The sequence below is a fragment of the Arachis ipaensis genome, chromosome B9, assembly GCF_059453495.1.
Source record: "Arachis ipaensis isolate K30076 ecotype BB chromosome B9, ASM5945349v1, whole genome shotgun sequence".
Taxonomy (NCBI): Eukaryota; Viridiplantae; Streptophyta; class Magnoliopsida; order Fabales; family Fabaceae; genus Arachis; species Arachis ipaensis.
This window is the reverse complement of record NC_142444.1, coordinates 139563700-139635788: the sequence shown is the minus strand read 5'-3', so window position 1 is coordinate 139635788 and position 72089 is coordinate 139563700. Positions and strand designations below refer to the sequence as shown.

The 72089-nt window shown below is 33.5% G+C and overlaps 3 protein-coding genes across 3 annotated transcripts; 1 reads left to right on the top strand and 2 right to left on the bottom strand.

The window, feature by feature from the left end:
- Nucleotides 1-25293: 25293 nt before the first annotated feature.
- LOC107618478 (lactate/malate dehydrogenase family protein) lies at nt 25294-29647 on the top strand. Its single transcript, XM_016320567.3, has 14 exons — nt 25294-25749; nt 25872-25962; nt 26483-26569; nt 27227-27311; nt 27542-27723; nt 27811-27881; nt 27962-28052; nt 28161-28235; nt 28320-28421; nt 28517-28639; nt 28743-28811; nt 28892-28960; nt 29073-29126; nt 29305-29647. Exons 1-14 carry the CDS (start codon nt 25589-25591, stop codon nt 29356-29358), a joined length of 1314 nt encoding a protein of 437 aa, XP_016176053.1. The 5' UTR covers nt 25294-25588; the 3' UTR covers nt 29359-29647.
- A 5547-nt stretch (nt 29648-35194) lies between these two features.
- Nucleotides 35195-38738, bottom strand: LOC107617944 (uncharacterized). The gene is made up of 6 exons (XM_016319839.3): nt 38275-38738; nt 37873-38150; nt 37400-37594; nt 36411-37013; nt 36197-36326; nt 35195-36049 (listed from the first exon to the last, which is right to left on the bottom strand). The coding sequence occupies exons 1-6, from the start codon at nt 38426-38428 to the stop codon at nt 35658-35660; spliced, it is 1752 nt and encodes a 583-aa protein (XP_016175325.1). The 5' UTR covers nt 38429-38738; the 3' UTR covers nt 35195-35657.
- A 24579-nt stretch (nt 38739-63317) lies between these two features.
- LOC107618149 (NAC domain containing protein 50) lies at nt 63318-69424 on the bottom strand. The gene is made up of 4 exons (XM_016320107.3): nt 68871-69424; nt 68338-68627; nt 67793-68011; nt 63318-64350 (listed from the first exon to the last, which is right to left on the bottom strand). The coding sequence occupies exons 1-4, from the start codon at nt 69238-69240 to the stop codon at nt 63691-63693; spliced, it is 1539 nt and encodes a 512-aa protein (XP_016175593.1). The 5' UTR covers nt 69241-69424; the 3' UTR covers nt 63318-63690.
- Between the last annotated feature and the right edge of the window lie 2665 nt (nt 69425-72089).

Genomic DNA, 72089 nt, shown 5'->3' with positions numbered 1-72089 from the left:
TGCCGTGACCGAGTTAGTAAGTCGATTAGCTTCCCAACGTTTGGACACTCAAGGAACTCCCATGTCTACATGTGGAGAATCTAATGAAGAACGTAGCATGAAGGAGAAATTAGAAAACCCGGTGGAAAATGAGAAATGTGAATTTGTATTGGAACAATTGGAGGAAGTCGTAATTGTTGAAGAGGAAGAAGTGGTTGAAGACTTAAGAGATGTTGAACCTCCCTGGGAATCTAGAGTTGTAGAGTATTCCTTCAGAAAGCTTGAAATTAATGTTGAGGAGGGTAGTGCACAACCTCCAAGGCATGTTCCCTATGAAGAATTGGACGGGATAGATCAAGAGGCAAGTTCCCTTGGTGATGATGATCATGAATCAAGTCCTCCTAGTCATGAATTTGCATCCACAAGTGAAACCCTTGAGTTTGAAGAACCTTCTCCCGATGAAATTGAAAGCAACATTGAGGTATATTTCTCTCAACCTCATATTTATGATGTGAGTGACGGAGAAAAGTTGGATGAATTCGGTGAGGAAAAGCTTGAAAGTGAAGAATCTTTTCAAAAGGTGGAAGTCCTTCGACAAGGATGGACGGGAGTGGAATGTGCTTTGTCAAGATCGTTGGAGACTTCTCTACCTAGGTTGTCATCTACACCTTTATTTGAGTGGGTAAAACTTATCTCTATTAGCTTTATTGTCCCACTTGAGTATGGTATGCTTGAAACGGATGGCCAACTTAGGAGGCTTTGTGGAATTAAGCGTAAGAGAAATGATGTTTAGTGGTTAGAGTTGCAAATCAAGACTCATCAAGGTTGAGATTTCAAGAGCTAGATGCAAGGGTTGGACTAGTGATCAATTGGTTGGATCTAAGAGAAGAGTTTGGTACTTCATTGTGAATTCGGATTGCTTGCCACCCGGTTGGAACAATGATGATTCACTTCAAGACGGGTGTAGAAACAAGATTTGGGATCCTGGCATACAAGAGGATCAACTTTGGGAGCTCAAAGCTTGTGAAGAACTTCATCAAGACTTGGTGAATTCACTTGGAAATGTTGGAGCTTATTGGAAGTCCAAGCGTTGGTGGAAGTTTCAAGATGAGTTCAAGCACAAGCCACCATGACAAGGAGCTCACAAAGTGTCCAACTTAAGGACTTTAGCTAAAAGTGCTAGGTGGGAGACACCCCACCATGGTAAATTTTTCCTATTCTCTCTTTTATTTATATTGGTAATAAGTTGAATTTTAAATTTTAGTTAGGTTTATTTAGTTTATGTTGTGGTTTTACTTGTTTAATAATGTTTGGCATTAATTTGATAGCTTGTTTGATTATTAAAAAAAAAGCGCATCTCACGCGTAAGCGTCATCGACGCATACGCGTCATAAGGGATGCTGGCGCTCTCCAGTTTAAAAACCCGAGAGTTGCACTGGAACTGTGCGGGCGGGGTGCCTGGCGCACAACCCACCCCACGCGTACGCGTGACCGACGCGTACGCGTCACACAGCCATTTCGTCCTTTCACGCATGTACGTGAGCGACGCGCACGCGTCGTATGTCAATTCGGCGCACTCCAGTACAAAAATCCGAGAGTTGTGCCGGTACTAGGCTAGAATCGTGCATTTGGCACAATGAGCACCCACGCGTACGCGTGACTGACGCGTACGCATCACCTCCTCATTCTGCAATCCACGCGTGCGCATGGACGATGCTTACGCATCGCGTCTTCTTTTCCTCTCTTCTTCCTTCTTCTTTCTTCTTCTTTCTTCTCTCCTTTCTTCCTCTTTCCTCTTCCTTTCTCCCTTTCTTCTCCTCCTTTCTCATCCTTATTCTCTTTCATTCTCTTTTACTTATTGCATTTGCATACTTTCATTCGTTGCATTTTAACTTTGTGCATGTTTTTATTTTCTTTTCTAAGTTTGCTATTTTTCCATTGGTGTTGAATTTTCTTATTCATCTGTCAAATATTTCTTCCATTGTTTTGGTGCTTGGTGGCTTATTTTACATTGTTGGGTGATATTATTTATGGGTCAATGATAATCTTTTATGCCACTTGTATTCCTTTTGCATTGATATGAACTTATATTGTCTTTCATGAACCACTCTCTCTCCCTCATTGTTGTAATTCTTGCACTATTGATTTGCCATTTGCCTATATTGTTTTCTCACTTGCATGTTGTAGCTACCATATAGTTGAAAACCTCATTATTATTTGGTATTAGCCCACATATATTTTATTTGTTTTGATATCTTTGTTTGTAGGCTATTTTTCTTCTTTTTTCTCTCCTTTCAGGCTGGCCACCAAGAAGAAAAACGAAAAACTTCTAAATGGGGCGACAAACACGCCCCGCCGCACACTCTTTGGAGAAAGCATCAGTTGTCGCAACCCGTCCACTTGCACATCTTTGCATGCACCGAGGACGGTGCAACCTTTAAGTGTGGGGAGGTCGATACCGACTTCCGTGGGTAACAATTTCTTTTGTCCAACACCAATTTTTTATTTTCTTTGTTAGATTAGTTACTACATTGCATAATATATTGCATGTGTAGTGAATTTCTTGCATTTATGTACTACTTGGTTGAAGTGATGAATTCCTTTCCAAGAAACTATTTAGGGCATTCCACTAATTTAAATAAAAATTTTTGGTTGAACTTGTCTGAAGATATTTAATTTGGAACATGATTTTAGACCTCGAACACACAAACCCAATGAGATTTTTGAACCTATTAGATTGGTTGCATCTTATCAACCAATATTTTATTTTGGCGTGTGTTGTTCTCTCTAAAATTGTGATCTTTGTCTTGCCTGATTCTATATTTCCATTGTTTGATGTATGCATGCATTTACGTGATTGAAGCCTTGTTTCAATATAGCTCACATACCCATATGGCCTTACCCTTTCATTATCCTTTGGAATCCAATGTTGAGTCTATTTTACCCCATTTATTCTTTATTTTAGCACATCATTAACTCTAAGCGAAAAATAATGAATGTCCTTAATTTAAATCCTTGGTTAGCTTAGACTAGTGAGAGTGTTTATGATTTAAGTGTGGGAAAGTTGGGTTTGGAAACATTTGGTTTGAGAATTGGGTATTGTATATTTTTTGTGAATTTGTGAAAAAGACAGTTGAGCACACATTCTTGCATTCAATACCTTAATCATATGCATTAAGAAAAACAAAAGAAAAAGAAAAATAAAAAGGAAAAAAAAGAGAAAAAAAAAAAGAAAAGAAAAAGAGCAAATAATAAAATGGGACAAAATGCCCCAAAGTAAATGGTGATAGCAATGCATATGTACTATACTCAAAATTCGGATGCATGAATATGTGGAAAACATAGTTAATGGGTAGTTAGATTTTATATTCTGATTACATGGATTGTCTTAAGTCAGGTGGGGAGTTTAGGTTAATCAAGGATTCAGATTTTAGTCCACTTGACCAAATACAATCCTACCTTTGCCCTAACCCCATTACAACCCTTAAAAGACCTCTTGATATGTGTATTTGTGCATTAAATTTTTGTTGATTAGTAGAAGAAGAGCAAGCCTTAGAAAGCAAGATTATTAGAGAATTGAGAGAATCGAACCTCAAACACTTGAGCGATTAGAGTGTATACACTTCCAATGAGGGTTCGATGCTCGATTCTTTGTTCCCGGCTTTCACGAGCTTTCTTCTTGCAAGTCTTTGTTCCCGTTCATATTTGAATTATTTTGTATTGAATTGAGTGGATTTTGTCAACTATTCTCACACTTATTTATATAAATCATATGTTTTATATTTTCCTTCCTAATTTTGTGCTATAATTGAAAACATGCTTCTTTGGCCTTAAATTTGCTAATTTTAATTCTCTCTCATTACCATTCGCTGCCATAATATGTTTGTTAAGTGTTTTCAGGGTTTATAAGGTAGGAATGGCTTAGAGGATGGAAAGGAAGCATGCAAAAGTGGAAGGAACACAAGAAATTGAGAATTTCAGAAGCTGGTAGCGACGCGTACGCATGGACGACGCGTACACGTGATCGGTGCAGCAAGCAAGTGACGCGTACATGTGAATAATGCATACGCGTGACGTGCGTCACGTGCCTCAGTTACGAGAAAACGCTGGGGGCGATTACTGGGTTGTTTTTTGCCCAGTTTCAAGCCCGAAAATGAAGCTTAGAAGCTGTAGAGTGGGACGAATTGGGGGGATCAAGCATTCACTTTTCATTCACACAATTTTAGGTTTTAGATGTAGAATTTTAGAGAGAGAGGAGAGGCTCTCCTCTCTCTAGGTTTCAGGGTTTCTACTCTAAATTCTTCTTGGATTTAGATTTAATTTCTGTTTTTATTTACAATTCCTTGAAATTTATCATTCTATCACCTTTGTTCTTCAACTCTACTTGTTATTTCCTTCACTTTGTTATCCTTATGTTTATGCACTCTTGATACTTTGGATCTTTGTTAATGCAATTTATATGTTCATGTTGTTATTGCTTTCTTCAGTTGTCATTGTTAATTTCTTTCAATTGGTAGTTGTTAGATTTTATTATTGTTGCAATTTTACCATGCTTTTATTTTGTACCTACCAAGTGTTTGATAAAATGTTTGGTTGGATTTTAAGTTAGATTTTTGTATTCTTAGCTTGGATTGAGTAATTTGGAGACTCTTGAATTATCAAAAGTCTATTATTGGTTGGAGATTGAAAGTTACTAGTTGGCTTGAGCTTCACTAACTCTAGTATTTGATTAGGACTTGTGAACTCAAGTTGATTTTGCTCACTTGACTTTTCTTCATTATTAGAGGTTAACTAAGCGAAAGCAATTTGCAATTACCATCACAATTGACAATGATAATGAGGATAGGAATTCCGATTCTCAACCCTTGCTAGGACTTTTCTTAGTTGTTAGTTATTTTCTTGTTATTTACATTCCTTGCTTATTAAACTCAAAACCCAAAAAGATACAATTTCATAACCAATAATAAACATACTTCCCTGGAATTCCTTGAGAGATGACTCGAGGTTTAAATATTCTGGTTAATTTTATTAGTTTTGCTTAAGTGACAAACAATCTAAACATTGATCGAGGTTTAATTGTCGGTTTAGAACTATGCTTGCGACGCAATATTTTTGTGAAAATCTTTATCGACATTTTTCTTCCGTCAATTACCAATCAACAACAGTCGTTACGGATTGTTACACGGGTTGTGGAGAGATCAACGGGATATTAGATCAATCAAGATCCTCACCCATGGGCCGCACTATTTGACCAGCTGTGCCCGTGGACATGCATAAGGGCAAGAGTATCTGGCTCGGCCCAATAATGACAGATGATCACAAGCATCTATTACATGGGTAATGGGATGTGGCCACTGAATTCTAAAAAGGCCATAGAACATTTAAACCTGTCACACAAAGTGAATGAAAATGTTAGAAAACTAGTCAACTTATGGTTCTGGTTCTGCTTAAAATATTTATCATGCTGTTATGATATGTTTAACATCTGGTGACTTTATTTTTCAATTGGACACATGGAATAGAATATATAATTATATCAAGCTGATCTCATTAACAAATTTAGAAACATGAACACGGAATCGTTTAGGTATAGCAACAGGATTTTCTGAAGTAAGTTACAAGAATACTGTCAAAAGCACATGTCATTTTAAATTGGTACTAAGCATAACAACTGCTAACACAACCCGAGTGCCTAAGTTAAATAAAATGAAGAAATTCTCAAATACACAAAACAATCGGCTATGCGCAAGACCAAGAACCCCAACACCACTACCACAAACATAAATCAAGTCCACCACATGGGTTCAACAACAGGATGTGATTGCGTTGTCTCAACCATATAAAAAAAGGAAGCATATAGACAGCACAACCTCCACTAGCCCAGCGAGTCATGATTTAAAATGAAACAAATCCAATTAGTCTAAAACTGAAACCGTTGATGCCCTCTGGATAGTCGTAGTGGTTGAACTATGCAGAGAAAAATCAGTTAGATAAGAACTTGAAATGTCGGTTGATTGAAGCAATGACACAAAATTATTTCCTATACAATTTGAGCCTGGCCACGCATCTCCTACAGTTTGCTAGGTCCCTCTTGAGTCTTGACTGAAGTTGCCAAACATACATGCATAACAAAAAAATAATAAGAATAGTAAATAAGTAGTCTAGCACAACAAGAATGAAGGATCATTGGTAATAAAAAATTTGTCACAACAATATCGACGGCACGGGTAGCGTCTTATGTAAAGTTCGACGATGTTTATCGTCAACACAAATTACATGCTTTCAACATGAAAACTCTACTAAAGAGGTTTAAAAATTAAAATACATTACAGTGCCACAAATAACGACGAGTCACCATAAATGTATACATCCGCTTAGTAATCCATCGGTATGTTCGGTTCTAAAAACCCATTAGACAATAAGTGAGATTGATGCATCGAATCACACCGTAACGGCTATGTTCCCCTCTTCTTGGTCGGCTATAACCTCCACGAACGATTCAAACACGACGTTGTTGCAGGGAGCACCGAATTTGCCTTAGTTTGGACTACACTGAAAATAATTAAAGTTATTGCCAGTTACTATACTAGCCAAAACATCTATACAACTGAGTCAAAAACTTCAATAACAAGTTACCTGATTGATGTCCATTGCCGATATATTTTTCCGTCGCTTCCCGATTGTTATGCCCCTGATTTTCGGAATTAGAGTCCACACACGTCTTTAGTGAACGCTTCTTGCATTTTGCAAAATCACAATTGAAAGTCGAAACCTTTCTATTCTTGGGGAGCGACCCTTTTATTTAACCCTCACAGGACTACAGATGCTGAGATTGGCATTTGTTTCAACTCTACCACACTCGCTTATTCCTTTTTCACCATGATTAAAGGATACACCGCAGTCGCTGTAAGAAATGTTTCGGGGAAGACCGGCACAGAACTCCTTGAGCAAGTTCTATAAGAGGTTGTTGTACTGCTCAGAGTGTACAACTGCTTCTGCAACCTTGCTAAAATGGTCCTGAAGACAGTCATAACGCTTCACGTGTGGCTGTTTATAGTTCACCATGTAACAACTCGTTATGGTGGATGCCTTTTGAAAATTCTCTTGCTCCATCTCGAAAGTAAATACCAATTAGGAACAGCCAAAACTCTCTCCTACTGAAGCACATCCAGTGAATGACATCATATAATGCCGTTGAACTCAAATAGCAAGTAATCAAACCCTACATACCCCCCGTCCCTCTCAAACTTGATCAGGTGCCTCACTTTTCGTCGTCAGCCTGCTATCTTCACATCATGGACCACCTCATGGACTTGGTTATCTCTTCATCCTGGATCAAGAAAATGCAGTTCATCTTCTCTCGAAATTCATGCTACACCTTCTGAAAAATGTCATTGGTGTATTTGAACTGAAACTGCACTTTAATCTCGTTGTTGGAGCAACACGGCACAACTTTTTTCAGAGAGTCAAAATCCTTCGCAACCTCCTTTTTCACCCTAGACATTAGAGCATTATTGTACTGGTCATAAATTCAGCCAATGTTGCTTGAGGGTTTAGATACTTGTCGAACAAAAAATGGACGCTCTCGCTTCTCTGAGTGCACATGGATGATATTCCAACCCAGAAGCCACCCTTCAAATAGACTGGAACCTAACATATGCCATCATTCAACAGCCTTTGCAACCATTTGTTATCCTTGAGACAGTAGGCATTCACAAAATCAGTCCAATTGTCTTCAAACTCCTCTATAGTCAAACTTTGGTGGACTACTTCACTCAATGTAACCTGAATATCTTCGTAGCAACCATATCCTTTCAACTTCTCATGAACCTTCTTTATTATATGCCACAAGCACCACCTACGCCTAGTATGTGGCAGAACCTTCGTAATAGCAGCTCTCATAAAGGGACATTGGTCAGTTACAATAGCTACTGGCGGCCATCTGGACATAAAGTTCACCCAGGAATTAAACAACCAAACAAATGAAGCCTCCTTTTCGGAGTTAAGTAACACACATCCAAGAAGTATAGATTGTCTGTGATGGTTAACTCTGACAAAGGCAGCAAACAGCATGTTGTACTTGTTTGTTAGGTATGTCGTATCAAAGCTAACAACATCCCCAAAGTACTCATACGCGGCAATGCTTCGAGGATCAACAAAAAGTATCCAAATAATTCAACATTCTTCATCATAATCAACATCATAGTAAAAACTGTTGTTTGACTCCTTCATCAGTCTGAAATAGTCTATCACCACTTTACCATCACCTCTTTTCCCAATGGATCTCCTATCCAAATCAATGAAATCCTCACATCTTTTTACCAAAAACTAAGGCTATCAGGTCTGCCAACATGATTAAGCAGCTTCTGAAATATTTTATATACTCAAATGCCGGCTTGAGAATCAATTTGGCAAGTCCTGTTAACCTACATAGAAATAACATTATTTCTCCTCAATAACCTTAAATTAGTGCAGTTCAGATCGTGACAGTGTTCGAGTTCAACTACCCTAACAATCCAACTACCGTCGACATCAGAAGAGGCAATCATTCTGACTTTACACCCTGTAGGTCCTTTTGGATAGGTCCTCTTCGTTTCATCAACCTTTGATTCGGCTCTGCCCTTCCAATTGCAGATAAGCATAACATAGTATACAACCCCATCGGCATTCTTTTTCAAACTCCTATTCCTCCAGTCAAAGGCAACTCTTCTTCCATAGGTGTTGTAAAATTGGATTACTACATCCATAGACTCAAATTCCATGCCAACAATGGGAACATCATCACCAATTTCTGATTCCATGACGGCACCTCAATTGATGCACACTTCCAAAAGTTTTCTAGAAGAAAATCACAAAGGGGTAGAGAAAGTTAAAATCTAACCACAAATGCCTAAACCAAACAATACAAACAAGATTAGACAAAATGCATGGAATCAAATAAATACACATAAATGCAACCAGAAGAATTTACCTCAAAAACCAATTGACTAATTTGCAAAATAACCAAGTTCTGATCCAAGTAATAACTGAAAACTCTACCTCCAAACTAGCCAATGATTAATAACTCACAAAAATATTTCAACGCCACTATATTGGTTGCAACTACCCTAAGCAATATCCACAACCAGTTTCTTACACAGGCCAAGTCACAGTCCTCTTCTGTCTAATCTCTCACACGGGGCGTGTGACAATCCTCTGACCTATCACACGGATCGCGTGACAGCCATTTGATGTCTCGCACGGGACATGTCAAAGCAAGCCGCTTTCTCACATGGGTCGTGTGACAACCATCTGACCTCTCGTACGAGTCATGTCAAAGAGAACTGCTTTCTCACATGGGTCGTGTGAAAGACCACGGAACCCCCCAGGTGTCCTATCGAACAGAACTAACATCAAATACGAACAAAATTGATGCAACCCTAAATCAAACACGAATTGAATTGATGAAAGCCAAATATTGGCTGTGTAAAACTGTCCCGTGTTTCTCCCACCAAATCCGTTAACAATCGAACTGAAACTCCAAAATCGTCAAAGTTACAAGTATTGATATAATCATCCAATCAAATCTCGAATCTCAAAATTGATTTTAGCTAGGTAAAACAACCAGTAGCATAAAATAGCAAAGGGTCGAAGACTACATACCTCAAAGGAAGTAACGTAATTGCCAGAGGAGTCAACTATCACACTGCAATTTCGTTGTGGTGTTGAGGAGGATAAACAATGCACAAAGCTTTACATTTCGTAGAGAAGAAGAAAAAAGGATATATTATTTGAGGACAAATTAAGCGGATGATATTTAAGTTTTGGGGAGAAACGAGTCGAGAGAAAGGTGAAAGAGATCAGATGTGAGCGCGTCAGAATGGAAAAAAACCATCAAGGATAATTCTGTAAAACAACAATCAGAATTCGCTACGTATTCGTAGTTGGCAGTTGCCAACTACGTTTCCATTGGTGAAATAGCACAGCTTATTTTTATACTTTTTGGTATCATAAGACTTGTTAAATTGCAATTTGGCTCTATTTTGGCTCATCATTCATTAACAAATAAATATAGCTCATGACAAACCCCGTTTACTTGACAAAAAAAAAGGTTCATGACCAAAATAAAATATAATTTAGTATTTTTGTTAAGGTAATATTTTGATCTTCAACGTTTAAGTCAAATCCTAATTTAGTGTCTAACATTTCAAACGTCTTATTTCTGTCCCAAAAAGTTTCAAACAAGTTCAATGTTGTCATATCGTTAAATTTGACATGAATAGTTAACGAAGCGAGTGACATAAATATTAATAATGTTACTAGTTAAGTCATATCTTCTTCCATGTATTAGGAAAATATAACCAAAACTTTTTCGTAACACTTCTTCTCTTCAATTTTCTTCTTGTACAAAATCCCAAGTTCTAGCAATCAGCGACGAATCCAGAAAATTTTGATTGTGGGGGCAAGATATATATATATTATAATAATAATTTTTATAATAAAAATATTATGTGTACATAAAAATCAGTTATCAAATTATTCATTAATCATTATATATTTGTATATAAATACTTGTATTTTTTAATTTATTTTTAATGTATATTTTTTATTTTAATATCTATACAGGTGGTTATTTTCTATGTACATATAATGTAATTATTCTTTAAAATATCTAATTTATAAATTAAACACTAAAATAGTAATTTAAATAATAACATATAATTTAGAATTTTATTATTTAGGTTTCATATTTTAAAAAAATTGAATAATATTTTTCTTAACAATACAATCGAAATATCTCTTTTTTTATATAGACTAATGCCACATATTTAAGTTTTTTTGTTAACCAAGTCCAACCAAGTTAGTCTAAGATAACAAAAATCAGTTATAACTAGTATTATTCTAAATCTTATTATTTAATTTAATTAGACTTAGTTCATAAAAAGACTTGGATGTGTAGTATTACTCTTATATATATATATATATATATATATATATATATATATATATATACTTCTCATACAATTAGAAACCAATTCTTATTGAGATTCATAGTTAAGAAAGTTCTTTCCATTAATACTGTTGTTATGAAAAAAATTAAAACTAATATAAAAAAAGATAAATAATATTCTTTTGAGTCGATTTAAAAAAAATACAAATTTCATTTAAATTGAGAATTGATCATTTTAATGATATCTAATATAAAATTCTTAAATTGACTATAAAGTATCAAGAATTGAATAAAAAATTATTGTGGGATCAAATTCAATAATTTAGTAGGGCAAATAAATATTATTATCATATACTATTCAAAAAAATTTCAAATTGTAGTGGGGGCGCTTGCCCCCACAATCAGATACGTACATCCGTCGTCCCTGCTAGCAATCAATTATCAATTCTCCAAAATTAAAGGAAAAACTTTTACATTGGTGATCGTTAGTAGTTCGATTTTACTTACATACTGAAATCGAATGCTATTGGCTCTTCAATATGCGAACTATTTGTAACAAATTTAATAGTATGATAACATTAAACCTGCTTAAAATTTTTTTTTGGATTGAAATAGGATGTTTGAAAGTTTTTAAAATTAAAATATGACGTTTCAAATGTTAGGGATCAAATTAAGATTCGGCCCAAATTAACATTAAAGACCAAAATAATACTTTATGCTTAATATTTCTAAACAAAAAGAACTTGAGAAATAAATGAATATAGACACTCCATAATATTTCTTTCCATCCTAATGTGTACCAATAAGGAGTTTGGACTTGAACCAACTTAGGTTGGTGAAGTGGTAAGCTCATTCGTCTACATAAGTATTGTATTGGGGATTTAAATCTTATCTTGTGTATGTAGTAATTTATTAGCTAATAGTAGACTGTTATATGGAACTCAAATCTAAGACGAATTAATTCTTAATTTGTCGGGTTAGAAGAGCCCGTAAAAAAAAAAGTTTGGACTTGGCCGTCCTAAGAATATTTTGGTATCGAGGTAGTTCAGGGGAATTCTTAGTTGATGTTGGGCCAATCTAAATTAGTCTCTGGTCTTTTACACCTAACAGCATGAAACATAAAAAAAAGGCTTACTCAAAAAGTGTATTCAGCCTTGAGTCCAGAAAAAAGAAAAAGAAAAAAGATATTTAGCCTAAAAAACTCTGGTTTTATTTCTTTCCATTTTCCTTTCCTCAAATCATACTAGACTTGCGAGTATTATTGAATTACCTTTTGAGTTTTGACCTGCTACTTATAAAATGTTAAATCCATGAAATTATTCATTCTTATTTTACTGGTGTCACTTTTATTTGTAATATATTCAATTAAAAATATAATTAAAAAATATATAAAAGTAATATAATCAAAATAAAATAACAATATTCACTCTCTATTAATACTAGAATATAAATATTTGTGCATGATATATATGCTTTGCAAACCCTCTTTACAAACCCTTAATAGCAATCTCGCGATCTTTCATTATTCAAATAATAAATAAATAAATAATAAATCTCACCATCCTTATATACATGTGTGAGGTTTTTAGGGTCTGGACAATTTATCCCGCTGACCAGCATGGTATATGTATGTCAATCAATTCGTGAATAATTGAATGGCTACGATTAACAGCAAACACCTACAATGGAATATAGACAAAGTAGTAATGGTCCAAAAATCCTTATAAGAGAGGATTAAGGATATGAAAATGGCGTGGACAAAACATTGCCACAGTTAGTCCCCATATACTATGGAAAATACTTAGCTTACAATTTTTCAAACTACAGAAAACAACAAAAGGCATAATTGCCTTTGCAAGTCCCAATCAATTTCTATTGGACCACCACTTATAATATAATAACTTGTTCTCTCTTCAAATTGTTTGTTATTCTTCTTCACCAATCACAAATTAGTGAAATTACACAGAAAATGGATTTGACATGTGCGAAATTCTAGGACATTCCATTTACATAAATCTAATCATGGAAATCATAAGTTTTAGAAGTTAATTACTATCTATCTATGAGAGTAGTTTACAATGAAAGAAGTTAAATGATATTCATGTTATTTACCAAAATACGTGTGTGTCTATATATACAAAAATATAAGCAAAATACAAGGGATTATATTGTGATAAGAAGCTGAGTTGGATGTCCATTAATATATGGGTGGCTCAGTTTCTCAATGAAAGAAATTTTTGTTCTTCAATAAATGAAGTGTGGAAAAATAATGTTCTATATGTGTATAAATAGAGGCTTATGACATACATCAATAACAACTATAATCTTCTCTCTCTTTTATATTATTCTCTCTCTCTTCGTATATAATATTAGTAAATATATTAATCATCTTTATATTGAGATAGTAATTATAGTGAATATTGTTATTTAAGTATACCTCTTTATTTTATTTATTTATTTTTTTACAATACGTTATCAGCACGAGACTCTATCAAATTTTAAGAAGACTTCAGGTAATAAATTTTTATTATGTCGAAACTCTCTCATATTGAATTTAATGCTCTTGATATATCTGGAAACAATTATTTATCATGGATAATAGATGCTGAAATCCATCTTGATTCAATGGATCTTGGAGATACCATTAAGGCTGAAAATAATGCATCCCAGAAGGATAAAGCCAAAACCATGATTTTTCTTCGTCGTCATCTTGATGAAGGATTGAAAAATGAATATCTCACATTAAAAGATCCTGCAGATCTTTGGAAAGACCTTGAAGAAAGGTATAATCATTAGAAAATTGTGATACTTCCTCAAGCCCGATATGAATGGACGCACTTGCGTTTACAAGATTTTAAATCTATAAATGAATATAATTCTGCAATGTTTCGAATCACCTCACAAATGAAATTATGTGGGAAAAAGATAACTGACTATGAAGCACAGACACTTCGCTGAGTTATCGTGTCCGCGTGTCGGACACATTTCGGACACGACACTCACCGACACTCGTCCGACATACGTGTCTGCTGTGTCCAACCGTGTCTTAATAAAAAATAAAAAATTCTTCTCCGGACACGTCTGGACGCACCTAAATACCATCATGTGTCCACGTGTCCAGTATTATTCTTAACATATATTCTTAAAATAAATTTAGATATAGTATATATTATTATTTATTAAAACAAAAAAATATTTTAAATACTTGATATAATTAAAAACAAGACATTAAACATTTTAATTTATATTTTATATATATGCGTGTCCCCGTGTCATGTATAATTTTAAAATTCGCGTGTCAACGTGTCCCGTGTCGTATCGTATCCCGTGTCCGTGTCCGTGTCCGTGTCAGTGTCCGTGCATCATAGATAACTGATCATGATATGTTGGAGAAAACTTTCTCAACCTTCCATGCCTCGAATGTGCTCCTGCAGCAGCAGTATCGAGAAAAAGGATTTAAAAAATATTCTGAGTTAATTTCTTGCATTCTTGTTGATGAACGCAACAATGAGTTGCTATTGAAAAATCATGAAGCGCGTCCAGCTAGCGCCGCCCCATTTCCTGAAGTAAATGCGACAAATTATCCCAGAAGAGATAAATGACAATGTTTTAATAACAAGAAAAATTATGGAAGGAAAAGGAATTATATTCAAAAGAGAGGATCTCACTAGAAATGGGATAAAGAAAGAAATATCGGGCAGAATAAATCAACAGAGGATAAGTGTTTCCGTTGTGGTGGAAAGTGCCATTGGTCACGTACCTGCCGTACCCCAAGGCACCTAGTCGATCTTTACCAGGCATCTTTGAAAAAGGACGACAAGGAAAAAGAGTCGAATTTCGTTACAAATGATGCTGAAAATTCCATCACTCATTATAATGTATCTTATTTCTTTGAGGATTCTGAAGAAAATATTGGTCATTTGATCATTGATGGAATAGTTTAATATGTGAGATTGTTAAGTATTCATGTAAATAAATAATGAAATGAACTTATTGTTAAATTTTATTTTCTATGTATTTAAGTTTCAAATGTGATGTACATAAATAATGAAATATTAATGTTTGTGAATTTTGAAATCATTAAATATGTCATGTTTTTAAAAAAAATTATCTGCAGTATTTCTTAGAAAAATAATTCCGATCAAGTATTCAATTTAACTGTGCATACTACTCATTTTATTATTATTTGTCTTTGAAGAAAATGGCAAGGATATGTAATGAAGATGTATGCCTTGCGGATAGTGCAAGTTCGCACACTATTATCAAAAGTGATATATATTTTATCCATCTTGTGCCAAAAGAAGAATATATTAATACTATTATTGGCTCAGGCAATATAATTGAAGGCTCCGAAAGAGTTATAATTTTGTTTCCCGGAGGAACAAAATTCATAATAAATAATACACTGTTGTCTACTAAATCTCGAAGAAACTTGTTGAGTTTTAAAGATATTCGCCGAAATGGATATCATATTGAGATTATGAATGAGGGAAGTCATGAGTATTTATGTATCACAACTCATGATTTAAATGAAAATGTTATATTAGAAAAGTTACCCTCACTTTTATCTGAGTTGTATTATACCAAGATTAGTGCAATTGAATTACATGCCATTGTAAGCCAGAAGTTTACTAGCCCAAATGCATTCATAACTTAGCATGATAGATTGGGTCATCCGGGAACAACCATGATGAGGAGAATTATTGAAAACTCTCATGGACATTCACTAAAGAATCAGAAGATTCTTAAAACTAGTGAATTTTGTTGTACTGCATGTTCTCAAGGAAAGTTAATTTTAAAGCCATCACCAGTAAAGATTGGATTTGAGTCCCCTGAATTCCTAGAAAGGATTCAAGGTGATATGTGGACCTATTCATCCACCATGTGGATCTTTTAGATATTTTATCGTCTTGATAGACGCATCTTCGAGATGGTCACATGTGTGCTTATTGTCCTCTTGCAACCTGGCATTTGCGAGATTATTGGCTCAAATTATTCGATTAAAAGCACAATTTCCAGAAAATCCAATCAAAGCAATTCGTCTTGATAATGCTGGTGAATTTACTTTCCAAGCTTTTGATGCTTATTGTATGGCTAATGGAATAAGTGTTGAACATCCAGTAGCTTATGTTTACACGCAAAATGGGTTAGCAGAATCACTTATTAAGCGCCTCCAATTAATTGCTAGACCCTTTGCTTATGAGAACAAATCTTCCAACCTCGGTTTGGGGCCATGCTATTTTACATGCCGCAGCACTTATTCATTTGAGGCCAACGAGTTACCATCAATTCTCTCCTATGCAATTAGCTTTTGGCCAGCGGCCAAATGTTTCCCATTTAAGAATATTCAGGTGTGCGATATATGTTTCCATTGCACCACCTAATCGCACCAAAATAGGACCCCAAAGAAAATTGGAAATATATGTTGGATATGATTCTCCCTCTATAGTGAGGTATCTTGAGATACAAACTAGAGATGTATTTAAAGCCCGATTTACAGATTGTCATTTTGATGAATCAAAATTTCCAACATTAGGGGGGAGAGAATAAGCTTCCTGAAAAGGAACTTAATTGGAATGCATCATCGTTGATGCATTTAGATCCTCGATTAGGGCAATGTGAACTAGAAGTTCAAAAGATTATACATTTGCAAAGAATAGCAAATGAATTGGCTGATGCATTTTTCGATACAAAGAGGATAACCAAATCTTATATACCAGTGAAAAATGCCTCAATTCGAATTGATGTCCCAGTAGGACAAGTAGCCACTGAAGCAAGTTCACGCCAGAAGCGTGGTAGGCCTGTCGGTTCCAAAGACAAAAATCCTCGAAAGAGAAAAGAGGTAAATACTATTCCTGTTGAAAAAGACATAGTAGATACACCTGCAGTTGTCCAAAATTCTGATATAGTTTTAACGCCAGAAGACGTTCAGGTACCTGAAATTTGTGAAAATGACGAGATCTCGATAAATTATGTCTTTATAGGGGAGAAATGGGACCGAAATAAGACAATTGTCAATAAAATATTTGCATATAATGTGGCATTAAAAATCATGCATGAAAGTAAGGATCTTGAGCCAAGATCAGTCGAAGAATGTCGACAAATGAATGATTGGCCAAAATCGAAAGAAGCCATGAGGTTGAATTAGACTCACTTGCAAAACGTGAAGTCTTTGGACCTGTAGTCCATACACCAGAAGATGTAAAACCTGTTGGATATCGATGGATATTTGTGAGAAAACGAAATGAGAAAATGAAGTTGTGCGTTACAAAGCTCGACTTGTAGCACAAGGTTTTTCACAAAGGCCTGGTATAGATTATGAAGAAACGTATTCCCCGGTAGTGGATGCGATAACATTGCGTTATTTGGTCAGTTTATCTGCATATCATAAACTGCATATGCATTTAATGGATGTGGTAAAAGCCTATTTATATGGCTCATTAGATCATGATATCTATATGAAAGTTCCTGAAGGACTAAAGATATCTAAATCATCCAATGAATATTCGCAAGGGTTATACTCAGTCAAATTACAAAGATCTTTATATGGTCTGAAACAATCTGGACGAATGTGGTATAATCGTCTTACTGAGTATCTGGCTAAAAATGGATTCAAGAATGATGATATTTGCCCATGTGTTTTCATAAAGAAATCTACATCTGGATTCATTATAATTGCTGTGTACGTTGATGATTTAAATATCATTGGGACTCCTGAAGAGATTCCAACAATTATAAAAACTCTAAAAGAAGAGTTTGAGATGAAAGATTTTGAAAGGACTAAATTTTGTCTCGGCCTGCAGATCGAGCATATAAAAAATGGGATCTTTATTCATCAAACAACATACACAGAAAAGATCTTGAAGAGATTTTATATGGATAAGTCGCATCCATTAAGTACTCCAATGATTGTAAGATCTTTGGATGTGAAAAAGGATCAATTCCGTCCTAAAGAAGAGAATGAAGATATCCTTGGTCCTGAAGTGTCATATCTTAGTGCCATTGAAGCGCTAATATATCTTGCTAATAATACGCGACCTGACATATCATTCGCGGTGAATTTACTAGTAAGGTATAGTTCCTCTCCAACCAGAAGACATTGGAGTGGAATCAAGCAAATCTTTCGATATCTTCATGAAACGGTTGATATAGGATTGTTTTATCCCTATGGATCTAAGTCACAACTAGTTGGCTATGCAGATGCTGGCTACTTGTCTGATCCACATAAAGGGAGATCTCAAACAGGATATCTGTTTACATATGGTGGAACAGCTATATCATGGAGGTCCACGAAACAGACGATTGCTGCAACCTCCTCTAATCATGCTAAAATACTCGCAATACATGAAGCTAGTCGCGAGTGTTTTGGCTCAGGAGTTTGATCAAATATATTCTGTCATCATGTGGACTTAAAGATAGCTCCAACTGTCCTGTTTGAAGATAATACAGCATGTATTGCTCAACTTAAAGGCGGATATATCAAAGGTGATAGAACAAAACATATTTCTCCCAAATTCTTCTTCACTCATGATCTTCAAAATCAAGGGACAATTGATATCCAACAGATCCACTCAAGTGATAATCTGGCAGATTTAGTTACAAAGTCACTCCCAAAATCCTCCTTTGAAAAATTGGTACATGAGATTGGGATGCGCCGATTTCGAGACATTAAATGATTTTGGCAAGAGGGAGAGATTGTACTCTTTTTTCCTTGGTCAGGTTTTTTCCCATTGGGTTTTTCTTGACAAGGTTTTTAATGAGGCAGCCCATCACTAAAGGTTTTTGTACTCTTTTTCCTTCACTAAGTTTTTTTTCCACTAGGTTTTTCTTTAGTAAGGTTTTAACGAGGCATAATCCTAAATGGTCATCCAATGGGGAGTATTGTGATAAGAAGTTGAGTTGAATGCCCATTAATATATAGGCGGCTCAGTTTCTCAATGAAGGAAATTTTTGTTCTTCAATAAATGAAATATGGAAAAACAATGTTCCATATGTGTATAAATAGAGGCTTAGCCTCTGATGACATACATCAATAACAACTATAATATTCTCTCTCTTTTATATTATTCTCTCTCTTCATATATAATATTAGTAAATATATTAATCATCTTTATATTGAGATAGTAATTGTGGTGAATATTATTATCTAAGTATATCTCTTTATTTTATTTATTTATTTATTTTACAACAGATTAGACACTAATTAATTTTAATATAGATTCAAATTTAGTGTAATAATTTTCACACTGAAAAGGCCGACAAAAATGCTATTTTCAGTCAAAGATGTAGATTTTCACCAGCTAAAAAAATTGAGTATTTGTGTCTGTAAATTTTTGCAATATGCGAAAATTATGAAGCATGCACACACGTCCATTATATACAGGAGTTGGTAAATTTGTGTGTAACGAGAGAGTACATAAATAAATATAAAGAGGAGGAGAGGCTTTAGATGGAAATTAGGTATGTTTGAGAAGTATTTATGATAGAGGAAAAACTTTAAGTGTTTGAATATTTTATCAAAGAACTCATTCTTTTTGAGAGATTGATTTTTGTTTTTATTAAAATTGCAAGATAGTTCAAGATATAACATTATCACAAGGTCATATTATTGAATATCTTGCTAATTTTCATTGTGTAAGTATTAATTTTTATTTTTAAATTTTTTTTTTTGTTGGTGTTAAACTGTTAATAACTTAATATATATGTAAAGTGCACATGAATTTAAAAAATAATATACATGTTGTTGATGATGTTAATGCACAAGTGTATAAGTATTTTGGGATTAATGCATGTTAGCTTAAATATATTATGCGGTTAATGTAAATATATGTATGTAAACATTCTTAATTATATCGATATTATATAAATGATATATAACAATATGAAGTAGGTATTGCACTTAGCGATCATTGAGATAAACTTATAGAGTAGTGATTAGGAGTAAATATTACAGAGGATAATATTTTGTTAATAAAAAATTAATATTAGAGTTATAAGAAATTATAATAAAAGAAAAGATTACGTTAGACGTTATATTTTGAGAGATAGATCCGAAATTCGATTCAATTCATGTACTTTTCTAAAAATAGATTCTAATTAAATCTAAATTAGTACCGTTTTAATCACTTTTTCATTTGGATTAGATTGGATGAATAATTTAATTTGGATCGGTTTAAATTTAAACATTCCTACTCTGAAAGTAAGGTGAGACCGAGGAGAGAAAGCGTGATTATGTGTGATTTTTCAATTTTTCGTTTTTTATTTATAAAAAACCAAAAATGATGTTATTTATTGAAATTGATTTTGTTAGGTAGACAATGATTTTTGTGAACAATATGAATAATGGGCTCTAGAATTGACCTAATAAAGTAAAAACAACATTCCACTTCCAAATTACCTCCTAAACTCTAACATTAAGATAATCATCCGCACACTTAGTGAATTGAACATTCGACATATCCATTGTTCACATTATTTAGTATTCTCATTGTTTACCTATACTTTTCCTAACAACTCCGCTAGGAGGATAATGAGAAATCTTGACAATGTGTACAATGGGTTGGTTATTTAGCCCAATAGGAGTAAAAAATGAAAACCACTCCACAAATTACTCTAAATAAAAAAATTCACGTTCAGTTATTTCAGAAATAACTATCAAAATCCTAAATTAAAAACAGTTTTCACTCTCAAATCACTCTTCCTCCCCACCCGGCAGCCACCCATGTAGCCCCCTCCTCCGTCACCGTCGCGGGATCGTCATCAAACAACTATCTAGTGAAATGACCATCCAATATTTGTTAATTGTATATACTTAAACTAAATCGAAAATAACCATCCAATTAATAATTAAAATAACCATAATAGCAACCAAAGCCATGAACCAACAAAATTTTTGCCATCTCCACCATTGATCCTGTATATTCATTGATTGTGGATATGTGGATATATAGCACGGGAATAACATGCGTCTTGAACGGTGCGACAGGAGGCGATGGCCTACGGTGGGCCTGCATGGCCGGCGGCGGGTGGGCAGCAGTAACGAGGACGCCCAGGGCTGTTGCGGCGCGATCTCCCGGCTCGCAAGCGGAATGCGGAAAGGTTGGGCGTCGTCGGCAGGGAGCTGGGCGGCGTTGGCTGGTGTTTTGGGCAGCGACAGCTGGGTTCCTGGCGACGATAGACCGGAGTGATGGGGAGAGAATGGACGAGAGTAGAACAGAACTGTATACCTAACTACACCATTTGTAAATCTTTATTTTTTTAAAATTCAAATTGCAAAATTATTTAAAATTAATTAAATTAATTATCATATGATTTTATTTTCTTTTTAGTCCTATTGTACACATTGTATACTAAATTTATTGTCTTTTTGTATTTTTTTATTTAAAAAATTAGTTAAGTCTCAATTCGGTTCGACAATTGGACTGATCGATTCTTAGTCGATTCAGCAATTCTAAAAAATTATCAACCTGTTCAAAGATTCTAAAATAATTTTTGAAATGACAATTTTATTTGTTAAATTAAACTAAAAATAGTTCAAATTTTCAATTGCAGTCAAATCGTCCAATTTTCAGAACATTAGTTTTGATACCGTTGTTATCATTAACAAATCACCAGAATAATATTTTGTTGGAGAAGGTACGTAAAAAAATAATTTAATCTTTTTAAATACTCGTGTCTCCATTTTTTTCTTATGTTATCCTATCTTTCGATGTATAAGGCAGACCATCGTATTATATTAGTAACTCTTTTGATAGCCATTAAAATACTTCCTTTGTAAGTGGAAAGTGGAAACACATACATTTGGATGAGAAACTATTATTATTATTATTATTATTATTATTATGGCTTTGTAAATAAATATAGCTGTCCATAGAGCTACTGGTCCAAGTCCATACATTATTACACAAAAGAGCATATATTCTTACTGGCAAAACTATGTTGTATGTACCACCAAGATATCATATCTAATTTAATCAATCTGAATAAATTGCAAAATTAACGCATAAGCCTATTTTATTTTCCACATAAGTCTATCTATCCAATAATTGATCATAATAATAATAAAAGAAAGAGAGACCCTTTAATCCAAGGAGGCCACTCACATAAAGACGCTTAAAATGTCTTTTTTTAAAGATGTTTCTATATTGTGTTTTAATTGGTTTCTGTATAATTTATTCGGTGTTTCTCATCACATATTATTAAATTCCTCAAAAGATTTTCTTTCCAAAAACAATAAAAAATATTTAATTTGGACTAAAACAAAAAAGGTAATAGATTAACTATTAGATTTTTTTAAAAGATTATTTACATAAAAAATATATCACATTCATTATATACGGTAATTCTATAAATAATTATATACGGTAAACACCATGAAAATTATTTTAATCATATATAATTATTTTAAACCATGAAAACACCGTTTATTTTTAATTATATATAATTAAAAAATAATTAAATAAATATATTAGATAAAAAATTAATATTATTAAAAAATAAAATTTATTTTAAAATTAAAAATAAAGTTTATTTAAAAATAAAATTAAAAATCATGGTTTTTTTTCTTTTTTCCAAAATTTATCTACGAGTAATTCTATAAATATTTTATGATGAATAAAAATATTAAACTCGTACTAAAATTTATTCTAATAAAATTTATTTTTATTCTACTAAACGTTAAATAAACTATTGAAAAGAATTTTGTTTTCTCCATTAGAGAAGAATGATAAACTTCCATACTTCTATTATGTTATGGCAATAATTTGGCCTGTTCTTTTTTAATGTACATAATAATAATAATAAGAATAAACAAGTATGTATATCACAGTAGAAAAGGAAGCACGTCACCAAATAATTTATCATCCGAATTATATATGAAAATCAAATTGATAATATGAGGGCTAACACTACAAAAATCGATAACAAGGTTAGGGATTTACAAAACCTTTCTTAAGATTATAGAAAAAAACGTTTATATTTGTGTGATATATAAAACAATTATCATATTATTATTATTATTACATTATATATATATATATATATATATATATATGAGCAAAAAAAGTCTAACTGTTTTAAAGTAAAATTTTCTTTTAATATTTGATTAAATATTCTTGTATTTAGTACTTTTTTTTTTGGCACTTTCTCTTAGTTAAAAATATAATCATTATAATTTTTTAGTTATTATTGCTAGGGGTGTTTACAGATGGGATATGGCTGAAATTTCGATCCAATCCACACTAAACTCATTAGATCAAATTCGATATTTGCACTTTTTATGTTTGGATCAGATATCAAATATATCCATAAAATAAAAAATATTAAAAATTTTTATTTTTATAAAAAAAGTGAATAATTTTTTTTGCTTACTTTTTAAAACATGTTTACTTCTATCTGATTAGAGTGTGGATCCGATTCGATCTAATCCGATCATCTTATAATACTTATTGGTTTTTGAAATGATGTTCGTATCTCAATCTATAGTTGTAAAAATCGAACTGGATTGGCTGATTCGACCGAAAAATTAGTGAACCATACTAGAATCGGAACTGGACTAGGTTTACTCTTTGGACCGTTTAAGGAATAAAATCGGTGTGAACCGATAAAAACCGATGCAAACCGGTCTAACCAAACTGGTTTGCTTGAAAAAAATTTTAAAATGTCTCCACAAGGTCTCGAACCAAGAACTCTGGAACGAAAACAACCTCTACTTGCCACTTAGCCATTGCACTTTTAAGCATTATATTTGACAAATACTAATTATATAGTATACATAAATATCTAATTTAATTTAATTTTTATTTTTTTTTATTTTTAAAATTAATTATATTTTAATTATATACCATTATTAATATAAATATAAATTTTACTAAAAATTTATTAATTTACTTGATCTATTTTATTGCTAGTATTGTGATTAAAGTTATTTGTTTTGGTGTTAGTGTTAAAATCTACTGATATTATAGTTAGATGATAGGCTTTGTGAATTAATTATTTTTTTATTGTGTCAAAATAAGATACTATTGTAGTATTAAAATTTTATGATTTTTTTTATATTAGTTATTTTTAGAAGTTGAGACTTGATTCTTCATAAAATGTTAGTGAAGATATGTATTTCAAATTTTAATTTTAAGTTTTTAACTATTTTATATTTTATATTTACTTGAGATCGATTTTATCGGTTCAACTAGTGATTTATTGGTTGAACCAATAAACCAGTGAACTAGTAGCTTGACCAGTTCGATGGTTCGGTTCTAACAACTATGTTTCAATCTAATTTCAAAAATTTCGATTTACTCAATTTAGTCTCCCAATTTAATAGTTATGACTCACATTGGTTCCTAATCTTATTTTTGTCACTGTCTCACAAAATCGTTAACGACATGCTGAGATGGACTAACGACTACTACATTATATATTCTAGCGACTATTTGATATGACAATTGAAATTTTTTTTACCTTATTTTTTTTCAACTAAACACTTAAAACCCTAATATGAGTCACGGATACCTAAGTTAAAAAATCAAACTAAGTAAATTGAAACTTTAAAAATCATATTAAAGCTCAAATATAATTTCAAAACAGAACTTTAACTTATGTAGTGATTAATTTAAATGAGAATCAAATAAATCAAAATTCAACATAATTTTTATCAATGTTTTCAAATTCAAAATTTCTATACCAAAATTAACTAGAATTTTTCTTTAAATTAAAAATTTAATGAAATAGTGACTTTAATTATCTTAACCAATGTCCTAATTAATTATTTTTATGTCTTAAAAAAACTGTATATGAGAAAAAATAATTAATTTGTCTATTTTAATAAATAGTTATTTTACTAAAACGAAAGAAACTATTTTTTAAGAATTTTTTAAGAACTAATTAATATTATATATATTTTGTTACACTACATTTAGTTATAAAAATTTTATTTATTTCTAATGCTTATATTAAAAATAAAAAAAATAAATTAGTGAATCTTAATCTATAATATAATAATAATATAATAATTATTTTATATATTGTGCGAATATAAATTAATTATTTTTTAATTTATAAAAATTTTAAAAGGCTTGAGCTTGTTTTATATATATATATATATATATATATATATATATATATATATTTTGATGAATGTGATATATTTTTTTTATGTAAATAATTTTTTAAAAAAAATCTAATAGTTAATCTATTATCTTTTTTGTTTTAGTTCAAATTAAATATTTTTTATTGTTTTTGGAAAGAAAATCTTTTGAGGAATTTAATAATATGTGATGAGGAACACCGAATAAATTATACAGAAACCAATTAAAACACAACATGAAAACATCTTTAAAAAAAGACGTTTTAGACGTCTTTATTTGAGTGGTCTCCTTAATCCAAATGGGTTTGTTGTTGTGGATAGTGTTTACAGTGAGATGCTAGACATGTGTCATTCCCTTAGCCTTATATTTGTATTTCAAATCAATCCTTTAAACCCCTTTTAACCGTCTTTCTCTTTCTGGTTTTCTCCCTCCACTTTGCAACAACAACTGAAAATTATCTCTTTCTTTTCCCCACACACATACATACCCATTTGAAAATTCTTGCTTTTTCTGTGCCCCAGAACCAGAAAGATTATTTCTTTAACACGTTCTTCTTCTGGGATTCTTGTGTTTCTCTTCCTTTGCCTCTGCTGCTATGGCTGTGGCAGAGTTGAACTCAGCTTTCACAAAGGCTCATCTTCACTCTTCCCAGCTCTCATTTCTATCAAGGAGTGTCCCCAAACACCAACACTGTGATTTTCCAACTCTTCACAGGACCCAACAACATGCAAGGATTTCTTGTTCTGTTACACAAAAGTAAGCAACTTTGATCGTTCTGTTTTTCTTCATGTGTTCAGCTTTGATCGTTTTTTTTTCTTTTGGGGTATAACTGAATTTTCCATTTCTTCTTTTTTCTTTTCTTTTCTTTCAATTCTCAGTCAGGTGCAGGCTCCAGCTGTGCAAATTCAAGAGCCAAAGTCTAAATCTGATTGCTATGGAGTTTTCTGCCTCACCTATGATTTGAAGGCTGTGAGTAGTAACCCCTTCCCATTTCTTCTTTATTCCGTACATATGCTTTGTTTGTTCTATTTTTCATCTTTTTCTTGAATCCGAATTGTAGGTTTTGTGCATGTTTCTAGTAGGCTCATTGCATGATTTATGAGTTTTGCCGTTAGGCTTGTTTGGTAATTTTGGAGCAGATGTACGATACCACAATTTTAACTTAGTTAGTATTCCTCTTATCACTTCAAATGGATAACTCTTCAATTTTCTTGATCTAATTGGAGATCACAGATCACCAACACCGGATAAGTACATGAGAAGAATATAATAGTGCCTTCTCTTGGTTGCTGTCCACTCATTTAGGGTCAATGTAATTGAAACACTTACCTTACTACTGGATTGAGGCCATGTCTTCTTATGAGTACTTTGATGGAGGGGAGAGGATAAACCTATGTCCATGTGAAAGTTTAATGACTTTTATATGCTTACAGTTAAATTTATTAATCTAAATTAAATATATCTTGAAACATTTGGCATGTGTTGGCAGGAAGAAGAGACAAAATCCTGGAAGAAATTAATTAACATTGCAGTCTCAGGTGCTGCTGGAATGATTTCCAATCATCTACTTTTCAAGGTGAATATCTTGGACTTGAATTCGTGCCATGTCGGTTAAGCACAGTAACTCCAGACTTATCTATGTCTTATCTGAATTTAATTATTATTTATATATGAATGGGTTAAACACAGATATGATCTATGATAGAACATTATGGCGTCATCTGATTCATGTAGCCGACCTAATCTAGAGAGACAATATGTCAGTAGTCTCAGCTTAGGATTTTCAAGTGATTGGAAACTAGAATCATAGCCTCATAAATGTTTTTCTATCTTGTTCATTGTACTGAATTTGTTGTGGAGTCTCTTTGGACTCCACAATCTTTCCTTTATACATTCACTTAAGGAATTTATTCACTGCCATAATTTGTAGTGTGCATCCTTTGCGTTTGAATATTGTTCTTCTAATCTTCATATAATCATCTTTTAGCTAGAGACACCGCATTCTTCTTTCTCTGTTGTTACCGAAAATAGAAAATAAATCAAGCACGAAAAAGCTAAATTGGTGATTTAGTGAGAGTTTTGTTTCTAGGAATTGTTTATGTTATAACTGTCCAAATGGAGGATTTTGTCTTTGCATATACGTGGAAACTTTATTTTATGAGAGAACAGTTACCTTTAATGTTCATGCAATTTAGTCACCCTGAAATCTGAGCTTTTATTTTTATTGTCTCAGCTTGCTTCTGGGGAGGTTTTTGGTCCAGATCAACCTATTGCGCTGAAACTATTGGGATCGGAAAGATCATTACAAGCTCTTGAAGGTACACTTCCTATGTTTAGGAAACTTGATATTTGCTATGGATTGGAAGTAGGAATAGTTTGTAGCACATATTCTTTGTAGCTCTGAAATACCGAACATCTAGCCGATTGAAGGTTATTATTGATTCTTAAATTTAAAAATTCTTTAAGCTGAAACAAAATTCTCCTTAATGTTGTTGACATAGTATATCATAGATCCTTTTCTATCTAAATGTTCCAATTCAAAATGCAGGTGTTGCAATGGAACTGGAGGATTCTTTGTTTCCGCTGCTGAGAGAGGTGAGTATTGGTATTGATCCTTATGAGGTGTTCCAAGATGCAGAATGGGCATTGCTAATAGGTGCAAAGCCTCGAGGTCCCGGAATGGAGCGTGCTGACTTGTTAGACATAAATGGGCAAATTTTCGCCGAACAGGTAAAAAATGGTTGAAAATCTAGGCCTTATTCATTGCTTTATGCTAAAATATAGTTCAAGATACCAAGATTATCATGTATTCAACAGGGAAGGGCACTAAATGCTGTGGCATCTCGCAATGTCAAAGTTATAGTTGTGGGAAACCCTTGCAATACAAAGTAAGCTCCTTTGTTTCGTTGATAAAATTGTTGTTGCATATTATGCTTGATTTTACTGATTTCCATCCTTTCCAATGCAGTGCACTAATATGCATGAAAAATGCTCCTAACATTCCTGCAAAAAATTTCCATGCCTTAACTCGCTTAGATGAGAACAGAGCTAAATGTCAGGTAAACAAAAGTTATAAACATTAGGGGCTTTTTTATTTTTTATTTTTTCAAAAAATGCTTTACAGCAGGGAAATTAATATTTTTGCATTGTTTCAAATAAATGCGCAGCTGGCCCTCAAGGCAGGTGTTTTCTATGATAAAGTGTCAAACGTGACAATCTGGGGCAACCACTCAACTACTCAGGTATTTGAAGGATATATTGGAATGTTGTGCATGAACTGAGTATCTTCAATTCTGCTTTATGATGAGATGTTAAACTGTTAACAGGTCCCCGACTTCTTAAATGCCAAAATCGATGGTATGCCCGTCATAGATGTGATTAAGGATCGTAAATGGTTGGAAGAAGAGTTCACTGAAAAGGTTCAAAAGGTAAAATTTGTAACTAACATTTGTAGTTAACTATGTAGAACACAAGATATAATTTCTTCAAGCTAAAGCTGATAGGGATATGTTTGGTTTGGCAGAGAGGTGGTGTGCTTATTCAGAAATGGGGAAGATCGTCGGCTGCATCAACTGCTGTCTCAATCGTTGATGCCATACGAGCTTTAATCACTCCTACTCCCAAGGGTGATTGGTTTTCCACTGGTGTAAGTTACTATTAGTTTAATGACCTCCTTGTTTCTCCATGATGCATAAAATTATATGCAGGAATTTGCAGTTAAAATGAAATTTTCTCTTTTTCAATACCAGGTATATACTGATGGAAATCCTTACGGAATAGCTGAAGGTATTGTTTTTAGTATGCCATGCCGATCGAACGTAAGTGCTTGTAATCTGTTCTTCGTTCTCAATTTCTCAAGTTGTTTTTGCTCTTCTTCTAACAAGATTCTGTTCTTTAGGGAGATGGTGATTATGTACTTGTCAAGGATGTAATCTTTGATGACTACCTCCGAAATCGAATAGCCAAGGCAAGTGTGAAACTGATAAGTTAAAATGCAGTTTAAATGTTACATTGTTACTCACATAGGGAGGAACATTGAGCATGTGATTTTTATGAGTTGAATATATTATATTTTGCAGACTGAAGCTGAACTATTGGCTGAGAAGAGATGTGTGGCTCACCTAACCGGCGAGGTAAGCATCTCGACAGAAACGATTTGTGTACTCATTTTATCTCATACACCATAAAGATTTACCGTATACAATGCGAATCGACACATACTTTTCCATCATTGGATGACAAATAAAACGTGTCTATGACATGTGATCACTATAATGACTTGTGATGATATTGGTTGGTGTGTGTTTTCAGGGAATTGCTGTTTGTGATCTACCTGGTGATACAATGCTTCCAGGAGAAATGTAACAGGCCAGATCCCATGTATGCTACACAGCAGATATTGAAATAAATTCACACTAATTGATGTACAATAATGCTAGTTCTGGAATTAGAGCGCACAAATTTTATGTACAAGGGTATTGAGTTTTTGAAAAGAAAAGAAAACATACATTTGATTTTAGAACCATGAAGCTCAATAATGTGAATGTGATTAGGATGTTGTGGAACTTAGATCTATATATTATATGATGCATCTTTGTTGAGCAGAATTAATGAACAAGATGCTACTATATAAGTATATATTCCCGTTTAGACACACTACTCTTCCTTAGTCATTAAGCATTTTGTAGACACACTCCACATTATTTTGTGTTTTCTTTCATTGAATAATTTGTAAAAAATGCTAGTGATTAGTAGAATTTTGTCAAGTTAAAGATTGTTCTATATTATATAGAATTCTTTTATACAAACATGAAACAACATAAAATAACTTTATCAAACAGAATAAAATGTATAATTAGATCAGTAAAAATAATTTTCCCAAAGCGAACCGAATTATAGCATGAACAATGAAGACATATTTCTTTTAGGGTTAATCACCAAAAACGCCCCAAAATTATTCAAACGCTAACAAAAATGCACAAAAATGCATTCGAATTTTACTATCGACAAAAATGCCTTTAAATAATTTAAAAACACAACAAAAATACGCAACAATAAATATATATTTTCAAAAAATGCATTAGAGATTATATTTTAATACAATTTTTTGCAAGCATGATTATAAAATTGAGATATTATTATCTTTAAAATTTGGTGATTTTTCATTAAGTATATATTTTTTTATTATTTTTTTTGTTAACAACCAATAATACTTTTAAAAAAATCACAAAAAAATATAGAGTAAAACCCCTCTCCGGTCCCTAACCATTTACGAAATTGACCTGGCGCCCCCTTACCATTGGAAATTAACAACGCGGTCCTTAACCATTCTCTTTGTGTGACCAAAAGGACCCTCTTACCGGTACTTCCGGTTAAGAGGGTCCTTTCGGTCATACAGAGATAATAGATAATGACCGTGTTGTTATTTTTTAATAGTGAGGGGGCCGGGGAGGGATTTTACTTAAAATTGGAAAATAAATTAAAAAAAAACATTGTTTTAAGTTTTACATCTAATGCATTCTGCCATATTTTACATGTGAACGGAGAACAAATAACGTCAAACTTAATAGATAGCACGAAATCATTAACAACGATACTTAACACAAAAGTGATAATTATTTGGGTTAATTAAGCATTATTATGTCTTGGATTTAGGGTTTGAAGAATGACATGTATGTTCTATATTGTTGAACCTAAACAAAAAAGTTAGCTCAAGATTATTATTTCATACACCTTTTTTCTAGAAAAATTAAACTGCTTTTTTTATTAGTGAAATTAAATTCATCAACCATAATTTTAATAGTAGGGTTACACGTAGAGACTAAATATTCTTTTTAGATTTTTAGAAGTGATATTTGTTTCATCCAAATATTCGTGATATGAAGAATTAATTTTAATTTAATTTCACATATTTTAATTTTGTTTATTTAGTTACTAATTTGAATTTTATGTGAGAGGATTTAGAGTTTTCTTTATTTAACCTAAAGTTGAGTGAGTTTCTTCGATTTAATTTCCAAACCAGTGAACAAATTATATTGAGGTATTTCTTTCTTATTGCATCAAGTAATTGAATACAAAGAGAATCAGTTGATCTTTTATTCAATTTCTTGATGCAACAAGAAAGAAATACCTCAATCTAATTTGTTCGTTTGGAAATTAAATCGAAGAAACTCACTCAACTTTAGGTTAAATAAAGAAAACTCTAAATTCTCTGACATAAAATTTAAATTAGTAACTAAATAAACAAAATTAAAATACGTAAAATTAAATTAAAATTAATTCGTCATATCACGAACATTTGAATGAAACATATATTACTTTTAAAAATCTAAAAAGAATATTTAGTCTCTACGTGTAACCCTACTATTAAAATATTTAGTCCCTAACCATCTAGAAAAGGACCTGGCGCCCCTTGACCATTAGAAAATAACAACACGATCCTTATCCATTCTCTCGTGTGACCGAAAGGACCCTCTTGTCGGTTTTCAGGTAAAAAATAACCGGAAATACCGGTAAGAGGGTCCTTTTAGTCACACGGAGAGAATGATTAAGGACCGCGTTGTTAATTTCTAATGGTGAGGGGGCGCCAGGTCAATTTCGTAAATGGTTAGGGACCGGGGAGGAGTTTTACTCAAAAATATATACTTAACAAAAAAATCACTAAATTTTAAGAATAATAATATCTCATTTTTCTAATCATGCTTGCAAAAAATCGCATCAAAATTCAATCTCTAATGTACTTTTTTTGAGAAATACATATTTAATGTTAGTTTTTTTTTTTTGCAAGATTATCTAACATTAAATATGTATTTTTCAAAAAATATATTAGAGATTGAATTTTGATACTATTTTTTGCAAGCATGATTAGAAAAATGAGATATTATCCTTAAAATTTGGTGATTTTTTGTTAAGTATATCATTTTTTTGTAATTTTTTTGTTAACAATCAATAATACTTTTAAAAAATCACAAAAAATATATATTCAGCAAATAATTACCAAATTTTAAGAATAATAATATCTTATTTTTCTAATTATACTTGCAAAAAATTGCATCAAAATTCAATTTTTAAAGTATTTTTTGAAAATACATATTTACTGTTGAATATTTTTATTACATTTTAAAATTATTTAAAGACATTTTTATCGATAATAAAATTCAGTCACATTTTTATCAGCGTTTGACTAATTCAGAGGCATTTTTGATAGTTAACCCTTTCTTTTACTTCCATCATTATTGTTTTGTCTCTAAACTTTAATTTCTTAATTTTTGTTCTCATGTTGAATTGTTGGTCAACTATGAGGCGAGCTGTAATAAATTGTTTTCTTAAAAACTGTATTTCCTTTTGGATACATTATCATAACTAAAAACAACATTGTTTCGTTAAGACAATTGATATTTTCTGTGTATTTAGTAGGTAGAACCCTTAATTAAACTAAGTACCAACTTATATTACACAAAAATTCTATAACGAATAAAGTTATATGTATACCTCCATTTATATTTCTATATAAATCGAATTAATATGATTTAAATTAGTAAGGTCTCATGTAAATTGATGTTAATAGATTCGATTTATCTAGGAATGAAATTTGGAACGTAGTAAATCAATAGTACTTCAGCAGTATATATAGTAAATCGAATCTAGTTAATTCGATTTATTACTTGTACAGATCATTGACATTTACAAATTAATTGTTTATTCTATATTAACTTTAAAACATAAATGTCAATAAGAAAATGAGGCATGCTACACATACAAGTCTTTTTGGCTTATAAGTTATACAAGTTGCTCCAAGTCCAAGAAAAAAATACGCGCTCCTTCAACAACACGTTCACTCTTCGTCTTCTTCCTCAATCAAAACGCAAACCATCAAGAAAAAAACACGCGCCCCTTCCACAACACGTTCACTCTTCCTCTTCTTCATCAATCAAAACACAAACCATCAATATTCAAGGGACATTCAAAACAAACTACTACGATTCTGCAGAAACGTTCCAACTCCTCGCGAAGATTAGAAGAAATCAAGAAGAAAAAGTACAAAACATTATTCAAGGTACTGTTTTACTGTTCTTCTAAGTTTTTCTTCTAGATTGTCTCTGCCATGTGTCTCATCCTTAACCAGCAGAACATTAAAAGATTTCAAGAAGAAATATACTGTCTCCCCCTATTTTGGGTGTATTTCTTAGATCCTTTGGGTGTATTTCTGTAATCCTTTGGGGGTATTTTTGTAACCGTTTGGGTGTATTTATGTAATCGTTTGGGTGTATTTCTGAAGTTCCATTATCTTCAAAACGATTTCAAAGCTTGATTTCATAAACCATGAAAATAAAAAAAAACGAAGCAAAGAGAGAACGCATGAAAGAGATCCAATAAATTTGGCAAGAAACTCGAAAAAAAAGAAACGAAATCTTTTGAAAAATGGAAGTTATATATTTGTGTGTTAATTGATTTGAATTGATTTAAAATTCTGTTAAAAAGGCACGTAACAAGCAGCGCGTTTAATGGGTGGGTTTCGTTCAGACTTGTAAAGCTTGTAAATGCAAAACACTTGTATGTAGAGATTAATCCTAAGAAAATATCCCTATTTGGATTCAAATAAAATATTAAAAAAATCAAAACGAATAAGAATAGAAATTCAAATTTTGTGTTTTAGTTCAAATTCTAGAAAATCTACATTTTTATAAACTTACAAATTCAAAATGGAACAATAAACAATTTCTAAAAATTCCTTAAAAATCATCCTTTGACTCATCAATATCTAAGGAATCATTACCGGGACTTTTAATGTTGAAAAATTTAATATAAAGTATAGCTCTCTAAGGTGGCATAGGAGTTAAAACTTAGATTTTTCAGAATCATAAATAACAATAACAGATAGTTATACAATATAAAAAGATCAACTATATTATACTAAATATAACATTTTATATTGTATAACTATATTAATATAACATTTTAGTATAACTATATTGATGACATTACTTCTAACTCAAACCTGAATTTTTCAAAGCATAACGTCAAAAAAGTATAAGTTTTATACTTAATTTCACAAATTAAATGATAATTTAATTGATATAGTATTTTAATTATTTTTCAAATTATATATTATATAAATATAGTTAATCTTTTTATATTGTATACTATCTGTTATTTCTAACTCTGAAAAATCTAAGTTTTAACTTTTATGCTACTTTGGAGGGCTATATTTTATATTAATTTTTTCAACATCAAAAATCCTGGTAATGATTCCTTAAATGTTGATGAGTCAAAGGATAATTTTTAACGAATTTTTAAAAATCGTTTATTGTTCCATTTTAAATTTGTAAGTTTGTAAAAATGTAGATTTTCTAAAATTTGAACCAAAACATAAATTTTGAATTTCTATTATTATTCGTTTTAATTTTTTTATATTTTATTTGAATTCAAATAAAAGTATTTTTTTTATTGACACTTATGTTTTAAAGTTAATATAGAATAAACAATTAACTTGTAAATGTCAATAAACTATCCAAATAGTAAATCGAATTAACTAGATTGATTTTATATTGATATAACATATCTAGTAAATCAAATAAAATTGATTCGATTTACTATTGATTTATTACATTCTAAATTTCATTTTTAAGTACATCGATTTACTACATTCTAAATTTCATTTTTAAGAATCATATTGATTCGATTTAGTATTAGAATATATAAATCAAATTCAATCAATTCGATTTATATAAAAATATAAATGAAAACATACATGTAATATTAGAACATATAAATCAAATTCAATCAATTCGATTTATATAAAAATATAAATAAAATTATTTTGGGACTAATATAAGTTATGAAACTTTTATGTAATATACGTTAGTAATTGGTTTAATTAAATGTTTTAATTTTAAATTTATTAAAACAAGCCTTCACCCCCCCCCCCTCTTTCTCTTTTTTAAGTGCGTATTCAACGGGAATAATTTGATTTCACATTTAAAATATGATTTATTTAAAAAAATGACTAATTTTTAACCAGAAATACCTCTAAATAAATTGATGTCAGTTTTTCTAGATCAAATTGAACCCAATTTTGAAATCATCAAATGTTATGCCTTGATAAAAAGATATTTGCCCGACGAAGACTACTTCACACTTGGGACAAAATTTATCTACAAAATGTAAGTATCATGAAACAGCTGAATAAGCACGCCATCAATTCTATGAAACATAAATTCATTCATTCTGGTATGAAAATCCCACTAATACAAGATATTCCAATGAATGATTAACCAACATGTTGGTAGCGAGATGCCCCAACTCTAAGCGTCCAACTATCTTCCAATTTATTATGGACAGCCACCCCTATAACCTTTCAGATGAAGTCCATCTAAGAGACCAAGACAAAAGACTATCTATGACAAAAAGACTATATATCTTTAGCTTTACTAATGAACACCTCCAATCAAGTCATGTTACGTTCCCACTTGATAGATAAATATATTTGGATGGGGTTTGTGTACAAGGAGCCAATGGGCGGTGGTTGGATATCAGCAGGCGGTTATGGGTATTCGTTGTGCAACTTTCAAATAGAGTAGTATCTTTGAGTCACACAATTAGTACCATCACTACCAATTGATAACCAACCGCACCCCATTGTCTCACAGCAGACCTCATAACTCTCATTTTCCAGAATACATGAAGGTTCCAATTTTGCAAGTCACGGTGGCAAACAGAAATGAAAATGTCACCAGAAAAGCCCATCCATATGTCAGCACAAACAGAGTCTTGCCACAAAGTAAGCCAGAAACAGGTATCAAAACAACAGCAGAGATAATGGGATGGTTGAACCCTCCTCCAATCTTTGCCACCATCGGATTCATGTCATTGCCTCTTCCAGTAATGTTTGTAATGCTGACCATTCCTGCAGTTACATGAGTAGTATTTGAAGACTGAGGTGCAGAATGAAGCTGGAGTGCATCCTTCTTGGATGGAAGCTCTGCAGCAAATGCGGGAGCAGCTGGGATGTCTTCCAACCATTTCTTGAAGCGTTTTGCAATTGGATTTGCATCATCTGCCAGGCAGTGAACAAAGAGTTTCCTCATCTCAGTACAAATATAGGATGCAAGTTCACAAGCTACTTAGATCCACTAGAACACAAGCTTTGCATGGTATATGTGAGATTCTGGAGAAATTAGGATGCCAAATGAAATAGTCTCACCTGAAGCAGATCCTCCACGGCTAGAATTTGCTTCAAGGTCATGTTTGTTTGTCTTGAAAATATTTGTGGCTTCTCCCTCCACCTTTTGTTGTTTCTCCTCTGAAACATCCTTGGCCTCTTCCTCCACATTCTGTCAATGAACAAAGATGTTTAATAGGAAGATAAAGTCGTAATTAGTGTGGCAGGTAAATAAGCTACTGTAGTTAGATCTAACCTGCTGTATAAGAGGTGGTATCTGCTCTAGAATAGGGTTTTCACCCTCCATTGATGGAGGAGAATCATCAAAGGATATATACCTCAGAATATCATCATCTGGAAGTGCAAGATACTCATCTAACATATCCACAGCATAAGGATCTGTCCCAGGATAATTTCCCTCAGCTGTGTAGGGATCTGGCCCAGGGGGATTTCCCTCAGCTGCGTAGGGATCGGCCCTGGGGTGATTTCCCTCAACTGTATAAGGATCTGCCCCAGAGGAATTTCCCTCGATTGGGTTCAGAAGATCATCTGTTTCCAGGAATAATTCAGCACCAATCAGAGGATCAACAATGGAATCCATGATTTCATCTGAATTAACATCACCATAAATGAATCCTGAAGAATTCCCATTATGGTTCATTTCATGATTTTCTAAACAGGTATCCTCAGCATATGGCCCAGTTACATCGAAATTCCGGCCTTCAGTACCTTCCAAAGGTTTCGGAACTTCAACAAATTCTTCTTGATGCTGAGGATAGTGACTACACTCCCCATAAAAGTAGTTGGGAGGGTTTGGTGGTAAATCAGCACTTCCATCAACCACATGCGTACCAAGTTTCTGTTAAGGCAATATTTCAAATCATCAACTTAGCACATAAACTAAAGCTGAAAAAGAGGATATCTACCATTGACCAAGGTTGACAGTATCAGACAATTCGCGATACAAATCGCATGAATAAATTTGATTCATCATCCCAGTGATACAGAAACAGGACAGAATCAGAAAGGGGTACGAATCGCAAAATCAATCTTTGAAATCAGCCTAATCTGTATTGACCATACAAATCAATGATTTGACTGAGACAAAAACAAGACAATTAACATAACAATGTGGAAACATATGGCCACACAAATCCTCGTGAATGTTAAGGGGCACACATCTGCATTAATGAAATATGACTATTATGAAATCTATCATCAGTGACTCGAAGATAGTATACGAACCTTCTCAAGGTCATCAGTTTCAAGGAAAGCATCACTCTGGTCAACAGACAGCTCAACCACAGGTTCATCAGCAATCGGTTCAAGCAGGTCGCCATCCTCCACCCAGTCCTCCTCTCTAAAGGGAGCACCATACTTCTCTCCATTCTTAGGGCCCATCCCGCTCTTCTCAAAAATTCTACACAGCACAAAAGCGTCCTTCGCCCACCACCACCAAAAACACAAATAAACCAATCAAACAAACAAACCTTGACTCTGCAAACCCCCCCCCCCCCCCAAAAAAAAAAAAAAACCCAAAAAATAATAATAATAATAATAAACCCTCCCTCCATTTCCAGCATTGTATCCAGCTATATTGAATTATAAACTTTCCAAACTTTCGAAGCGCCAGATATTTAATTAAAAATGCGAACGAATTTAGAAAGATTTCAAAATAAAAAATATATCCGTGTGCAAATTCATATACATATATATACCAGCTGATATCCGACTTCCGCCAATTGCTCATCGACCATCCGGTACTCGTGCATAACCCAATTTGATCTTTTGCCAGTCGGGGCCCTTCCTTCATGGTAAACGAGGGTCTTCTTCATGCCTACTTGGCGATCGCCATACTTGATTCCACGATCCTTGCCGGTGGTCTTCCAGTAACCGTTGACGGTGGCGCGTTTTGTCTTCTCCCCCTTCTCGTACTTCTTGTCCAGAACCGTGAAGAAATACCATTCCAAATCTCTAGTATTCAGCTTCGACAATTCTAAAAAACCACATACAACAACAACAACCACCACCATAAAATTCTAATTTCACTATGAAACCCTAAGATACACGACACCAAAAACAAATTAGGGTCGAAATTCAGCTATTGAGAGAAAGCTAACCGGGGAGTTGCCATGGCTCATAGTCGTAGATATTGATGACGCCGATGTGGTCGTGGTGGTTGAGTTTTCCGATGACCTTCCGGCGGAGATAGTATTGAACTAGTTCGTCGTCCGTAGGGTGGAAGCGGAAACCGGGACCGAGTATTCGACTCATGTATGATTATGACGATCACGATGACGATTGAACAGCAGGTTAATCAGCTAAAAGAGCGAGCTTTGCGAGTATCAGAGAGAGTGGTTTGAATTGGGGATTTAGGGTTCAAGGTTCAAAACGAGACCCGTTTTGAGTCGTTTTTGGTGATATAGAAAGTTCAAAGTTCCCACCCCATGTTAGAGGAGAAAGAAGGTTCTAGCACTTTACTACTTTAATACTTACATAGATACTAAATAATACTTTTGTCAGCTAACACTTCCTAAATAATCAAGCTGTTATATTCAAGACGGATAAATATGGCAAAACAAACAATAAAACATAAAAATCAGATAATAAAAAATACTTGGTTAACATAAATTTTAATAATTTTGATCCTCTAAATTTTAAATATGTAAATTTTGTTGTAAAATAAATAAAAAATTTTAATATTAATATTCACTAATATTATTATTTTAATATAATTAAAATAATATATATATATACTCTTTTATATATTGATGAGTGTATATATAAAAAAAATGACATTCGTATTTTTTTTGATTTGATGAACAAGGCAAGAGTGGTTGAAGAATACGCAAAAATGATAGCCTCGTCAAATGAGACTTCTGGAGAAAATACTAGTAGAGAGCGTGACGATCATCTTAGACCAAAGAGACAGAATTTTAAAAGAAATGAACACACTCCTCAACATCTGCGAGGTTAAGGGGATTTCAGAAAGAACAATAATGCTCAGTTCCACATGGCAAAGGGAAATGGTCGATGCTACACTTGCGGATTACCAGGGCACCTTGCTAAGGACTGCGGTAGAGGGAGGAACTGAGGTGTGGGTAAGAGTCAGCAACCAGGCCGTGTGCTTACTTTTTGGAAGCACGTGAGGCGACAAGGTCGGATCCTCCGACGAGAGTTAAGCGTATGCTTTGAGTCTTATATTGCCTAGACCTGAGGTTAGTTTGGTTCTATCTTTGTAAAGTTGTCGCTAGAATTTCAAGAGTTTAGAGTTTTGTTGGAAGTAAACCATGGGGAAAGGAGGATTCTAGCGGCGGCAACCGAGGATTTCGAACTTGTGATGACGAACGATCCGAGTTGGCGTGCCAGAACGGTTACCAGGAATGACTACAAGTTTTGGCGGTTCCCTGTGTGGGCGATGGGTGCGGTTCAGCACTAGTGGCAACGGAAATACCGACTAACGTCCTTGCAGTTTTTAACTATAATTTTTGCTGTTTTAAGATCTAGAGTGATTTTTAAATCTGGTTTGGAGCTTTGGTTTAACTAATTTGGTTTTGAAATTAGGATTTGAATTTTTTATCAAATGAGACGATTTAAAAAGGAAGGTGGGTTGTGTGATTTTAATAACTTGAGATTTTGGTTTGCAAATTTATCTTATCAAAAAGGGATTCAAATTGAAAGGTTTCGATTTAAGAATAAATGAATTTTTGAGCCTTTTGAAAAAGCTTTCATAATGAACTGGTTTAGATTGAACTTGTTTTCACAACTTTGAGAAATGTTACAAAAGCAGGCTTTGGTTTCGAAACTACGTCGGAAATTCTTGGTTTGGAAGATATTGTTTAAAAAGAAAAGTGAGTTCTCTGATTATGTTCATTTGTGAATTTGGTTTCCAAATTATCTTATCGAAAGGAATTCGAACTGAAAAGTTTTATTTAAGAAAACTGTGATTTCAAGTGTTTGACTTACTAGTAAATGATTTTTGACTCCTTGAAATAGTTTTAACAATGAACTCATTTAGAATAAACTTGTTTTGAAGGTTTTAGAAACATATTACCAAAAATCGGTATTTGTTTTAAGAAAACTTTCGGATTCTTGATGACGATAATCAGAGTGACGCAGCGGAAGGCGAGAGGGAACGCCGACACGGTGGGATGATGGTGAGCGAGATGCTTTTACAACTTGTTAGTTTGACAACGTTGAAGTAGGATGCTTCGTGAAGAGTATGTATATATATATATATATATATATATATATATTACATCACGTGGCTTGGATTTTCGAGGGCGAAAATCTTTTTAAGGAGGGGAGGATGTAAGAATCGGGTTTTTCACGAATAAAATAATTTAAATGCCCAAATTAAGTTCCGAAAAGTTGGAATGAGAATTTAGGGATTTAAATATGATTTTTGGACTCAATAGGTCTTTCTGAGTCAAAAAATGTGTTTTCTACAAAAAACCGTGAAAAATCGTAAATCGACAGTTAAACCGGTTGAACCGATTCAAGTCTGCTCGGTACTGTGCGAAAAAAAGTGAAAACAGTCCAAAACCTTAGAAAAATATTAGGAATGAAAAACTGGGAGTTGGTGTTAAAGGTTTGGCCCAAAATTGAGTCGAACGAGCTAAAAATGCTAACGGATTGAACCGGGCCCAAGTTGGGCCCAACTTATATAAGTCTCCTTTAATGAGCTTTCAGCTCATTTTCATTAGAGAGAGAGAGAGAAAGAGAGAGTTCGGTTATGAGAGAAGAGAGAAGAGAAGCCATGGGAGCACTATTCATCGTCCACTTCCGGAAGCCATAACTTGAGCTACGGAGCTCTGATTGACGAGCCGTTTGTGGCCACGTGAAGCTCTCGACGAGCTCTACGTTTCTATCTAAGCAAACCTGGTAAGAAATCTCATCTCACTCCCAAGTTTCATGCCATAAGTTTCTGCACATTTTAGGTTTGGTTTTTGAGCAAGTTTTGTGGTTTTGCTTGTTTAGGTGATCTCTAGTAGGGGGTAATTGTTAGATTTTACTCTTACTCACGTTGGGTAAGGTAAGATTTCACTAAACCCTTGTGTTTAGTTATTTTGGGTATCTTAGGTTTTGATGTTGGTAAATATATGTGTTGTTAATTTGAGCTTTGGTGTTGGTTGAAGTTGGTTGAGGCTTTGGATCAAGGTTGATGGTTTCGTTTTGGTGTTTGGTGCGTTTGGGAATCAGTCAAGGTATGGTTTCGGTTTTCTTTATGTAATATGTAATGTTCATGGACACTTAGGCTAGTTGACCCTAAGATAGGATTGAATATTTTTTGTGTATGAATATTTATATGTGAATGGATGATAATTGTGGGTTGTATTGGATTAGGTGAGTTCTACCGTGTAGAAAAAAGATTCTTTCTACACCTATAGAAAGACACATCTCGACATTGAAAGAGGATAAGGAACTATACACGCAAAACTAGACAGCATGTTCTACAAAGTTGGGTCCCACTAATCTATAAGTTTGCAGTTTGGTTAGTCCTACAATAAAATGTTCTATGTGCTAAGTAGATGCTAATGCATATTAATTACCATATTAATTATTCAATTGTATTTATCAATTTATTTATGCATTTTTTCTTAGTAGGTCTAGATATTTATTATATCTTTTTTAAGTCATAAAAAAGAGAAATATTTTAAAAAAGCCATTAAAAAAAATACAAGAATAACACGATAGGTTCAATGCACATTCACATGCATATTAGTTATTGAATAGCCCTTGTTAATTTTTATTAGGTTAAAATTACTTAAATATTTTTAACATTCAACATAAATGTATCTTAAATTCAACAAAAATATGAAGCTTATACCTATTCGGCTATTCTTTTCACAAAATTAAAAATTAAAAATTAAAAGTAACAAATGCCTCCTAAGCAAGGAGTAAAATAGGAACTTATCACAGTCATACTTTTATGTATTTGTAGATAAATTTAAATCATCAAACATCAAAATTTAAATAACTTAATGCATTTAAATTATGATTTTTTAAATATGAATGTCATGGGAATGTAATTTTTTTTTTGTACATGACAAAATAAAAGTATGCATTTTCTGTCATAGTCCTGCAAACAGTGATGGACCCAAAAATTTTAAGAGCGAGGGCAAAAATATATATCTTAAAATAAATTTTGTTGAACATTGTTAATTATATTAAAAATATAATAGAGATATAAAATTTAAAAAGAGTTAGTAAGGAACAAACATGTTTTAAGTTTAAATTTTAGAAATAAAAAAATATTTTTTTATAAATTATATATAATAAATAGTATTTTAAAAATGAAAGTGTTCACTATTATATTTCTATTATATTTTTAATATAATTAACAATGTTCAACAAAATTTATTTTAAGACATGTCTGTTCTTCACTAACTCTTTTTAAATTTTATATCTCTATTATATTTTTAATATAATTAACAATGTTCAACAAAATTTATTTTAAGATATATATTTTTGTCCTCGCTCTTAAAATTTTTTGGATCCATCACTGTTTGCAAGACTATGACAGAAAATGCATATTTTTATTTTGTCATGTACAAAAAAAAAATAAAAAAGAATTTACATGACATTCATATTTAAAAAATCATAATTTAAATGCATTAAGTTATTTAAATTTTGATGTTTGATGATTTAAATTTATCTACAAGTACATGAAAGCATGATTGTGATAAGTTCCTATTTTACTCCTTACTTAGGAGGCATTTGTTACTTTTAATTTTTAATTTTTAATTTTGTGAAAGGAATAGCCGAATAGGTATAAGCTTCATATTTTTGTTGAATTTAAGATACATTTATGTTGAGTGTTAAAAATATTTAAGTGATTTTGATCTAATAAAAATTAACAAGGGCTATTCAATAACTAATATGCATGTGAATGTGCATTGAACCTATTGTATTATTCTTGTATTTTTTTAATGGCTTTTTCAAAATATTCCTCTTTTTTTTATGACTTAAAAAAGATACAATAAATATCTACACCTACTAAGAAAAAAATGCATAAATAAATTGATAAATACAATTGGATAATTAATATGGTAATTAATATGGATCAGCATCTACTTAGCACATAGAACATTTTATTGTAGGACTAACCAACTGCAAACCTATAGATTAGTGGGACCCAACTTTGTAGAATATGCTGTCTAGTTTTGCGTGCATAGTACCTTACCCTCTTCCAATATCGACATGTGTCTTTCTATAGGTGTAGAAAGAATTTTTTTTCTACACGGTAGAACTCACCATTGGATTATTGTGGTTGATGATTATTATTGGGAATTGTTGGTGTTATTGAGTGTTGATGATTGGTGTTGTTAATGAGGATTGATAAATGAAGTGGTGGTGTTGTGTGAAACGAATTCAAATACTAGTAATATTGATTTGATGAGGTTGTTGGTATTTAATGATTATGAAAGTTGATGAGAAATATGTGAATTTGATAATGATGGGTGGTATTGAGTGATTATGATGTTTGATGTTGGATATGTGATTTATTGTTGTTGATGTGGTTGGTAATTGATGGTGATTAGTGATGTTGTTGGTATAATGAAGGTGAGTGTTAAGATTGTTGATACATGATATGAATTATCATGAGTTGATAATTTTGGAATATGTTGATGAACTTATGATGTTGAAATTGGTGAGGATGGTGTGAGAGATTGAAATTGGGATGAAATGGGGTTGATTTTGATATTGGATAATGATTGAATTAGGATTGAGGAAAGTGTTGGTGGAGGATTGACTTTGGTATCATATAATTGAGGTTTGGCGGTTGGGAATGGTATAATATGCTATAAAGGGTAGGTGATGATAGAAATTAGGATTTTTAAGTGGTTTTGGTTGGAAATGTTGGTAATGTTGAGGTTTTGATATTCTTGGTAAAAGTGGATTTTTGGTGAACTTTGTCTGATCATAACTTTTGTCTTGGTTTTCAAAATCTGATGAAACTAATCTAGAATTAAAGATCTTTGAAAATCCTTTTAATCGATATAAAGTTTGTGAAATTTGAAATTTTGTAGAGGAAGTTATGAACATTCAAAGTTAGTATAGAAAATCTGAAATTCTGCTAAGTTGCAGAATTTCAGGATTTTCTGATATGTGCGCACGCACAGCCTTGTGCCCTCGCACAACCCTGAAAAAATGTTATTCTGTGCGGACGCACAGACCTGTGCGTACGCACAGGCAGGGGAAAGGGCTCTGGTGGCAGCGCTATCCTAGGTTGTGCATGCGCACATCAATGAAGAATTACGACCTGTACGGACGCACAGCTCTGTACGCACGCACAAGTCGGAAAGGGTCATCTGTTGGGGGCGCTCGCACAGCTTGTGCGAGTGAACAGGCTTGTGAATTTTTGTACCTGTGCGTACGCACACTTTCAAAATCTTCCTAGGCGTGCGTACGCACACCCCTGTGCGGACGCACATGCCTTGTTTCATAATTTTAAACTTTGTTTTCAACTATTTCACCTTCCCAACAAGGTTGTAAGCTTCTAAAACACCATTTTAAGGCTTTTGGGCGTAATTTTGAGTATGGGTATATGAGAGATAAGCTAAGGGTTTTAGTTGGTGATTATTTTGAAAAGTTTGTAGACGGAGGTCTAGGTTTCTGGGGTATGGAGGATGAGTGTGGTTGAGAGAGAAGGAAGAGTCATGAACTTGGCGAGTACTGACAATGAATTGAGAAATTGAGGAACTAATGAGTTCGGAATGGAATTAAGAACTGATGATGGGTATTATGAGCTTGATGTTTATTGAGGTAAAGTGTGCCAGGCACTATATCCTTGGAATGTTGAAAATGGATAATTGAAGGAGATGTGAGATGAGAAATGGTAATGACTGGGGATGATTTGGGGTTGTTGATGGATTTGTTGAATGTGGAAAGTGTGCCAGGCACTATATCCTTGGGATGATGATCTTGTTGAATAATGAGAGTGTGCCAGGCACTATATCTGATGATGACAGTGTGCAGGGAATTATGTCCCTGAGATTGACTTATGATTGATAATCTTTTCTACTACTAGAGTGTGCTAGGCACTATATCCTTGGGTTATGCATGCAAGTGTGCTCGGCACTATATCCGAGGGTGAATAGCGTGTGCCCGGTACTATATCCGTGGGTCAATAGAGTGTGCCCGACACTATATTCGTGGGTGCGGCAGAAAAGCCACATCCGAAAGGATGTGTCGGGTTGGCATTTATGGATCGACAAGTGATATCATGAGCCAATAGGATAGACATTCATCATGTGCATTTTCTATCTGTTTGTATGCTTTGCCGACTTGTAATTGTATGCCTAAATGAATAACATGCCTATTTGCTTACTTGAATTACTTGTTCTATATGCTTCTACTTGTGTTTTACTTGCTTGCACTTATATTGTGATTGTCTGGTGCTGAGGAGGTTAGGTAGGCAGTGGCAATGGGATCGCACGGAGGTTAGGTTGGCGACGGCTGTGGGATACAGCGGTGTGAATAATATTAGTTAGAATTCCCCTAAGTTTAGACAACCCTGGTTTATGGCTTAAGTTCTTTATATATTTATTTATTTTGTTCTAAGCTTGAATATCAGTATGTGATGTGAAGTTCTAGGATTGCCTTCGGCGTTGTAACACCCTAACTACCAAAGCTCACGCTTCCGGCTGCGCGACTCTGATAGCTCGGACATTACGACGACACTTATATTATTTAATACTAAAATATGAGCCTGTTTAAAACTTTAAACCGCAAAACCGCTCCCGAAAATTACTTTCGTTCGATAACATACATCCATAGATACCATACAACTTACAAAAACTCATAAAGAGTACATCCATATATATACATACATATATGTAAGTAATATTACAAACATAATCCAATACAATTCCTATCCCTCTTACAGATTATATCAAGATAAAGGCGAGGGTACAATAAACCATAACTAAAACAATACAGAGCATCACAACAACAACTAAATAAACTCTTCGTGACTTCTGCGCCCATATCCTGAAAGGGGAAAAATGTAAGGGGGTGAGAACATCATCCTCGAAAGGGTTCTCAGTAGAAGGTTTTTGGGAATTACTGTAATAGGATACGTGAAGATAACTGCACCAGTGATTAATAATCGTCTTATGCCTCCTTTTCAAAAACAACGGTTTACAGTAAAAGTAAAGTCTGAAAATCTTTTCTGAAAGAAGAACCGTTCAATTCTCAAAAACTCAAAAGCCTTTCAAAAGGGTTTATCTAAGCTAAACCAAAATAGCCTTTCATATTTTTCCAAACCAGAACACAACCAAAACCAACCATCGGTCCACCTCATTTCAACCACGGCCCTAGGCCCAAACAATCTAACCATCAACCAATCACCACAATCCAACAGAGTCCCAGTAGCAAACACAAATAGGAAGATGCAAGCACAAACAAACAATCATTGCAAGTAGAACAATTAGCAATTAATCACATAGGCAAGCCGAGTACAATATGCACACCCAAACAATGTCACATAGATGCATATGATGCATGCCTGTCCCTAGTGGCTGATGATATCATCTGTCGGTTACGAAGCTAACCCGACGTGTCCGGTAGCTAACCCAGACATAGTCTCTCTGTTGCGCATTATTATCATTAGAGGGTATCTGCGCCCTGTCGCCATTAGAGGGTATCTGCGCCCTGTCGCCATTACAACCAGAGAGAAAACACAAGCATACTCGCATACAACATTCATTTCAGCCATCCGGCTTAAATTCACAACTCATTCAATTGCATACATGCATTTGTACTCAACCATGGATCACCATCCATCTCAGCTATCCGGCTCACGGTTCAATTCAGAACCAGCCAAATTATCAATAAATACAGCCCTTCGGCTTAAATTCATAATTCATAATCAGCCATACAGCTCACCACTCATTCGGCAATCAGCCATAGTTCAATAGCATACACAGTCATTCCGGCTCATAACAAAATAACACTTCCATCATTCAAAATCATCAAATACATGAAATCGGCATTTAAGCCATAAATCATTTTCTCAAGTCATTTCACTTTGAAATCAAATTTCAACTCTTTTCAGCCTTGGCTTTAAAGATCTCATTTCTCAAATCATTTCAGACTCATAAGCCACTTTTACTCAAGGTAAATTCCCCTTTTAAAAACAATGCCACTCTCGGCACCCTCTTTCCAAAACTTTCATAATCATGGCAAGTTAAAAATCTCTTTGAGATATTCAAAATCACCCATCCAACAATGGGATTTTATAATAAAAGTTTCTCGGCAGAGTCCCAAGTCTTTAGGGAAGGTCAACCTATATCAATTCCTTAAAATTCATTGAAACTCTTAAAATCATGGATTCTCGGTTCAAGTAAATAAAACTGAATTTATTATGAAACCGACCATACAAAATCACAAGTTCCAACCCGGTCCAAAAATCAACTCGTTTGAAAAGGAACCGGTTCATTTGAATCAAACCACTTTCAGGTTTCTTTTTGGAACCCATTTTTCTAACTCTTCCAAAATGCCTCAAACTTAATTACTCAATCAAAAGTCTAGATTCCTTTGAAATCACTAAAAGCTCCTTTTTATATTGAAATCAATATTAGAGCATCATTCTTTCTTTTAGTGATTCAAACGGTAAAAATAGTTCATTTCTAAATAAGTCAAACTCAAGGCATAAAGTTCATTAAATAAATTAAGCTTGAAAATATAAATATTCTCTTAATAAATCAAATAATACAACTTCTCAAATCCAATCCTTTTTAAATAACTTTTTAAACAAGACTAGGATTTTGTAGAAATTTCGCCAGCACCTCCCCTAAAATTTGGACTTTTGCCACCCGGTTCGGGTCCCAACTAAACAGTTTCTCATTCCTTTTCAACAGCCCAAAACCAGAAATCAATTCAAAAGCAAGCTAAATCCAATAGTCGCCTCAGTGGCATATCTCAAGGAAACCATTTCAAAAATCAACTCAATATCAAACGATTTAACTCATTTCTAAAGCTTTAAAGAATCGGGTCAGCAATAAATCATTTATCAAAACCAAATCAATTAAAGCAACCCAAGCTGAATTTCAAGAGTATTCTATCTTTCACATCATCAAAATAATTGACTCACTTCAAACCAATCCTCAACGGATTAAACTCATATTTCAAATCTTTAAAGAATCAACTTCCAAACATTACATTTCACAAACCACACAACAATTCAGCCAAACCAACATCCATAGTCATTCGAGTCAATCAAATAATACATAAGGTAGATACAATCACCGAATACACAATATCTCACACCAGTATCCATATGTAATAATTCCAACACACAAAACATAGTTTTTGGAAAGCGCCCCTACCTCAAAATGCAAATTCCATAACTCAAACGCATCACAGAGTCCTTTCCGCCTCAACCCGAAATCATCAACAACCGTAACCTCAGCTTCAAGCCACATCCGCAATAACCATAGCGACACTAATCGCAACATACAATAATCAGGACTCGACCCCACGCTATCAAAACTCATATTCATTAACCATACACAACAAAATACTAACGCGAGGCTCTCAAAACAGGAATACTTACTGAAACTAAGAGAGAACAGCTGAACCAAAACAGTGGCGTTCTCCGGGCCGGCTCGGCAGCAGCCCGGCAGCCACCTCAAGCGGCAGCGGCGACAAATTCTGATCACGACATCTGAAACCAACACGCAGCGACTATAGTATTCCCGGAATTCAAAAAGGACAGAAACCACAATTAAAACTCTTACCGGCAACCTTTTCCGGCGACAGTAGCAGGATCAAGCGGCAGAGGCTCAGCCCGGAGCTCCGGCGGTCAAAACACAGGGGCACAGCTTCCTCCTCCGACCGCGACACCTGCGACGGCCTGAATCCTTTTCCGGCGACAGTGAGAACCCCAACAATGCGGCGCAGTTCAGTCTGCTCCATAGCACAGTGGCGATCGGGCCTCCAGCTCGCGTCGTCCTCTCTCCCAGCGACGCTCAGTCTCAGCCTTCCTCTCAGACGCGACGCGGCGGCGACCGGCGCAGCTCGTGGCTCCACAGCGACTCCCTCTCTCTCCCAACATTGCTCACTCACGGCGAACCAGGGAAGCAGAAACGGCGCCCTATCGTGCTTCTCGTTCGGAGCTGGCAAGGACGACTACGCGGTGACCCCGACGGCGACAGATCGGCGAGGACGAGCTCCTCTGGCTCGCGCGCGACAGCTGCTCCCCCTCAAACCCTCTTCTGCGCGAACAGTGGCGACGCAGGAAACTTCGAAGGCGGCAAATCGGTGGCAATGTGGTGGTGCGAAGGTGACCCTGGCAGCATAGACTGCTTCGGCAATAGCGGCTCCTCGCCGGCGCCGTTCCTCCCCTCTCCCCTCTCTTCTTTCCCGTTTTTCTCCTACCCCTTTCTTTCCTCTGCATCGTTTTGCAGCTGTTGCTGCTGTGTGTGGTTGCGTTACTGAGAGAAGGAGGGGAAACAGATAGGATGCGGCGGCTGGGTTGGGGATTAGGGTTTTCATTATTTTGAAAATTAGGGTTAAGGGTATTTTGGTAATTTCAAATAAAGTTGGGAATAATATGGTAATTAAAACCCAAATTAAATCTAACACTAATCATATATAGGAAAATACTATTTGCTCATCAACTTTACAAATTATTTTCAATAAAATGCCCAAATCTAAAAATTAGAAATAATATAATTAAACCCCTTTATTTTTTCAAAGTAGCAGTATTAATATTTAAAATATTACTTATCTAGTCCAAATCATATAAAATCCTTATTATTTCATAACTACTAGCCTTATACCTTAAATATAGAAAATAATCCAATAATTATAAAATTAGATAATAATTATAACTTATCTCAAGTTCAATAAATCAAAACTTGCCGTAATTATCTTTAATAAAATAATCTCTGAAATTAAGGTTATAAATAACTATATGATTTGAGACTTGATCATAATAAGACTTTTCAAAGGTTCTGGGTCTTACAGGCGTCCCGAGGCCTTACATCTTACATCATTAGGCACTGTTACTATACTGAGAACCTCCGGTTCTCATTTCGTACGTTGTTGTTATTTTTCAGATGCAGGTCGCGACCCACCGCAGTGAGTTGGGTGATGGTAGCAGAGCGGAGGATCTTATTCTATTTTGTTGTCTTCTTGGTTATTTTATCTTGTACTCTCACTTTTGTATTTTATTCTGCCTAGAGGCTTTTATTTGAGAGAACAAAACTTGTATAAGCCCTTTTGAACTACAGTCTTCTTGTTGTCTGTATATGGCTGGTCGACTTAAACTCCACAATTCATGGCTAGATTCTTATGATATTATACTATTATGTTTTGATACATCTTATCCGTACCTTGTGTTTTAAGTTAGTAGCTTCGCCAGCACGTTATGCGCTTTTCAAATCCTATTTTTGAGCTAAATCATTTATCAGGCTTCTAGAATATATTATTTCTTTCTATATAAATATGTATAAGCCTTAGAATTGTCGTAATCTCTGATTAACCTTTTCTTTACGGCTAGAGGTAAGGCTTAGGGTAATTTGGGTGTTACAAAATACATATGTAATTTATGCTGTGTGGATAAACTAATCAAATAACGCAATGTTATTGCATCTATTACAAGAGAATATATTTCTTCATAATCTATATCTGGCCTTTGTGAAAAACTTTGTGCCACAAGTCGAGGTTTTAGCGTACAACTTTATTTTTCTCATTTCATTTTCTCACAAATACCCATCTGTATCCAACAGGTTTTACGTCTTCTGGTGTACGAACTACAGGCCCAAAGACTTCATATTTTGTAAGTGAGTCTCGGCCTTCATAGCTTCTTCCCATTTTGGACAATCATTCATTAATCGACATTCTTTGACTGTTCTTGACTCAAGATCCTTACTTTCATGCATGATGTGTAATGCCACATTATATGTAAATATTTCATTGACAATTATTTTATTTCAGTTCTATTTTTCTCTTGTAAAAATATAATTCATCGAGATCCCATTATTTTCACAATTTTTAGAATTTTCAAATACCTGAACGTCTTCTATAAGATCCCGTAAATTAATAAATAATTAGCTAATATATTAATTATGAGTCAAGGATATTAGAAAATTAAATTTATAATTTAGAGAAGTAAGAAATATTAAGAATAATAATTTAAATATTAATTTTAAAGATTTTAGTCCAAAATTAGACCAACAGGCTAAACTGGATGAACCGGGTCCAAGTGAGCCCAAGCCCACTTAACCAACCCCCATATATAAGTTTGTATTCAGTTTTTTCTCCTTCCCCATTTCATTTCCACGCATAAGAGGTAAAGGGAAGAACAAAGAACCTTAACCCCAAATCACCCAAATTTTATTTCATTATAACTTTTAATCCGGAGCTTTGATTGACGAGTCCTTTATGGTCACGCATTTGTTTCGGAGTTCTCTTTAATTCTATTTAATTGATTTGATAAGGAATCTTGAAATTCATACCCAGATCTTCCTTTCCTATAAATTCCCATTTTAGTTTTTGGAATGTTGAATTATTGTGATTTTGATTGTTTAGGGGACTCTAGCATAGACTATAAGTGGATTTCACCCCAATTTTCAAGTGAATAAGGTAAAGAACCACTAAACCTTTGTTAATTATTGAATTAGTAAACTCTTGTATTGATTATAGTGAAATTGTATGAAATTAGGTAGAATTTTATGTTGGTTGAAGTCAAATTTGTGAATTGGAGTACTTGGAATAAAGATTTGATAGCTGAAACTTATTAGAGTTATTTGGGAGTCTTGAAAATTTGAAGTTCGCTTTGAAGAAAATCGGCTAAGGTATAGTTTTGATTTCCTTTAGTTAATATATAATGTTGCGTGAAAACCTAGACTAGTTGCCTTAGGATAGGTTTGAATAATGTGAATTAGTTGATTTAATTGATTAGACATGATATGTACATGTAATATGAATTGTTGATATATTATGGAGTGATTGAGAAGTATGTGACAATGGTTAGGAGTAATTGACATTGATGTGGTTGTGATTTGGGTGTAGTTATAAATGAAAATCATCGAATTTGGTGTTGAATGTGTAAATTATGAAGTTGGTGGTTTGAATAAAGGTTTGATTTAGTATGTGGATAAAATGTGATTGATAATGATTATTGATGTGGTGGAATGTATGTTAATTATTGTTGTTGACAATGATTGATGATAATAGTGGGAATTGGTAGATTTGTGAGTGAAAACTATTGAATGAATTGAAAGATTTGGTTGTTGGAATGATTGTAAAGTGGATAAAGAGTATGTGTTAGTGTATATAAGTAATTGGTAATGATTTGGTTGTGATTGGTTTGGTGTTGGATTGAAAATTTTAAAAACTAGAGAAGTTGGTAAAATTTGGTAAAAACAGAATTTTAACCAGCTTCGGCGAGTCATAACTTGTCCCTTAGAGTTTGAAATTGAGTGAATTTTGTCTTAAATCGAAGATGGTTATAAGAGTTTTAAAACGCTATAAAGATGAGGAAAATTGAAGTTTTGTAAAGAAAGTTATGAATGTCGGAAGTTAGGTATAAAAAACTGAACTTTGTGAAGTTGCAGAAAACCATAATTTCTGGTTTGGGTGCCCATGCACCCTATCGTGTGCACACATAAAACAGGATGTGTGATGAGACTCATGCGTACGCATACCTTAGAAGTTTTACAAGTTGTGTGTACGCACACTATGGTGCGTATGCACGCGCTAGGAAAGTTGTCTGGTATGCGTATGTACGATATCTTGTTTTCACACCAAAACTCTGTTTTTAACTGTTTGGCCTTTTTGGCAAGCTTGTAAACATCTTAAACCCCCGTTTAAGATCCGATAGCTAATTTTTAGGTTTTGGAATAAGGGTGAACATATTAAGGATGTTAAATTGATATTGAGGAAGAACTGAATTAAGTGTAATGAGAGTTATGAGGAGGATAATTGATTCTTGATTGGGACATGATGAAAAAGATTATGATGAAATGTTGGGTTATAATAGCGGTAACTATTATAATGAGAATGAATTGATTGTGATTATGAGGATATTGTGAATAAAAATGGGATTGAGATGTGATGATGAACGTGGTTATGATTACGAATGGAGTTTATTGAGTGATAAGGAATCAAGATTAATGTTTGAGTTACTTGAGTAGTAGCAAGGGTTGTGGTTCGTCCCACTTGCTCTGAGTTAGTATTTGAGACACCTGGGTAGTAGCAAAGATTGTAGTTCATCCCACTTACTCCGGATAGTAGCAAAGGTTGTGGTTCGTCCCACTTGCTCCAGGTTGAGTTCGTAAACACTTTCCTGAGTAGTACACAGTAGTAGTGGTTTGTTCCACTTGTTCTGGATTAAGCGGGTAGTATGTAAGGGTTGTGGCTTAGTCCCACTTGCTCCGCGATGTGGTGTTTCTATCCAGGGTTCGCTACCAAACTTGTCGAGTTTGGCTGTATAACCGACAAATGATATCATCAGACATAGGACAGACATGCATCATGTGCATTGTATAATTTGTTTGGGTATGCAATATGTGTTTTGGCTTACCTATTTGATTATCCGTATTTATGTGCTATATGACTTAAATATTGTATCTTTTTTCTTAATTGTGTTTTACACTCATGCTTTATATGTGTTTGAACTTGAAAAATCCTTCATATGGCGGAGGAGAGTTGAGAGTTGTATCACTTGAAAATTAGGAGATTGTAGAGAGCTAAAACTGAAGAGATAGATTAGAATCTCTAGGTAGATTTACCATATTCTATTTAGTAAAAACTCTAGGCTTTGATTTGGGTTGTAGAAGTGTAGGATTGCCTTTGACTTCATAGAGTCTTATATCTCATTCCATACGTATTTGTTATTTTTTAGATACAGGATGAAGGACACCTCGCTGAGCGTGCTGGAGACTCTCTGGAAGCAGAGATCTATATTTTGGGGACTTTTATTGTGTATCCACTTTATATATATGTATATATATTCTTCACTTTGTATACATTTATATTTTGTCCCTCCTAGAGATTGACTGTCCTTCTATCTTAACGCTTATCGAGTGTGATGCATTATCGGTCTTGCTTTGTTCATCTTTTTCCTTTAAGGTTCTTAATTAAACTATTTTTCACCTATATCTATGTACGTATATTTTGTTTTTATATGTCGTAGCGTCTCACCACCTTTGATTTACAACTTAGGCGTAAAGATCTGTGTGGTAAGGTGTTACATCTTCTGGCGTCAACACTATATCAGAATTTTGGACAATTGCTAGTGTCCTTTCTTTGTCTTTATATTTTTTAATAGGGGTACCATTTGTCTCGGTAATATCAAATGCTTCTTTTTTTCGAGAATTTTTATTTTTGGAACCAATTGGTCTACCATGCTTCTAACGTGTACTTATTTCAGTAGCCATTTGTCTAACTAGAACATCAATTCGAATTGGGACATTTTCAGCTGGTATGTAGGATTTGGTTATCCTCTTTGTATCAGAAAATGTATCAAGCAATTTATTTACTATTCTTTGCAAATATATAATCTTTTAAACTTCTAGTTCACATTGTCCTAATCGTGGGTCTAGATGCATTAACGATGGTGTATTCTAATAAAGTTCTTTTTCAAGTAGCTTATTCTCTCTCCAATGTTGAAAATATTGATTCATCAAAATGACAATCTGCAAATAGAGTTTTAAACACATCTCCTATTTGTATTTCAATATACCTCATTATAGAGGGACAATCATATCCCACATAAAATTTCAATTTTCTTTGGGGTCCCATTTTGGTGCGAGAATGTGGGACAATTAGGACACATATCGCGCACCCAAATATTCTCAAATAGAAAACATTTAGCTACTGGCCAAAAGCTAATTGTAGGGGAGAGAATTGATGGTAACTTGTTGACCTCAAATGAATAAGTGTTGCGGCATGTAAAATTGCATGCCCCAAACAGAAATAGGGATATTTGTTCTCATAAGTAAAGGTCTAGCAATTGATTGGAGGCGTTTAATAAGTGATTATGCTAATCCATTTTGTATGTGAACATGAGCTATTGAATGTTCAACATTTATTTTGTTAGCTATACAATAAGCATCAAAGGTTTGGGAAGTGAATTTACCAACATTATCAAAACAAATTGCTTTGATTGAATTTTCTGAAAAATATGCTTTTAATAAAATAATTTGAGCAAGTAATTTTGCAAACGTTAGGTTGCAAGAAGACAAGAAGCACACATGTGACCATTTAGAGGATGCGTCTATTAAGACCATAAAGTATCTAAAGGATCCACATGGTGGATGAATTGGTCCACATATATCTCTTTAAATTCTTTCTAAAAATTCACGAGACTCAAATCTAATCTTTAGATGATAGCCTTATAATTAATTTTCCCTTAAAACATGCAGCACAACAGAATTCACTAAATTGAAGAATTCTCTTACTCTTTAGTGAATGTCCATGGGAGTTTTCAATGATTCTCCGCATCATAGTTGTTTCACGATAACCCAATCGATCATGCCAAATTATGAATTCATTTGAACTAGTAAACTTCTGGTTTACAATGTCACGTGATTCAATTGCACTAACTTTAGTATAGTATAACCCGGAAGAAAGTGAGGGTAACTTTTCTAATAAACCTTTTTATTTGAATCATGAGTTTTATATATATATAAGTACTCATATTTTTTCGTTCATTGTTTCAATATGATATCCATCTCTGCGAATATCTATAAAACTCAACAAGTTCTTTAGAGACTTAATAGACAATAGTGCATTATTTATTATGAATTTTGTTCTTCTGAAAAACAAAAGTATAGCTCTTCTGGAGCCTTCTATCACATTGTTTGAGCCAATAATAGTACTAACACGTTCTTTTTTTGGTATAAGATGAGTAAAATATATAATACATTTGAGAATGGTATGCAAACTTGCATTATCCGCAAGATAAATATCTTCATTATATATCTTTGTCATTTTCTTCAAAGAATAATAATAATAATAATAATAATAATAATAATAATAATAATAATAATAATAATAATAATAATAATAATAATAATAAGATCATAACATAAAATAACTAAAGCTGTTTGTGCAGTAAAATTATATTCTTGAATGAAACTATTTGTTTAAGTAGCACTATACAAAAGAATAGTATCCTATACTAGAAATTTTATTATTATTATTATTTTAGAACTTGACACATTTAATGATTTTAAAATTATTAAACATAAACATTAATATTTTATTAAATATTATTTATATACATCATACTTCAAATTCAACATAAGAACTTAATAATAAGTTTCTTACATTATTTTATGACTTAAGTACTTAACAAATCTAAATATTAAATTTTTTTATCATTGATTAAGTGGCGAATATTTTTTTCAATATCTTTAAAGAAATCAGATACTTCATAATGAGTGGTGTAATTTTTAATAATATCCTTTGAAAAAAAATTGTCTCATTTCCTTTGTCATCTTTTTCAATGATGCTTGATAAAGATCAACTAGATACCTTAGGGATACGATAGGTACGTGACCAATGGCTCTTTCTACTGCAACGAAAATATTTTATCCTCTATTGATTTCTTTTTCCCATTATTTTTTTATCACACTCCCGGTAAGATCATTTCTAGTGAACATGATTTTTCTTCCTTCCATAATTTTTCTTCTTATCAGAACATTGCCATTTACCTCTTCTAGATTATAATTTACCGCATTTGCTTTAGAAAATGGAGCGGCACCAGTTGGGCGCACTTCATGGTTTTTTAAAAGCATTAATTGTTTTGTTCAACAACAAGAAAGCAAGAAATTAGCTCAAAATATTTTTTTAAATTCTTTTTCTTGATACTACTGTTGCAGGAGCACATTCGATACATGGAAGGTCGAGAAAGTTTTCTCTAACATGCCATTATCAGTTATTTTTTTTCAGATAATTTTATTCGTGAGGTAATTTGGAACATTGATAAATTGTATTCATTTATGGATTTAAAATCCTATAGACACAAGTGTGTCCACTCATATCGGAATTGAGGATGTATCACTGTCTTTTGATAATTATACCTTTCTTCAAGACTCTTCTACAGATCTGCAAGATCTTTTAGTATGGTATTCATTTTTCAATCATTAGTCAAGATGATGACGAAGGAAGATCATGACTTTGTCTTTACCCTTTTGGGATGCTTTATTTTCAACCTTAATAGTATCTCCAAAATCATTGAATCAAAATAAATTTTGGCATCTAATATCTATGATAAGTAGTTATTTTTAAATATATTAAGAGCATTAAATTCAAGATGAAAGAATTTTAACATAATAAAAATTTATTATATGTGTCTTCCTAAAATTTGATGGGAGTTTCATGCTAATAATGTGTTGTAAAATAAATAAATAAGAAAGAAGAATAAAGAAATATAAATAGAGAACTCTAATATTAATATTCACTAATATTATTATCTCAATATAACTTAGATGATTCATATATATATTCACTCTTTCATATATTGATGAGAGTACATATAAAGAGAAGTATTTTTATGTAGTGTTGTGTGTGTTTTATCTCCGACCATACTTCTTTATTTATACATGTATAAAGTTTACATTTTCAAACTTTATTAACTTCAGTATGAGAAGTTGAATCTTTTACTATTGAAAAAATGAGCTATCCATATGATAAAGAAAATTATAGATCATTAATGGACATCCATATTACAATCACTTTTAGATTTTATATGAATAATTTAATTTATTAATTATTGGCTATTCTAAGAGTTTGTTTGTGTGCCATTAAGTTAATAGTAAACGATTTTATTTTAATAAAAAAATATTTTTTTAGCATATTTAGTAAATTTTTTTGTAGAAAAAATAAAATCATTAAAAATATATTTTTTTTAAAGTTACAATTTGTCTTTTTTTTTAAAAAATTCTTTAAAAAAATATTTTTTATATAATAAATAAATAAATAATATTTTTATATTATTGTACCTAAATATAATTGATAAATAAAAAAATTTTATATAAAATATCCAAACATAAAATGATTTTTATTTTTTAAAAAAATCTTTTAATAAAATAACTAAAAAAAATCTTTTTTTAAAAACCCATTCAAATAAATCCTAAATTTATAACTCTTACTTGACGAGTTAAATCTTAATTTGGCTCCTGAAATTTAGTCCAATGTTCAGAATGACCCCACAATTTCGTTGGCCTCAATTAGAACCCCTAAATTTGCAATTGTGGCTCCAGCTTGTCCCTGCAATCATCTCCATCACTAGAATACTGATCTGACGCAATTGCATGACATAGTGGACACAACTTAAACGACGGCACATTGGTTTCGCGCCCAAACCTTTTGAAAACCACGTCGTTTCAGTTTTTTGTGGGTTAAAATTTCTTTTTTTTCCACTACGACGACCATAAGTTGCAAAACATCAAGAAAATCCTTACACTATATGGTTTCCAAAGGGTTTGGGCGCGAAACCAATGCGCCATCGTTTAAGTAGTGTCAAACATGTCATGCAATTACGCTAGATCAGCATTCTGGTGACGGAGATGATCGCAGGAGTAAGATGGAACCACAATTATAAATTTGGGGGTTCTAATTGGGGCCAACGAAATTGTGGGATTCATTCTGAGTATATGACCAAATTTCAGAAGTCAAATTGAGATTTAACTCCTTACTTAACAGAAGTATTTTTATCATTTAGTTATATATTGAGTATATTATTAAGTGACCAGCAATCTTTTGAGATCTTTAATCTAAAATAACATCATTTGTTATTCTTTCACTGAAAATTATTGTTTTCCTAATATTTTATTGTAATTCAACCAAAATACTTGCAAAAGTAAAGTGCTTTGTAAAAATAATACGAGTGTATTTATTTTTTAATTTAAAATTATCGATTTCAAATTAAATTAATCATACAAGTATAATAATACGAATATGTTTATTTTATTAAATTAAATAATTAATTTATATTATATCTATTTAAAATTTAAAAGTAAATGGAGTTAAGTCAAAATTCAAGCTTAACTTATGAAAATTGAAACAATCAAACATGTTTATAAAATTTAAATTCGACTCCCAAAAATTTATGAAATGGCTCAAATAATATTAACATAATTTATAGTTCCTTATAAGTAAATTATAATTTATATATAAAAATATTCAATTATATATATTATCTATCTCTTAACTAATATTTTTGTCATTTTTCAAAATCATATATAAAATATGGTTATAAAATTTTATTTCAAAATATTAACATATAGATATATTGGTTTATTCTATTAGAAATTTTTTTGAAATAAATTAAAACGACTTTTTATTTTCCAAAACAAATAAAAACTTCTTTAATTACGCAAATTTTTTTTTTGTTGGGACGCAGATTGCCTAATTCCTAGCATGGCCCGCACCTTAAAAATTTAAATTTTTATGAATATTTAAAAAAAATTAAAAATGAAAATTTTAAAATCATATAAATGTTATAATTTAAATTTTAAATTTTGTATATGATATAAATGTTTTAATTTGATCTAAATAATAACAACAATAAACAACAATAACAACAAAGCCTTGTCCCACTAAATGGGGTCGGCTACATGAATCAAACGACGCTATTGTGCTCTGTCATGTATCATGTCTACAGAGAGACCGTTTACATGTAGATCTCGTTTGACCACCTCATGGATGGTCTTCTTAGGTCTTCCTCTGTTTTTCGCCCTTTGTCCATCTTCCATCTCATCCACCCTCCTGACTGAATGTTATATCGGTCTTCTTCTCACATGTCCAAACCATCTGAGACGCGATTCAACAATCTTTTCCACAATGGGTGCTACTCCAACTCTCTCCCTTATATCTTCATTCCTTATTTTATCCAATCACGTATGACCACTCATCCATCTCAACATCTTCATCTCTGCCACACTCAACTTATGTTCGTGCTCCCCTTTAGCCGCCCAACACTCCGTACCATACAGCATAGTCGGTCTTATAGCGGTGCGATAGAATTTACCTTTAAGTTTTAAAGGCACTTTTTTGTCGCATATAAAACCAGATGCACTCTACCATTTTAACCAACATGCTTGGATCCTATGATTTACATCCTGTTCAATCTCTCAATTATTCTGTATGATGCACCCAAGATACTTAAAACTTTTAACTTTTTGTAGGATGTTTTCTCCAATCTTCACCTCTATATTGGGATTTTCCCTTCTCAGACTGAACTTACATTCCATATATTCCGTCTTGCTACGGCTTATGCGTAGACCACACACTTCTAGAGCTTCTCTCCATAACTCCAACTTCTTATTTAGGTCTTCCCTTGACTCTCTCATAAGGACGATATCATCGGCAAAAAGCATGCACCATGGCACAGGCTCTTGGATGTGCTCTGTGAGTACTTCCAAGACTAATGTGAAAAGGTATGGACTTAAGGATGATCCCTGGTGTAATCCTATACCAATAGGAAATTCCTCTGTCACACCACCTTGAGTCTTCACACTAGTTGTGGCCCCATCATACATGTCTTTAATTGCTCGAATATATGCGATCCTTACTCTCCTCTTTTCTAAAACCTTCCATAAGACCTCCCTTGGTACCCTATCATACGCTTTTTCCAAATCAATAAACACCATATGTAGATCCCTTTTATTACTACGATACCTCTCCATCATCCTTCTTAATAGGTATATCGCTTCAGTGGTAGATCTGCCTGGCATAAATCCAAATTGGTTCTCTGTTACTTGTGTCTCTTTTCTCAACCTCCGTTCTATCACCCTTTCCCATAACTTCATAGTATGACTCATAAACTTAATCCCTCTATAGTTTCCGCAACTTTGTATATCCCCCTTATTCTTGTAAATAGGTACCAAGGTGCTTTTTCTCCACTCATCAGGCATCTTCTTTGACTTTAAAATCTCATTAAAAAGCATGGTTAACCAGTTGATGCCTTTTTCTCCAAAACCCTTCCAAACTTCAATCGGGATATTATCAGGTCCTACTGCCCTGCCATTTTTCATCTGCTTTAGAGCCTCTTTTACCTCGAAGTCTCGAATCCTTCGATAGTAGTCAAAGTTTTGATCTTCTTCCCTTGTGCATAATCGACCAAGGCTCGGAAGAGTCTTCGGTCCCTCATTAAATAACTCGTAGAAATAGCTCTTCCACCTTTCATTAATCTTCTTCTCTTGAGCCAACACCTCTCCATCCTTATCCTTTATGCATTTAACCTGATCCAAATCTCTCGTTCTTCTTTTCCAGCTCTTTGCGATTCTATATATACCTTTTTCTCCTTCTTTCGTGCCCAAAGACTGGTAGAGACCCTCATATGCTCTTGTTTTTTCTTCACTTACAGCCACTTTTGTCTCTTTCTTAGCCGCCTTATATTTTTCCCAGTTATCTGCATTGCGGCATAAAGACCACTCTTTAAAGCATTCCCTTTTTATCTTTATCTTTTCTTGTATACTCGCATTCCACCACCAGGACTCCTTGTCTCTTGGTCCTATTCTTTTAGATTCACCAAAACTTTCTTTTGTTGTTCTTCTAATAACTTCTGTCATCTCCCTCCACATCTCTTCCGCGCTTCCATTCCCATCCCACTTTGCCTCTTCTCCTACCCGTCTTAGAAAGCTTCTTTGTTCCTCACCTTTCATCCGCCACCACCTCGTCCTTGGGTTCTTCGTATGATGTCTTTTCCTCAACTTTTGCTCAACGCAAAAATCCATGACGAGCACCCTATGTTGTGTTGTCAAACTCTCTCCCGGGATAATTTTACAGTTAATGCAAAATTTCCGGTCGACTCTCCTCAACAAGAAAAAGTCGATTTGAGAGCTTGTCATGCCACTCTTATAGGTTATAAGATGTTCGTCTCTCTTTTTAAAACATGTATTTGCGATGAGAAGATCAAAGGTTGAGGAAAAGTCCAAAATAGTTTTACCATCGGCATTGATCACCTCGAAACCATGGCCTCCGTGAATACTCCCATATCCAGTCACCTCCTCCTAAGAAAATCTTATCTCCCAAAGGTATGCCTTGAACCAAACTTTCTAGATCCTCCCAAAACCTTATCTTGTGTTGTTCGTCCAAACCCACTTGCGGTGCATAGGCGCTAATCACATGGAAAGCACCTCCCTCCACCACAAGTTTGATAGAGATGATCCGATCTCCCACCCTCTTGACATCCACTACGTCCTTCTTCCACTGCTTATCCACAATTATTCCAACCCCATTCTTATTCTTCACTTTTCCTGTATACCAAAGTTTGAAACCAGAAGTATCCAACTCCCTAGCCTTTGCACCAACACATTTCGTTTCTTGTAGGCACATAATGTTAATCTTCTTCGTTGTCATGGTGTCCACCACCTCCATAGACTTTCCTGTTAGAGTGCCTATGTTCCATGTCCCAAATCTCAACCTTCTGTCGCTTCGACCTTTACCTTTTACTTTGTGAACTAGCTTATTTACCCTCGTCCGTTCACGAAAACACGAGAACCCTTGCTCATTTAACACTACATCCGGGCACCGATGCAGCGGCTCTTGCTTTAACACCGTACTCGAGCCATACGGCGCATTGTTTCCGGGCAACGACCTAGCTTTAGCGCAATAATGTTTTTGATCTAAATAATAACAAAATATATTAATTTTTTTAATTGGTTCAAATCATACTATAAATATCTTTTTATTTTTAATTTTTTTTAATTATTCGTAAAAATTGTCCTTTTTATGTGGGGACCATGCTCGGACACAAACCGCCTATGCATTATGTGATCCAATGTTAAGTGGTCTGCGCCCCAGCCCAAGAAAAAATATTATAATTTATTTTTAAAAAATTCCTTATTCTATTATAATTTGACTTGCAATGTTTAATTTCATAGTCAGTTCAACTTACAATAAAATAAACAAAATATTACAATGTATTCTGGTATATTTAACAAGCATGAACATCATCATTATGTGCACCAAATGAGTAAATCTAATTGAGTTTAATTTTTGACTCATTTGCTATATAAACTCAAATTTAAGTTCAAGCTCAACTTACTAGCTAATGACTTTAACTTATCAAGTTGTCAATGGATCAAATTTAAACTGATTCATGAGTTGTTGACTTTACTCACTTCTAAACCCACTTACAAGACTGCAACTGAATAATTAAACACATTTAAATAATACGAGCTTTGCAAAATACAAATAAATTAAAATCTAAATTTATTTAAACTCATCTTGTGAAATCTATGCACAGGATCCATTCCCAACTTGCCAAACCCCTCTATGAGAAAAATCTGTTCAGAATGGCCTAACTAATTGAGTTGCTATTCATTCACAAGAAAGGACAAGCCTTAAAGGAAGGAGAGACTAACATAGCCATTGATGAACAAGGGTAACAAGTCATAAGCTACAAGGCTACACAAATGGCAAAGTTTAAATACCACTCAGAAAGTTCAGCCAAATGAAGAAGACTACAGTTCTTAACTCTTTAAAGATAACAAGAGATCAGGTAGACTGAGAGCACCATCACTCTGTTGCAATAAGCAAGATTACATGGCCACTGCGCTAATCCCCTAAGGATTGTTGTTAATCATGCTCTTCAGTTCCTCATTTTCTTTGCTCAAAATTTCAATGCGCGACTCGAGCATGTTAATCATTGCTTGTGCGCTCATCATCTCAAACCTCATAGTCTCCCTTTCCTCGGAAAGTTTGTAAATCTCGCCCTGCATGCGTTTGATGAGCTTAACACAATTTGGCGGCACGGATGCCTCTAAGGAAGCATCATCAAACTCTGGTGGTTGAACGGATGGATTTCCCTTCGATTCGAGGGATTCCATCAAGGAAAACTCCACCAGTGCAGACAAGAAATGTTTTTTGGGTGCAACGTTGGTTATCGCAGTGGAGGCTGTGGTGGTGGCCGTCGGGAGCGTCGTTGCGGCGGTGGTTATTGTTGATGAACATGGCGGTTCTTGGATGGTTCGGACTGAATCTCCGTTGACATTTGAATGGTTGACATTCAAATAATGCCTCCTCCTTTTGTATATTTGGGAGATAGGCTTGGTGTTTTCTGTTTGTGGCAAAGGATACTCATCAATCTGACGCTTCGAGTTATCCTCCTTTTCAGGTGATGGAAACTCGGCCATACTCTCCCTTTTGCAGACAGCTAGCAGACTTTGAGTCTCAATGGGAAGCTTGTTCACATCAAATGGAACTTTGTTGTTAGATTGAGTATCCTGAAATTAAAATACAACAATGACATGTTAGAATGCAAAGTGCTGTACAAAGTAACATACATTAAATCCAATTCATGATGTATACAGTATAAGTTAACTCCAGATTGATCATTACATCATTTTCAAAATTTACCATAAGTTAGAGGCAACCAATCTGGTATCAATTACAGTAGGAGAAACGAAACTAAAACAAAAGATAAACGAAACTAAAACAAAAGATGAAATCTAAAACAGAACAAAATAGAACACAAGTAATGCAAGAGAAGAAAGGTGAGCCACAATTGCAATGAAGAACTATCAAAGGAAGAGAAACCAGAACTACACAGGAACAATAGGTGAAGTTGACAAGGAGTAAAGACGACTAAATTGAGCCTTTGAACTAAGGGAGAGTGCGGCCAAATTTTGATCGCCCATAAAGCACAAACTTGAAGCATCGAATGGGTGAGTATCCTTTCACCTAAATAGATCATACAAAGCCTATCTCTTAAAACGTTTCTTATGTATCTCTGGAATCAGCAGGTGTAATATTCCCCAAGACAATTTTCCCCTAATATAGGTAAACTTTCAAAGAAACAACAAACTTATCAGTGTGAGCTGGAAAACCAATTGTAGATGGGGTTCCTCTTGCTCACAAGTCATCCTCAATTTGCTTTCATGATCTCCACTATACTAATTAAAAGAACATCAATTTGCTCTCGATATACGTCAGTTCAAGAAGCTGTTGGATTCAGGATAATCCCAACAGGTAGGTTGCAATTTTCCTTACAGTAATACAAAGTAACTGACATATCCTTAATACTGGAGAATATCCATTGATCTCCATTTTCTGAATATCTCCCAACAGCTTCAATTCTATGAAGATGAACAACTTCTCTCAGGCAGCGTTTGGTAATGGGTACTGGAACTGAGACTGGGAGACTGAGACTCAGTATTGTGTTTGATTGGAACTAATATTTCAGTCTTCGTATCCAAAATTTCAATCCTTTCAGTATCTCCAAAAAGTGGAGACACCGCAAATTGAAATTTTGTGGACAGATACTGAAACTTTAACATATAATTTCTTCCCAAAATACCCTTATCCCAAAATAATAATTCTAAGTTTACCCTCGTTCAGTTCTTCAACCACCACCTCTGCCCTATCGGCTATCGCCGCTGCCAGGACCACCACCTCTCACCTCCCAACTCCACCCTATCTCTCATCCCTACCACCACACTTCTGCCATCATCCCTCCTTGCAATCCATCACCACCAACAACAATAATACCAAGAACAATATCAAAATCAGAACAATCATACTAACAACAACGATATCAAACATATCTCAAAATCAGAACAGAGGGAGAAGAGAAGAGAAGAGAAGAGAAGAGAAGAAAGGAGAGGAAGGAAGGAGGAGGAGACAGCGGCGCAGAAAGAGGAGCCGCCGACGGGTGCTGGATCAGAGTGGACCATGGGTGCTGGGCGACAGCGGCGGAGAGGGGGAGAGAGAGTGAAGAGGTCCTAAATGCGGTGGCACGGCCTGTCTCTCAGTCTCTGCCTCCCAGTCTCTCTCTCTTCCAAACGCTACCTCATTTAGGGAAAAAAGAATACCTACCAACTAAGGACTAGGTCAAAATTCTCCGTCAAGGATAGCGTGAAATCTCCGCAATAAAATCAATGATCATTCAGTTACTTCAATATCTTCTAATATCTTCTAGGGTATAAGTATGATCTGTCAAGTATTTACCCACTTTCCACTACTAGTCATATGATAGAATATGGAATTAATGGTAAGCCGGTTGATAGATAGTCCGAGGCAAGCCCTCAATTACAGTTATAGAGCTGTCAATCATAACGAGTATGCGCAGCTGCAGTTTTAGTACAAGAGAGAGGGGGGTGGAGATCAGAGAAGCAGGAGGCTAAATCTGTCCAGTGGCTCAAGCCAACCCACAGGACCCAGACAACCCAATGTTGAATTGCCAATGTCACACTACCCTCTGAAGCTTCCATATTCACATTTCCCCACATTTTCAAGTCCCTCTATTGCTGCCAAGTGTAAATTCGGTTCAACAATTCTCCCATCAGTATAAGCATTTCCTCGATGGGGCCTTTTTCTAGTTCATTCCGATTTCTAACCTTGATCATTCCCTCTCTTCCTTCCCTCATAGACCTTCAATGTCCTCCCTTGGGCACGTAGCCTTATAGACCATCTCCTTCTTGCTTCTCTTCTCTGCTCTTCTTTGGTAAGTATGTGCTATAGAGGCCCATATAATAAACTTCAAAATGTTTATTGCAAAACCAGAAATCAACAAATATGAGATAACCACCCAATGCACCATACTCATAGGGGCAACAGAGGCTACTTTCCTGAAGTAAAATAGCATTGGCAATTCCAACTTCATGTCAGTAGCATTAGATACTATCAAGCCCCTTGTCAATTGACCCAAACAATCAAGGAAGTTTACCAAATTATCTGAAGCACCAGTTAGAAGCTCCATCCTCCTTACTGACGATAGAGTCTTCTCTTTATAATAATAACAATAAAAGGGGTGACATGATTCTTGTAAATTGGCAAGAAAGACAAGGTCCAGATTAATTACCTCATTGTCTCTCTGGACATGCAACTTTCCATGTTGCAAGAACCTCTCCAAGATAAAAATTATTTAAAGTAAGGAAAAGCAATCAGATTTTAATTACAAGCTAAGTACACAAGTATAGATGGGGAAAAAGTTGCTGCTCATAATGGATTCTGACCAGATAAACAAAAGTATCACCTACAATTTTACTCAAAACAGAATAGTACTCAGTTCTCAAATTCCTGATCTTCTAGAAAGGTCATAAGAAACAACAATTCCTGATCTGCTAGAAGGGCGGAAGTAATCGGGGAAATACTCTTATTGGGCATTTACATTGCGCATTTACAAGTGCGTTAAGGATGGGCAAGCATTAAGGGTACAAAAGGGGAAACTTTTATATTGAGAAAACAAGATTTAATGCATTTAATGTCAGTGAAGACTTGAAACTTAATTTTTTGGAATAAGAAACCCATTTGTATCCATAATTATTGCTCTAAGGGCACTCCTTAACAAAACCTTTTAAAATATGGGAATGCTGCAAAGGTTCCGAACCACTCGGCATAGTTACCAATTCTACTATTAATTAACGTGCACAAATGTCGCCGACTTTTCATATATCGAATTCTTTTTTAGCACGTGAATTCAATAAAGCATCAACACAATTATTTCCAGGTGAATCAACACAATTAACCATATTCACAATGATTAAATGATAACCAAAAAGTATCCCCTCCTTCCAATAATATAGATAGCTTTTGACAAATCAGTAAATTCAAAAGTCAATGTATCTAAGATCAATTTGTGCTCAAATACATCAACTTTTGAAATGTACTCAGTTTGTCAAAAGCTAACAATATTGTTGGATGGAGGGAGTACCAAAGGGAACAAACCTGTGCAACATTGTTTCTCCTGTCGCTGCATAAAGTGCGACCGTTGCTTTCAATGCGTAGAGGATGAGCAACAGTAACGGTAACATCCTCTACAGGTTCTGCCCCAGGAACCAATGCCGATGCATCATCCCACTCCTCTTCAACGAAAGGTGCATAACGTTGCCCATTCGGAGGTCCTATGTTATTTTTGTGAAAAACTCTACACAAAACATATGCATCCTTCTCCATCCGAAAGAGAAATGCACAAAAATGATTAACCAGCTGTTGAGATATAATAACAATGGCCATACTGTAGTAGAGCACATAGCAAACTAAACTTTCCACGTTTACTAGACAACAAAGTTTCAAACTCCTGCATCCAAGTTTTACACAACAATTTGTATTTTGGAACCAAATAAAACAACAAAGCTCCCTTTTTTTAAGCAACAACAAAGCTCCTTATTTTATCAACATCAAAATGAGGATAGCCCTCATACGTGGTTCGCCATGGTAAAAAACACATTAGGCTCACCTCACACTTCAAGTTGTAAACTCAATAATCTCACCTGAGGCTGAGAGGATCCAGACCTAGCCCTCTCCAGCTCTTCGTCGACGAGTCGGTACTCATGCATGACCCAATTGGTCCTCTTACCATCTGGGGCTCTTCCACTATGGAACACCAGAGTTTTCTTCAACCCCACGGTCCTTTGTTCATGCTTAACCGGACGATCGTTCCCTGTAGCCTTCCAGTATCCTTTGCTTGTGGCCCTGTTCATCCTCCCACCATTGCCATACTTCTTGTCCAGTGCACTAAAGAAGTACCATTCTTGGTCCCTAGTCTTCAACCTCGACTTATCTAAACAAACATTCAACCAAACATCATCTAAATGAGTTAACAAGCACAACAACAACACACCCCAAGAAACAAAACATCACCAAGTCTAAATTTTTTTCACAACCCATTACAAATTCAACTAGAAAATCAAAACCCATGACAAAAAAACACACATTCAGCGAAGAACAACAAATTCAACAAGCTTTGATTTTTACAGCACAAATGAAGAAAAAAAGGAGACAGATTTAGGTAAAACGGAGTAACCTGCAAGGTCCCAGGGTTCGCTCCTGTAGATGTCAACCTCAGAAATTGCATCAAATCGGAAGCTTTTGCCACAAACCTTGCGCTTGAGGTAATAGATAACAAGCTCCTCATCCGTAGGATGGAACCTGAAACCAGGAGCAAGAGAGGTAGGAGGAGCAGCAACTGCAGTAGCCACAGCAGTAGTAGCAACAATAGCAGGAGAAGAAGGTGAAGCAGATGGTGAAGGTGCAGATGCTGATACTCCTCCTGATGGTCCTGCTTGGGTCAATGAAGGTAGAGACGGCAGTGGCGGCGGCGGTGGTGGGGTGTGTGTGGCTGTTGCGGTGGTGGTGGATGGTGGTGGTGGATGAAGAAGGGTTTCACGACCCATGGTGGTTTCGGGAGGAGAGAGATTAGGGCTTCGAAGAGTCTGTGTCTGTGTGAAGTTTGCCTAAGCAAAACGGAAAAGATGGGGCGTCTTTGATTGAGGGTCAAGCAACAAAAGAGAGAGAGAGAGAGAGAGAGAAAGGGTACCTTCAATGTCAAGAAATTCTTAACAACACTTCGGGCCTTCCAGGGATTTTTTTTTTTTTTTAAAGAAAACAGAAAAGTTAAATATTATTATGTGGCTGTTTTATTATTTCTTTTGGAATTTGAACCCACTCATTTGTTTGTTTTTGAAAAAAAAAAATTTAAAAATTATTATTTAATTATAATAAATTATTTGTATAAATATTAATGTTTTTTAAAAAATATATATTAATTTTATATATATAATTACATATTATTATGTAAATAAAAATAATTAATTTTTTATATTAAATGTGTAAATAATAATTAGACGATTATATGTTTTAAATTATTAGTATATTAAATTAAACTATTATCTTAATGCAAGCTAGATAAAATTTAAATATTGAGTACTATGACAACATTAAAATTTAGAATCAAGGACTTTGATTTCGTTGTTGATCATAACTTTTTGTTCAAGTAAGTTTATTTTTAATTAAAAAAAAACAAAAGAATATATATATGTGGTAGTTTTGACTAAAAAGTAAAGTTTGGTAAAAATGTTTCAAGTAAGTTTATTTTTTGTAATATATAATTCATTTAAATTAAGTTAGTTGAGATATAAAAGCTTTTGAAACTTATATAATAATAATAATAATAATAATAATAATAATAATAATAATTTTTTCGAGAAAAAAAAAATCCTTTTCATTTCTTTAGATTTTTCTAAAAGAGATATTCTTTTAGTTGGTGGGTAGCACTAGGGTAAATGAATAATTTCCAAATGGTATTGGATAATAAGGGATTCAGATGGGACTTCCAAAGAAACCAGAAAATCTGGGTTTGCTTGCTTTTACTAATTTACAGTGGCAAATTTGGAAATATATCACTGGGTGATTTATTTCTTTTTTCTATTTATGAGGTAGTAATTTGGGACCATTTTTGGAGCACATTTCCCATATATGGCCCATTGTTGTTATCCTTTTGTTCAAGGACTGTACATCTATGTATATATTCTTTGTCAAGCCAAATATATTTTGCAAATCAAAATCATTACTTGTTTTATTATTTCAACAAGGAAATATCACTTGTTGATGAGAAATTCTTAGGAGTTAGGAGTCATAATTATATATTTATCTTCAAATATCTTTTACTAAGTAAAAAGTATTGTACAGGTAATTTTTATTAAATCTTAATAATTTATACTTAGAATTTATAATTTAAGATTTTAAATTTTAAATATAAAATTTAATTTTTTGTACTTTTCTTTTTATTTAATTTTATCTTTAATAGCAATAAGTTAATTATATATACCCTCTTTTTGGTTTTTTTTTAAATGATTATTATGCATTTTATGCTAACGATACAGTTTTTACTATTGTTTTCTCATCTTTGTAAATTCTAATATGATTTTATTGTTGTCTTTCTTTTTTGGTAGGAGGAGATTATGAGCTTTTTAAAACTCATGAATATATTAATTTATTATAACTTCCTATAACAAAAACAAGTGACTCAAAATTATTTTTATTTCATCTTTAACATTCTTAGCTTGTTCTATCAAATATTTTTTGTTATTATATAACATTTACTGGTATTTGATTATACTAATTGCTAATTATTATTTAATAGAAAATTAAAAATAATACACTTTTAGTACTCCTTTGTTTAGTTAAACAGTTTGTTAAGCTCTCTTATCGTTAATTTTTGCTGAACTGTATAAAATTATTTAGAGTAATATAATTATATATTTGCTTTATATTCAACTTTTATTTTCACACAAACAAAAATCAAATTTCATTTTTCTTATCGCTCCATCTCGATTCCATGTCTTCTGAAGGGCCTTTTAAGGTTTTTAGTAGGAGGCTCTTCCATCAGATTTTGAATGTTAAACTTCTCCAAAAAAAAAAACATGTTTACTATATTTTATTAACCTTTAATTCTTATCAACTTCTTAATTAATAATTTCATACACATCTAATACGATTTTATTTTAATTTTAGTTTTATTGTATTATTTTAACAAGCTAAAATTGTTGGACAACTTAAACTCAGTCATTAACAACCTAAAATTATTGTTCAACAACTTCCAATTATTAAAATATTATTTTTTAGGTTAAAAAGAGAATATTTTTCTCATCATTTTATTAACCTTTAATTATCATAACATATTCATATTAGTGATGAAATCTCTTGTATGATTAGTATTTCTATGATTATATTAATCTTAATTATATTTTTCATAAAAATTTTTTAACAATGTCAGCCACATAAATGATAAAAAAACAAATACAATTAATTATTTATGATACTTTAAAAAATTAATTTGATTAATTTATTTTTTGGATACTAATTTAAATATCGAATTAACTTTAAAAAATTATTTTAAGTATTAACTCAAATAAAAAAGTTGCAATTATTTTCTTAGACATTATTTTGTTTTTTTTTTTCACCTCACACTCATTCCTGTTAAGAAGTATATATAAAAAGAAAGAAAAAAAAATTATGCTCATTCATTTATATTTCACGCACACACAAAACAAAATTAAAATAATCTTAAAATTAAATATTAACAATACTGAATACTCTGTATATTAATATTAATTATTCAATTATGGGCAGTGACGGAACTTCAAAAAATTTGTTGGAGGATAAGAAATCTTAATAAAAAAAATTATATAATAGTATTTATATTAAAATAAAAATTTATAATTATAATTATTTTATTTTTAAA

Excerpts from the sequence above, each read along its gene's own strand:
- LOC107618478 (XM_016320567.3), top strand. The coding sequence starts at position 25,589 with ATGGCTGTGGCAGAGTTGAACTCAGCTTTCACAAAGGCTCATCTTCAC. Across the intron at positions 27,312-27,541 it reads ATCATTACAAGCTCTTGAAG|GTGTTGCAATGGAACTGGAG; the intron begins GTACACTTCCTA and ends TTCAAAATGCAG. Across the intron at positions 27,724-27,810 it reads GGCAAATTTTCGCCGAACAG|GGAAGGGCACTAAATGCTGT; the intron begins GTAAAAAATGGT and ends TGTATTCAACAG.
- LOC107617944 (XM_016319839.3), bottom strand. The coding sequence starts at position 38,428 with ATGAGTCGAATACTCGGTCCCGGTTTCCGCTTCCACCCTACGGACGAC. Across the intron at positions 38,151-38,274 it reads TGAGCCATGGCAACTCCCCG|AATTGTCGAAGCTGAATACT; the intron begins GTTAGCTTTCTC and ends GTGGTTTTTTAG. Across the intron at positions 36,327-36,410 it reads TACCACCTCTTATACAGCAG|AATGTGGAGGAAGAGGCCAA; the intron begins GTTAGATCTAAC and ends GTTCATTGACAG.
- LOC107618149 (XM_016320107.3), bottom strand. The coding sequence starts at position 69,240 with ATGGGTCGTGAAACCCTTCTTCATCCACCACCACCATCCACCACCACC. Across the intron at positions 68,628-68,870 it reads CGAACCCTGGGACCTTGCAG|ATAAGTCGAGGTTGAAGACT; the intron begins GTTACTCCGTTT and ends ATGTTTGTTTAG. Across the intron at positions 68,012-68,337 it reads CTGGATCCTCTCAGCCTCAG|GATGCATATGTTTTGTGTAG; the intron begins GTGAGATTATTG and ends CGGATGGAGAAG.